General features: G+C 40.8%; 5 protein-coding genes across 9 annotated transcripts; 3 read left to right on the top strand and 2 right to left on the bottom strand.

Moving 5' to 3' along the window:
• The first annotated feature begins 18,950 nt into the window (after positions 1–18,950).
• On the top strand, positions 18,951–26,095 carry kdm8 (lysine (K)-specific demethylase 8). 2 transcript variants are annotated; one of them, XM_069674576.1, is made up of 8 exons: positions 18,951–19,037; positions 20,308–20,784; positions 22,571–22,743; positions 23,265–23,397; positions 23,489–23,539; positions 25,425–25,574; positions 25,667–25,759; positions 25,845–26,095. In XM_069674576.1, exons 2-8 carry the CDS (start codon positions 20,326–20,328, stop codon positions 26,007–26,009), a joined length of 1,224 nt encoding a protein of 407 aa, XP_069530677.1. In that variant the 5' UTR covers positions 18,951–19,037; positions 20,308–20,325; the 3' UTR covers positions 26,010–26,095. The 2 variants fall into 2 exon arrangements, with proteins under 2 accessions (XP_069530677.1, XP_069530678.1); XM_069674577.1 differs by having other exon boundaries at positions 18,951–19,041.
• Positions 26,096–30,006: 3,911 nt separating this feature from the next.
• Positions 30,007–41,179, bottom strand: LOC138602749 (UNC93-like protein MFSD11). The gene is made up of 13 exons (XM_069674314.1): positions 40,734–41,179; positions 40,073–40,128; positions 39,848–39,955; positions 39,692–39,771; positions 38,061–38,157; positions 35,738–35,796; positions 35,434–35,578; positions 34,401–34,450; positions 32,584–32,649; positions 32,369–32,494; positions 32,111–32,285; positions 31,882–32,017; positions 30,007–30,810 (listed from the first exon to the last, which is right to left on the bottom strand). Exons 1-13 carry the CDS (start codon positions 40,821–40,823, stop codon positions 30,658–30,660), a joined length of 1,341 nt encoding a protein of 446 aa, XP_069530415.1. The 5' UTR covers positions 40,824–41,179; the 3' UTR covers positions 30,007–30,657.
• A 1,258-nt stretch (positions 41,180–42,437) lies between these two features.
• On the top strand, positions 42,438–49,292 carry ubfd1 (ubiquitin family domain containing 1). The gene is made up of 8 exons (XM_069674414.1): positions 42,438–42,474; positions 42,640–42,683; positions 44,252–44,524; positions 45,319–45,527; positions 45,608–45,673; positions 45,787–45,892; positions 45,991–46,073; positions 48,895–49,292. The coding sequence occupies exons 2-8, from the start codon at positions 42,668–42,670 to the stop codon at positions 49,003–49,005; spliced, it is 864 nt and encodes a 287-aa protein (XP_069530515.1). The 5' UTR covers positions 42,438–42,474; positions 42,640–42,667; the 3' UTR covers positions 49,006–49,292.
• A 672-nt stretch (positions 49,293–49,964) lies between these two features.
• Positions 49,965–51,548, top strand: rmi2 (RecQ mediated genome instability 2). Its single transcript, XM_069674796.1, has 2 exons — positions 49,965–50,244; positions 51,047–51,548. Exons 1-2 carry the CDS (start codon positions 49,965–49,967, stop codon positions 51,196–51,198), a joined length of 432 nt encoding a protein of 143 aa, XP_069530897.1. The 3' UTR covers positions 51,199–51,548.
• A 990-nt stretch (positions 51,549–52,538) lies between these two features.
• Positions 52,539–70,077, bottom strand: zc3h7a (zinc finger CCCH-type containing 7A). Of its 4 annotated transcripts, XM_069674724.1 has the most exons (24): positions 70,052–70,077; positions 69,333–69,373; positions 67,854–67,956; positions 66,407–66,446; positions 66,022–66,225; positions 62,189–62,347; positions 60,331–60,411; positions 60,129–60,182; positions 59,996–60,035; positions 59,564–59,904; positions 59,228–59,480; positions 59,103–59,131; positions 58,875–59,019; positions 58,632–58,790; positions 58,159–58,364; positions 56,276–56,376; positions 55,964–56,145; positions 55,733–55,806; positions 55,455–55,591; positions 55,244–55,349; positions 55,049–55,157; positions 54,794–54,927; positions 53,306–53,469; positions 52,539–53,217 (listed from the first exon to the last, which is right to left on the bottom strand). In XM_069674724.1, exons 3-24 carry the CDS (start codon positions 67,919–67,921, stop codon positions 53,028–53,030), a joined length of 2,976 nt encoding a protein of 991 aa, XP_069530825.1. In that variant the 5' UTR covers positions 67,922–67,956; positions 69,333–69,373; positions 70,052–70,077; the 3' UTR covers positions 52,539–53,027. The 4 variants fall into 4 exon arrangements, with proteins under 4 accessions (XP_069530825.1, XP_069530828.1, XP_069530827.1 ...); XM_069674727.1 differs by lacking the exon at positions 70,052–70,077 and having other exon boundaries at positions 55,455–55,588; positions 69,333–69,432; XM_069674726.1 differs by lacking the exons at positions 69,333–69,373; positions 70,052–70,077 and adding an exon at positions 68,099–68,115.
• Between the last annotated feature and the right edge of the window lie 448 nt (positions 70,078–70,525).

Below are 70,525 nucleotides of genomic sequence, written 5' to 3'. Positions count from 1 at the left end.
CAGTGGTCCAATGTAAAATGGCAAAGGCGGCATGAAGGCGGAGCTTCATTACAGCACTGTGGCAGAATTGCCAGGTAAAAATGGCTATTGTTTACATTTAGTTGAGGGGCTTGACGTACACATTTCACACACCGGGGAAAGTCTCACAGAAAATGCAGACTCACAGAAAGGATGCAATTTGGCCCTAAAATATCCTGCATCAGAGCTCTCATGCTCCTGACAATTAGACAGTAGGACAGCCCGAAGCTCTCTCACACAACCGCAAAGTCTGCCAGCCCCTCAGTGTAGAGGTTGGGATTGGGCTGAATAAGAGGTAGAGTCATGTATCGGTAAAGTGGTACGACCTCTGTTTATATTAGTGATCTTCTGGTGATAACAACTTTTAACTGGCAATTTAATGCTCTGATTGCACACAAAGCAGGTGATTTCTCTGTGTTAAACCAAAACTTCGGTAATTAACAACATTTCCTCTACAGTGTATGTGTTCCATATAAGACATAATACCTAATGGGAGACAGTATGGAGGACTGAGTAAATAGCCTGATTCTGCCGGATGGATACAGTAAATGAGTTTGACTTGTGATTAAAACCAAACAAAGCGCTGCTCGGTGTTCAGGCTGTCTGCTGCATGAACCCTGACAAATCTCCTGAGTAAACGATGTGGCAGACGAAACAACACCGAGGATGACAGGCTAAACCATAACGCTCGTGAAGGCCCCAAACCAGCGAGTTGGTGATTTGTTCAGTCGTTTCATTGTAAACCAAATGAATCTGTTTGCTTTTCAGCTCACAGACTCTTCATTCATTAACTCTGACCATCTGCTACATGAAACATGGCCGATTTCAATCTTTGCAGGATCAGAACAGCAATGATAAGTGTCGCTATAACCATCAATCCGTCCATCTAGTATACCTGTTTTTTCTCTTTATTCATGCATTAAACACAAGGCAGGGATACACTCTGGGACAGGTCAGCAGTCTATCACAGCCTAACACACTTCCTCACTTTTATTCACACCTGGAAAAGTCAGCCTGACCCGCATGTCTTAGCGGGAAGGAACCAGAGAACCCAGAGGAAAAACCTTGTGAAGTCAAGTCGAGTCAAGTTTATTTGTACAGCCCTGATATCACATAAAAAGTCTCGACGGGCTTTGCAGGCTCACAAAGGCAACTGTTCCTTACCGGGTCCAAGCTCTCTGAGAAGACAAGGAGAAACTGTAAAAAGAGAAGAAGAGAGAAGAAACCTCAGGAGGACTCTATAAGAGATCCCGCTTCCTCTGACAGCCGCGATGCAACAAGAGGTATAGCTGAGAAATAGCGGAAAAGAACAGGATGTGCAAAAGCTAATAGAAGTATAAAAGCTGCGGGTAATTTGGATGTTCTATTCATGCTACCTAGTATTAACTGAGTTTTAATATGTCAGATAATAACCATTTGAAAAGTTCATTTTAACTTGGCCTCCTCAAACATCACTTCAAAAGACAACCTTGTGGTCCTCTGGCTGCAATATAAAACAGTGTCTGAAAAATCCTATAAAAATATGCAATCAGCTCTGAACAGTTTCCATAAAAGTCAGGCAGGTTCTGTTTGTAGTCGTAACTTTAAAACATTGTTTGAACAAAAAGTCATGCTTTTGATTAGAGTTCACATTATGATCCAGATTACATTACATCTGAATGCACCAGTGGAATAATTAAAGAAAGAAGTTTATCTGTATTTTCTTCAGCTGTTTGGCATCCTGTATAATTGAACAGAATAGAAACTTATGTAAATTAGGTGCCCTGTACAAAAGTAATGCACCTGAAAAATGGTTGTAATCTAAATCACATTAAATGCTTTTGATATTTTTGTGTTTTTTTTTTAGTTTTGTGTTTATTTGGGCAACTTCTGCTCTCTTTTAGCTCCATTTTTGGTCTCCTCCAGTTCCTGAGTGCAATATTTGCCACGTTAGCTGCAACAGGCTCCACTATGTTCACCTTTTAGTCCATACATGTATCTGTCCGCCGGCTTGGTTGCTAGACATTTAGTGGATGGTGGATTTTTTGAGCTTGAACAGCTTTTTGCTGCTAAAAAAAAAGGTCTGAGAGCGTTGCGACCCAAAATGGTACAGTTAACAGGTCTAAAACTAAAAGCCAAAACTCACTGTTCAGATGAAAGCATAGACTGTGTAAATAATTGACAGAGCCACCGTGACGTCACCCAATTGGTTTCTCGACTGCGTAAATGAAGCTAAAATATGGCTGCCGCCATGTCAGTTTTCTGGAGCCAAGTGACCATATTTGGGTGAAAGGGTGGAGAGGATCAAAGTTAAACAGTCTGAGTCTGAGGCTGATCCATTAGCTCGTGAATGAGTTAACTTTGTGTTTCCCACAGAGGAGATTCTCTTTGTGGTTTGTGACCGACTGCAGGTGTTTATTTATCAGACTAAAGAAGTAGCGTAGATAGCGGCGGACGGACGACATGTACCAGGAAACTTAAAATAACCGCACTTCTCATCATCTCTCGTAATCTCTCTGGGGAAAAGTCAACAACTCCTAACTTCTATTTACTGCCCGACGATTAAATAAATGTTTGATGAACACCTGTACCAGCTAACAAGCCAGGTATGGCCAGCGAGGTATACCTGCTACTAAGTGCAAAACATATATGAATACAATGATAGTAGAGTTTAGGTCGCCAAAAAGCTGCTTCCTCTTGCACAGAAAGTTCCATAAATCAGACAGCAAGACAGATTATGTTCAATTTTTGAATGAAAAAAATCCCCTAAAAGGCTCCAACAAAAACACGGTTAAGTTCAGTGTCCGTGTGTTTGTGTTGACGTCTAGCAGACAGCCAGCAGGATCCACCTGTCACTCAAGGGACCACGCCCCTATATTTGAAGGCTTAATAGAATGGTGTGTTATAAAAATAATTCACCCCCCGTACAGTTATCTTGACTAGTAAAATTAGCCATTTATAACAAAACCGTTTTTTGTCGCTGTAAACATGTTTATGTCTGCTGTAACAATGGGCATTTTCCCATCTGCCTTAATGTTATTTCTTGTTTTCTGGTGCCAGCCTCAAGTGGCCACTCGAGGAACTGCAGTTTTTTCACTTGCCGCTTGGATACAAGCAGCCTCTGATCCCATCGGCTATAGTCTGAGTAAATATAGCCTCTGGGGACAGCGGCGAACATGCCGGGCGGTAAGCGATAATCGACTTCCCGTCAACACTTCCTTTTCCGCGTGCTGCATCGTTACAGAACGAGAAAATGTTTTTCTTTTGATTAACTTGTTATTAACGGGTCTTACCATTGCTGAAATTTCAACATCATGTGCAGATTTGTAAGAAGTAGGCCTGTCAGGTCTGTCCTCAAGAGGAGAAGAAAACTTGTGTTTGTTGAACGGAGGTCGGATTGATCTGATGCATTCGAGGAAGTTGGGAAATCTGAAAGCTGAACGGCTTTCGTGACAGCGTCAAGGGAATTTATCTCAAGTTCAATTTTAGATCTAGAACAGATTGTTAGCTGTTAGCATGCAGATGTCTGTTTATAGAGATTAATAAGAAACTAAATTGTTGTCAGATGACGCTGATGGGAGCCGGGTTGGCATTACGGCATTGCTTTTGCTCTCCACACGGAATGTTTTTCTTGCGTACAGCGCAGCCTGATTGGTCAATATTACTGGGACTACAAGCGTATTTCAAACGGAAACCAGAACACTTGACTTCCCTGTAAATAGAGATTAGGATACAAGTGATCATTCTCTGAAAGTTCAACACAAACAATCTGAATGGCCTATTTCACTCACATGTTGACTCACAAAAATGTAAATTATAACCACGTTAAAGTGTCAATGTTTTGATAAATTGTCTCAACTTATTACAGCTTCACATTTAACACCTTTAAATGTCGTGCACGCGGGTGCTGTATGACACGGATGGTAAGAATATCTGGAGCAAAGTTGTTTGTCGAAACCCTAAAACGTGTCCTATATTCCACTTTGATTATGTTTTCACTCATGTCATACTCCACTGATATCAGTCAGATTTTTATGCACTTTATTATGTGATCAAGCTGCCATCACATCCAAATCTAAGAAACTGGTTCATGTCTTGATACATATGATGATGATGTGACAGCCTGGAGACCAGACGGATGACAGGCAGAGCTCCAGTAGTGCCCTAGTATACTAGTTTGAGCACTTGAGGGCTAAACTTTACATACGCAGCAGCGTGCTTATTATATTTAATTATTCTCATCACACCTAATTCTCTTTTGCTTCTGCAGCTGCTGGAAAAATAAAAACCTCTGCTGACGTCTTTTATCAGGAGCTGTTAGACCCACAGGAGTCCTGCAATTATGCAGCCTGTCAAGTACAATTCAGGCCACACGGGGATACATGTACAAAATGATTGAGATGGCCTCACATGGAGCCATACACTCGTGTCAACTGCTGTGGTTATAGTGATATAATGTAGGGGGAGGTAGCATTATTCCTATAGATTGAAAGCACCACAGCAGGACAACTATTAGCCATTAATGGCCGAGCATTTTGGTGCAATTACAAATCAATTTGATACGTTTGTGCACGCTGTGGATCACTGCGATGTAAAGTACCACACAGATAAAACTAATGCCTCTAAATTCTTCTTCTTTGTTCATTTAAAGTAGCAAAATAAGAAGCCGGAGCTGCCCTTTGTACCCCAAATCACACTCACAACCACTCACGATTAAAGCAGATGTGTCGCAGTGTAAGCACGATTGTTTTAGCAGCAGAAAAAAAAGAGAAGGAGCGACAGCCCTCATCTCTCTTCTGCAGGAACACACTCCTCCAACAAAGCATGTCTAATTTGAAAAAGAGTGAAGGGGGGGAGAAAAAAAAGGTATTTCAATGAGCCAGGAAATGTAATGCATCTGGCCCAGCAGCTTTGATGGGAGTCTATCAACTCCGATATTAATGCGAGGATTTGAGTGGCCATTCACGTGCCGCGTCGCTCTCTCCGGCTGAGAGGGAACACAGTTGTTCTATTACACGGCTCTGCACTTCTACAGAGATCACCGTAGAGATCGCCCGCTCGGACATTCTCCCTCCGCCGTCCTCTCCTGCATCATCGCTGGCGTGCCGCTGAGTCCGTCTGATGTAAAACACCTACAGGATTCAGATGAGACCAGCCAGAAAATGGTCATTATAGTGTTTGTTGGTGTGATTCACTTAAGAGCTTTTATGATGTCACCAAAATTATGGAGCTCTTTCACGGCTACTGATTGGTCTGGTTTGTAGACATGGTAACAGTATCCAGGCTGATATTGAGATATTCTTTTTCATTCTGCTCATTTATGTGTGTGTGTGTGTGTGTGTGTGTGTGTGTGTGTGTGTAAAAAAGGCTTACCCTTAATTGGATTTTAAGCTGCTTTTTATTGACTGTATTTTGTTAAAAAAAAAAGCAATGGTCAGTGCATCGATTCTAGCCGCTTTCCCACTGGTCAAAAAACCCGCTAACACCCGGCTTTTTTGCTTTATGGGAACGGTCACAATCGGCATTCAGACCCGGGTCAAATGACTCTACTGTAGACCCTGGTAATTATCGCCTCGGCTCCGATCGGCATTGATGCTAACACAAAACCTGTGTCAACACCATAGACTGTGTAAATAATGGACGTAGTCTCAGTGACGTCACCCATTGGTTTCTGAAGAAGCGTTTTGAAGCCCGAATTGCGTCACCGCTGGGGGTCGCCATATTGGAAATGCCAGAGACGGCTAATCTAGAGACGGGCAAAGAGGCGGAGTGCGACCGAGCTAAAGCCCATGGCTGAGCTCTATAGGTGGGCAGCATGAATCAGCCAGTTACGGCTATAAAGCTAGGCTATGCTCCTCAGCGTAGCTAGCAGTTATTAGCCATAGACTGTATAAATAATGAATGAGCTAGTCAGGAGGACATTCTGTCGGTGACTGACTGCAGGTGTGTAGTTATCAGACTAAAGAAGTAGCGGCGAGCCGACACATAACGGGAAATGTAAAAGAACCGGTCTCTTCATCACTACGGTCCACTGTGATCTCTCCGGGGAAACGCAAACAACTCCTGACTCCTATTTACTGACCGACGATTAAGTAAATAAACACTGCACAGGCTAATAAGCAGCTAAAGCGAGCACAATATACCTGCTACTTAGTGCTAAAAATAATTTCAGCTCAGACTTCTTGCACGGCCATAAAGTTCCATAAATCCCACAGAGACAGATTATTTGTCCAAACTTTGAATGAAAAAATCCCCAAAGGGCTCCAACCCAAACAGGTGAAGTTAAGCTCAGTGTCTGTGTGTCTGTGTTGACGTCTCGCAGACAGCCAGCAGGATCCACCTGTCAATCAAGTGATCTGGCCCCTATAATTTAAGGCTTAATATAATTAAAACGAATGCGTTATAAAAAAATTCACCCCCCGTACAGTTAACAAAACTGTTTTTTGTACCAGGCTGTAAACATGTTTATTTCAGCAGTAAAAATTGGCATTTTCCCACCTGCTGTAATGTTATTTCTTGTTTTCTGGAGCCAGCCTCAAGTGGCCACTCAAAGAACTGCAGTTTTTTGCACTTCCGCATTGGCTTCATTTTTCATCAGAGGTTGCCGCTTGGTCAACACGTTAATCTCCGCCCCCTTTCCGGTGCAATGTGATGCTCCGTTGGTTACTTCTGTGACTCCTCGTCATCTCAGCTACATGATGTAAATCATTTAAAGATGAACCTATTTGTAGCGCCGTTACAGCCCTACACCGACAAATAATTTGATAAACAGGCAGAAACGTCGAGCAGCTCCACACTCATGGGTGAACGCGCCTCTCTGCTATTAGAACATAAGACATTTGAAGGCAACACAACACGTCTGCAGCATGTTGCATGTACTGTCCTGAAATTATCTGTCAAGCTCTCAGACAGAAACAGAAATGAAGATAGGCCAAGCGTTCAATCGTCATGGCAGCAGTGTGGCGAATCAGAAGTGCAAATGTCAAAGGGCGTTTGGACGCGGCGAGAGCGAGAGTGCCGAGGTTGGAGCCGCTCACCCGCGGTTGGAAACGGAGGACATCTTGCCGGGGTTATGACTTCAAACAAGTAACAGCCTCGGCAGCTCCAGGCCGAGGGAACAGATTGCTCCAATTACAGCCAGGCTCACGCACCAGAGTCCCCTTGACACATGCAACGCTCTATTGGAGTGGACTTAGTGGTAGTGGTATGTTGCTCTGGAGCCATGGGGGCCCTCACATCCCTGTGCCAATCTGTATTCTGTTTGAACCACGCAGACATCTCCTTTTACCCCTGCTTTCCTTTCAAATCCTGCTCAGCCTGGGTGTTTTTGGCTGCCAACACAGGTGATTGGCACCTTCTCTCTGAATTTATAACAAAATCAATTCTCTAACAGCATCCCTGAGCACATCAATCTAAGAGAGATGCTCTCTACTCCCTCATTTTCGTCTTCACAGGCGCAGAGTGGTTATAGATGGATCCCTCAGTATACTTACCCGTATCGGCTGCGCGAGCCGTGGCGGAGCAGCGTTTTAATTGGCAGCGTCAAGTAATGCACAACATGTTAGGAGGCAGCAGCATTGGGAATCACCTTGTTAATTGAGGGCCGCAGTTGAGAGATTGACTAATTGATCAAGGCCTTTCCAGAGGTAGATAATTCATGGCGGCAACAGCGGCGGGGGGAGGAGCCTTGTCAGGGATGATTCATGTGTCTCCTGGAAGAGAGTCGGTCTCGGCGGCCTCTTTTGTTCCGTAGGCCCCGATGTGAAGGGGATTGTATCATCAGCACCTCCGCCCGAGCGCTCGCCTCTCCCTCTAAATCAGAATTAAAAAGGTGAGGCTGCTGTTGATAGGTTGCCATAAATGATACAGTGTTGTATGTCTGTAAGCTTCCCCAGATAGGCTGCCGCACTCCCTCAGCACCGTCACGATACAGGGGGAAGATGTATGGTTGTGTTGTAATGAAAGCATGAAGGGACCCCGAGTCATGGAGGAAATGTCTCCATCACGCAGGTAGAGAGGTAATCATGCCCCTGTGTACTCAACTCTAGGGGGGGGGGATGAAATGTGAGGCAACAATGCAAAGCTTATAAATTGAAGGAGAGGCTGAAAAACCTGTGATCAGATGTGAGGGGTGAGTTGTGGTGTAAATAAGAGCTGAAGTTTGTCTGTGTGTTAAATAATTCAAAAATACATGAAAGAATAAGGCAGATCGTATATTTTGTTTTTCTTATTGTCAATAAAAAACACAAAAAGTACTTCCTGTTTAGTTAAAGCCTGATATTCGCCTCAGTTGGGGGGTTAGGAAAACATAGTTTGCATTAAAATGACTACTTAGCTGAGGTAAGGAGAAGTTCATCGTCATGGTTACAATAATGAACACACAGTTAGGCTTATGGAACGATGCCGTCGGTGTCGACGAGGGCCTCAACCAGAAGATGTGATATGTTCAAATCCAGCACTGAAAAAATAATAACGATTGTTTGGATAATGATTAATAGAGCTATCAGCCTTTTTATTTAAATATGAAATTAAATAGTCATGACCTCTTTGAAAAGATCCTTGGCTTCAGAGTGTGACGACCTTTCAGAGGATGTGACCTTAACAGCAACACAGCAGTGCACACACAGCCATGTTTCAGTGACCAAGACAATAAATTGTGTTTGATAAGTGCAAGTCATTGAACATTTCCAGAAGACCATGTTACAGTAACACGGCGCTACATGTATGACAAGTCAGGTCGAGTCAGATTTATTTTTATAGCGCATTTAAAACAACACAAGCGGGCCAAAGTGCTTCACATACAAAGGCAAATAAAACAGTGTAAAGACAAAACAAATAATGCTGACGGCATAAAATTAAAGAGCAGCTCCGGTCATGTTTTAAGACGTATAAAATGCTCTGCTTGAAATAATAAATTGTGTCTGATACGTTTTATCTGCAACATACGTTTAATTAACTTGTAAAAATCCTCCCAAGGCATCTCCTCCTTCTCCCTCTCGCCCTCTCCGTCGTGAAAACAAAACTCTGCCATCGTTTAGTGGCAACTTATCGAAACTTAGCTAGCTTGAAATGTAGTCATTAGTAGTAGTAACGTTAACGTTAGTAGTCAGTAGTGAGTTTGCACAAATTACGATGACAGTTACAGCTGGCTCGCGCATCGCCGAAGTGGTCGCCATAGGTTACACATAATGATACACATAGCGTCACACCGTCCATTAACAGGATTGGCTCCTTAGGTTTGTGACGTCACAAACCCTGTCAATCTGAAAACGTGCTGTTCAGTCTGTCCTTGGTACGCTGCAGTTTAAAAGCAGACAGGCCCAGCCATGGAGATGACTGCTTATGTTGTCCCTGATATGTCTTGTAGCACATGAACAACACCGCATGGAGATGTTCACAAGGTTAAACACTTGATGTTCACTGGAGGGGGTCTTTAAGGAACATTGTTATTATATTTTGAAGCCCAATTTGTTTTGAACAAAAGAAAAAGGGAGCCCTTTAAAACACTAGCCTTCTCCTTTAAGGTGAAGCATTTCATAAATAGGTGTTGCAGTATGTTTTGATACACATACTGATAAATCAGTGAGTAAAATCATGTAGATGCAAAATTTGCATCACTCCTCTGTTTCTCATCAGCAGCATCTCCTGTTTATTTTGTTCTCGCAGAGGTGGAATCCTCCCTTCCTGCTGAAATCAAGCCGAGTTGGACGGTCTCTGGATTTAATTTAGTCACAATATCTCGGGGGAACTCCAATAAAAGATGGGACATTTTTATAGTAACATGGTGCTCGCTTCTATAATTACGGTTGGAACCTGCATGTGTTGTTATTTTGTCTGTATTGGGGCATGTGTGTTTGTATTGCACGCTCTATTTATGTAAACTGTGCATGTGTGAAAATACATCTATGGGATGCTTGTGTGCGTGCAAAGACAAGTGTGCATGTATTTATTACGGTTGCCAGTTATTATAGAGGTTTATTTTATTCTAATGTATGATATATAAACTGGGACAATAGAAAATCTCAGAGTCTTGATGCATCTTTAAAAAATGTGTGTTTTTCCTCCCTTGTCTTCCTTCTCTGTTCTGGAAGAAGAGCCACCGACTGCACTGAAAAGTCTCTAAGTGAGCAGCTTGAATTATTCCCATGCTTTCACACAGACTACCCTCTGCTGCTACATTAGCATAATGCATCACAATATTTCTGTGTTTTACTTAGCATTAGCATCAAGATTAGAGGAGCATATCAGGGCAGAGGATTGAGTTTGTTATACTCGATAGACTCCGGTCTATCCCACTCTAAAATACAAGCTAGTGAGGCTTGCCAAGTTTGCCTGGAGTCAGTGAACTGCCAAATCTTCCACATCCTACAAGTAAAGGATTCATCTCAGTGTTTTAACAGCGGAAAAATATGGCAGCTGGAGATGTTTTCTGTGGCCAGACAGAGAATCAAAGGGTCTTCCCACTCACATTTTTACTGTTTTTGATGGATTAAGTCCACAAAGTATGTTATTGATTGCTGCAGAACTGCTAAATCCTCTTTTATTTGTTGCAAAATAGAAGCGAGGTGATCAAAATTACACTTCTGGGAGGGAAATTAAATTAATCCTGAGTTAATTTTCTTGTTGTTGAAACCAGTGCAGTTAAATGCTGCTGAATAAGTTAACTTAAAGGGGGGGTATTATGCTAATTTCAAGCTTCATATTTCACTCTGTGATACCTGTGGAGTAGCTTAGCATAATTTACAGTTACAAAAACTCCTCATGTTTCTCACACTGGTGCTCTGGTGACGGCTCAGTCAGCTCTGTCCCTTTAAGAAACCCCTCCCCTACAGCCCGCTTTCTGCTGATTGGCCAGCATTGGTCACGTCACAAAGTGCAGCGTGTAGAAAAAACAGTGTGAAACCTGACGTTCACAGCAGCCTGCAGACTGAACTTCACCCGAGTTTAGTATCGACATTCAACATTGTATCGTAAAATGTGAAACAGCATAATACCCCCTCTTTAAAATGTAGGTTTTATTTAATAATTTTCAATGTCAAAAATATAACAAAAGTTGCATTTATTAAAACGAACTGTGCGGTCCACAGGCAAGTCGGGACAAATCCCCCCCAAAGGCAAATCTAGTCTGAACTACAGAGAGGAAACTAATGAATAAGTTTTGATTTCTCAGGAGAAATAAGGCGCTTATGGAGGACAGCAGTCCTTCAACCAGTTCAGATGTGCATCCCTAAGAATCATTTTAGTCTTTTTCTGAGTCCCCTTTGAGCAGATTTTCCACAGAGGACATTATATTGGTCGTCTTAAGCATTAAATTAAACATCTTTCTTCCACACATTCACAGAAAAAGCTACGTTTTTATGTCAACTTGGGCTTAAAAATAAAAGTTGGAAGGATGAATGATCTTTTATTTTGAAGGACTAGCCATTTACAACAAAACTGCAGTTTCCAAGGTTACTAGTGATGCAGCTTTTCCCCCTTTCTTTTTATTTAGGACAGAAAAAATAACTGTAGTAGTAAATCTCTGCAAGTACGTGCAGGGAAGACTCCCCAAGTTGTGTCTGTCCTCCCTGAACTGTCCCCCAATAAGACTCTTGATAAAGGCTACACACTGAAACCCAGCCACCATGTAATCCGTATAAAAGTGACTAATGTTGGAAATTCATCCCAGCACAAACCTCATTCAGAGATATTAAAGATTTATTCCGAGGTCAAAGAGTCAGAATGTGAACACAGAAGTTGGCGGATATATCAGCACCCGTTTGACGGCTGGATGTGATAAGAGCCCCCGGGCGTTTCCAGGGATGTGTCTGTGTGTTTGTTCGTCACAGAGGCAGGTGGTGGAAGGACAGAATTATTTCGCTCTGCATTGGTTATGTGTCTGCTGTATCTCCTGCAAAGCATTGTGGATAAAATGCAGGGGAGGTCGTGTGTGTTTGTGCAGAGGCCTTTTATTCTGGCTCTTTGCAGCACGCTACAGTTGCATTATTCTAAATTTGCAGCTTGTTTCTCCTAATAGAGATCTTTTGTCCTTGTCAGCCACCGTAGATTTAGCAGAGGATGCTTTAAAGTAAAAATATGGAGAGTTTCCCCCCCTAAAAGGAACACCTCTATCACACATGCAGCACCTGACTAAGAGACAATGACAGCGTCCGAATCATCAATCAGCTCCTCACGTTACCTTAATCAATACCCTGTGATGACATGTTGGCAGCGCTCTGCATGCACACGTACGCCCAAGACCGTTAGGACGGGGAAAAAAAAAAAATTCTGCCACAACCCATCTTCCTCTCCCCCCTCCTTATTTACAGAGGCACTTTGTTTGTGACAGAAACGGCGGCAGGTCACAGGTGCCACCAAAATTAACCATCTTCTTCCTTCCACTGCAAACAAGTGGGAACATTTACCCTCCCATATACCGACACGCGGCTCTGTGGATGCATTCAGCCGCTGCATTAGATTCCAACAAATAAAGAAAAGACTCCTTCTCACAAGTGGAGGTGACTGCTGACCCAGTTTGAAGCTGGTAGCGTGTGCCAAGGTCAGACACCCACAGCTTTTTATTTGTTCACACACCGCCAAAAGGCATTCTTGACTCAGGTGTGTACGCGGCTTTTTTTGTGTGTGTTCATTTTTCAATTCTGGGTGTTTTTCTTGAGCCTGGGCTGCAGAAGGAAGAGGGATAAAAGGATACGTGTAATAGGTACAATAAAGATACTAGTCTTTCTTATAGAACAATCTTTACATTTCAGATACATTTTAGGAGATTGGATTCATTAAATCCTTAGTGGTTATTTTCCACTTGTATCCGGGTTGTTGTTTTTTTAACTGAAGAGATCACTCTGCTTTATGTAACAGCTAACAATAAGTTCTGTGAGAATAAGTCTTTGTGCAAACCCAATAATAGTTGCCTGTGTCCTGACAGCAATCCTGAAGTGTTAATCTCGGTTTTGCAGCCTCCTTGAGCATGTCATTCATAAATCTGACCTGATGAAAAGCCTTTGGAGTCAAAACACCGTCAACAAAGAGAGCATGAGACGCACGACTATCTCTGTTCCCTCTTTGCATACCAAATTATGGAGCCATGATGGGGGAGGACATTGCTGCCACAACACTGCTCTCTGCTGGTAAATGAACCTCTTAGTATGCCAGGCTGACCTTTGAACTGAGCCGAGCGGGGAGAGATCATCCGTCTGGATTCAGAGAGATCTTATTTAAATCCACAAGTGTGCACAGCTCCCATATTGTTAAATATGTATATACTGTAAATTTGCATATGCATGAGGAGAGATTTATCATCAAACCAAGTCATTCATTATTTTTTTTCCTGCACCTCAGAAGCGCAGCACGTCAGGCGTGCTCTGCAGAGACGGCACAGATTTAGAAACACTCCTCCGATCCTGCACCGTGTGACTTGCACATTTCCAGTCGGTGTGTGTGTGGGGGGGAGGCTTGCAGTTTTAGTAATGATCCACAGGGTCTCTGGCTGCAGGGGCCTCCAGAACGTTCACAGTAATACCACTTTGTTCAGACCCATGTATGAGCTCCGCACGCGCACGTTGCAGGAGCTTAGGATTTCCTGCCGAGCCCCTGGAGCTGACCACCCACCACTTTTTAGCCTTGTTAAGGAACCAAAGGGAAATCATATTTCAAGATGGATACCTTCTCTCTTCATCTGCACTATGCTTATTACTGCATCCAAGAAAGATCAAAGCTACCTAAACTACCCTCAGAGCTCGCAGCCCCCCTAAAGATTCTTCACAGTGCTAGAATAACGAGGTGAACACTGCCTTCACTTTTATCTTCACCTTGCTTAGCAAGTGAGTCAATTTTGTCAGAAGTGGGTCCTTTTTGGCCAGGAGTGACACGCTCTTCCACAAAAATGCACACAAGGAAGTTAAAAACAGAAGTGGGAACACATTCAGTGCCACTATTACTTTTTTATTCGACCCTGAAGGGTGAAAATGTGTGTTTACCCGGTGTCAGGTATTGATTTATGAATCAGCATTACCCAAAACACGCAGCAATAATCAGATGTGACCCGTATCAAGCAGTGATGCAGCAGGCTAACCCAGGGACCCTCTCCCTCTCCGTCTCTCCTGAAACAGCTGTTTGAGCTCTAATTAAAGGGAAGTAGCAGGTGTCACCTGAGCCCCGACTGCAGGGGCACACCTGGTTGCATTAATTTGATCCAAAGTGGTTTTGACGGACTGCCTGCACTCCGGCGTCCCACATTAAGCCAGTGGAACTGAGCACCTGCTTGCAGCAAGCGCTAACACCGCTCTGTGGAGCTAAGCCAAGCAGGCCAGGCCGTGTCTTCACAGTGACCCAGGGGACGGCTCAGTCATCCCTGCCTCAGACTCAGCAGCAAACATCTGTAAGCGAGCAGACCTGCGACGCTGACCTGTAGTCACATTGAGCCGAGGGCCGGGCGTGCCCAGGATAATTGTCTGTGGAAGCCCTCCCAGAGGCCGTAAAGGCGGCTTGTTTCGGATCTCCTGATGATTTCACAGGACATTTAACTTAACACCTCTCATTTGTTACCTCCTCGGGGTATATCCAAATATCCATTACCAGGTTTCCAAGGAATGTAGCAACCCTTAACCTCCACTGGCTTTTATGTATGCATAAATTGCCTTGGGGATAAATGTGACACTACATTTCGAGGCACTGACATAATGTGTGTTTGTGCACAAGCTAAAGCAACCAGATGACCTTCAAAAGCGAGGAGTGAAAAAAAGCCCCAAATTGTCAAATTACAGATGCAACTCTGTGTCCTCTCTAATGAAATTAACATCAGCCGAGAGTGAAGCCTCGGAGCTATGAATGGGTCCTTCCTCGGGTCTTGCTGCACTCTCTGCAGCAACAGTTTCTTTGTGCCACGACAATACATTAATTTCATGAGTCAACAGGCTACGACTGGCAGCTTGTGTCAAGCTAAACAGTGTTTAATTGGATTCCAATCCATGGCAACACCGCCGGAGGCTTGTTTCCATCTTTTATTTCAGCAGCACCTGGAGCGTAATGGCGGTGATTACATCCCTCCTGTGGTGTCCCGGTGCTTCAGCCCTCAAAGGCCCCTGGGAAAACGCTGCTGACAGTCACGGTCCACGCTGCCCTGCTGCCCCGTTTGACTGCCGGCAAACGCTGAGCCGCCGCTGATGCCGAGAGTCTTTGTTCCAGCACTGCTGAGACGTGGCCAGGTTCAAAGGGAATCATGATAATGCAAACCAGATTAATTGTTTACTGCACAAACTCAGGCACAGACGAGATCCCAAACAACGTATCAACAAAGACTCCTATTTGTAGGGGCATAAAATGAAAGCTGTTCACTTCAAAGCAAATTAGATTTACTTTGAGAGAACTTTTACGAAACAGAGTCAGCTCACTTTTGATGAGAACAAACTAAGCACGGAGCAATCAGGGTTACAGTTAATATAAACCAAATCACGATTATTCAGAGGGATTTAAACATGAAACATTTGCTCTTCAGGGAAAAAAGAGCTCTACTGATAAAGTAAATAAATATACACTTCAGGTCCTCAGTGGTCAAAGTGCATTGACTTTAAAGAGAAAGTGACCACGGGGTGCATTCAGTGGCTGCTCTTGAGCTTTCAACAACATCACATCTTCCCCAGTTTTTTAAGCCTTTATTTAACCAGGTTTGTCCCATTGAGATCAAAGGCCAAGAATAGCAGCAACAAGGTTACAACAATTAAAATGTATCAACATAAAAGCACATTAAAAATGATTACATTAAACTCATTTAGTGGGACTATGTTTTGCAGTTTAAGTTCAGTTTGTAGATTGTTCCATGCAGTCGGAGCAGAGAATCTAAAGGCTCTCTGACTTTGAGAACAACAACATGTAAAAAGTTCTGAGAGCGGAGATTGTAATTTCCATTGCTTGAAATACGATTTAAAAGAGAAGAAAAATAGGTGCGAGTTTTACCAAGAAGAGCTTTGTAAATAAAAACATATCAGTGATTTAGGCGGCATGTACATAAAGCAGGCCAATTCACTTTTGAGTTCAAAAGGCAGTGGTGAGTAAGAGATCCACAGTTTGTATGAACCTCAGTGCCCCATGATACACGCTATCCAGCATATGAAGACATTGAGTAGAGGCATTCATGTACAATACATCACCATAATCAATGAGGTAAAAAGGTAGACTCCACCAGTTTCCGTTTCCCATGGAAAGAAAAACAAGACTTGCTTCGAAAGTAAAATCCAAGTAAAAGCCTCAGCTTTTTGTAACATACTGAATGTGCTCCTTAAAGACAAGTGTTCATCAATTAAAAACCAGAGATATTTAAAAGTGGATACCAACTCTATTTGTCGACCATTGCTCGTAACAATTTTTCCAGACAATGCTGATCTTACTTCTTAAGATGTGAAAACTCAAGTTTTGTTTTAACATACATTTTTAATACGGTTGAAAACTCCAGAGTAGATACTGAGTGGACCTTGTGTTTTGTTTTCAAACCACTTTCATTTTTGCACACTAAATATGTAGCTAGCACCATCAGCTAATTAGCTTAGCTGAGCATGAAGGCTGGAAATGGTTAGCCTGGCTAGCATTATCTACCTAACAGCATCTATAACAATCACTTATGAACATTTCTACTTTGTTTAATTTCTACTAAAAAGCAAAGTGTAAAATCTACAGTTATTGGTGGGATCTGAACCAGAGTATATCTTGGCTAGGTGCAGCTACTTCCTGGATTCTCTGCGAGTTAGCTGGTAATGCTACAATGATGACAAGGCGCTGTAATATGTTTTTGTTTTAATTGAAAGTATTGAACAAATTAAATTACATGTAAATGTAATGGAGCTTTGGATTGAATCAGGCTAGCTGTTTCATACTAAGCTAAGTGTGCTAAGCTATGCTAATTGGCTGCTGACACATGCTTTATATCAATGTAGAATGTATGGTGTCAATCTACTTGTCTAACTCTCGACAAAAAAGCTAATTAGTGTGTTGCCCAAAAAAAAATCAATTTATTTACTCAAAATTGAAGTGTTTAGCAAACTTCTTCTTAATTTTTCTGATCACTAAAATCCTTTGATATACAAAATAATCAATAGTGAGGATGAAAGAATCAAAGTTTTAGAATTGTCAACGTTTCAGAAAGGAAACCATACATATTTTAAAAAGAAAAACTAGCACCACACGCCATTTTTAAACGAAACCTTTCAATATTTTCAGAGTGACACCAGCTAACGAGGCCCTGTGAGGAACACATAGAGCGATCACACTCCCCGTCCATGTAGATCGCAGAAAGGTCGCTGACCCCTGCCGATGGAGATTTGGTCGGGCGGCGTGCGCATGAAGTGAGCGCTGACAGCACAGGGAGGAATAACATCGCTGGGCCTCTGACCTTCAGTGTAGCCCCATACCGTCTTACAACCATGGAGTCAGACACATGTGAATAATACATCGGCCTTTCCTGCTGGGACCACCGCTCACACAAGCAGAGGCACACAAACACAGCATTCACATGTGAGGTTTGTTTCCCACAGCATCCTATACAATAATAAACACAGTGTGTTTGGACCACCGAGTCCAGCTCCATGTATCTTTTATTATGTTTATACAGAGACATATGTAATCCAATGCTTTTGAGATGCAAGGTAAGGTGTTTTTAAACCCAAAATGTTATCTTATTTAATTGTAATGAGTCACTTTTATGTATGCACACTGTTATTTATCCTTAACTCAGTTTTTGTGCAGGACAAACCTTTTGAAGGCTATGTTAAACACTCTGAAAGTTTTGTCCGCTCGTCATCCTTTCCTTTATTCTTTTACATTAAATCTGTAGGTTTTTTTTTTAGTCCCTTTATTCCAAAGCAATAACAAGAGCGTAAAAACAACACACAGCAGTTTGGCCTCTTCAGTAATTCCTCACCTCCATGCAAGTGAAGGAACAGTGAATCGAGCCATGAGTATTGTGCTCTTTGCACAGCGAGAATGAAGAGAAATGCATGAAACATTTTAAAATCCCCTGTGATTCCTGGAGAGGCAGGCTGTCTCCCCCTTGTTTCCATCTGCTTTACATAGAGGAACAGCGCTGCAGTTTGCACTGAGATTATTTGAATTTCATAGAGTGTTTGACATTTGATAATGGTGCTGTGTGTTTATAGATTCTACACTTTCCCTGCTGAAGGTTTCGTATCATGTTTGTTCAGGCACCCCCCCCCCCCAAAAAGCAATTGAATACAAAAAACTCAAATATCTCTCTGTGACATCAAAATGACAAACCAAATTATTGTTTTAGCGTTGCCTGAGCAGATACATATCAATCAGCCTTCGAAGGATCCCTGCATTTACATAAAACATTCTGAGTAGCAGGTGCAATGAAAAGGAGGGGAAAACAAATGTTTGTGTAACAATTGCACCATAATTTATTATGACGGAAGAATTGTTGTCTCAATATCACATAATGACTCAATGTTGTTTACCTGTTCAGATTGATTTATTCTTTATTTAACCTCCCTCTACTGTTATGTAAATGAGATTGCACTGACACTGAAACCCTGTTTTATTTTTTTTTAATTGACTAAGCTTTACAGCAGATTGTTGTGCAGCTAAAAGTGTGAGAGGTTGTGGACAGATGGGACAGAGTAGGAGCAGTGTGTAGGAAGTTGTATGCACAGTAGGATACTGGCAACATATGACAAACTGGTGCGTGTGCTGCTGCATTAGAGGGCGTGCAGATGTTACTACCCTCTACTGGGGCTCAGAGTAAACGCAGATTAAATATTGTGTTACAAAATGTATCAAATATAGAAAGACATGCTTGAATTTGCTAATATTAAAAGAACGATGAGCTAACGTATTTTATAATCATTTTTTAACCAATTTGCTCACCTTTAATGTAACATGGAACCAATGTTTTCCGATGCCCGAGTTCCCTTCCGGTCTATTTTTGTTGTCCCACAGGCAGTAAAGTTGGGACAGGAGTTATTGCTGGCAGCCGCGATGCTCTCTATAAGCTCTTATTTTTCATATAATGCTGGATTAAAGATGAAAATATCGTTATAGTAGGTAAATATAACATTTGAAGTATGGTATTCAGCTTTAGAAAGCGGTATTTGAAAATGTTTCCGTTTCCTCGATGTGCTGTATCGATATTTGACAGCCTACCTCTAAAAGTCATCCTAAATGTTTAATATTAGGCTATTTCTTTCTTTATTAACCAGATTTGTAATGACTTCAATGATATAGAAAAGATAATTCATATTTGGCGCCTGTTTTTCTCTGAATGCCGCATTCAAAATCCAAAATCTTCCACGTGATATGATATGTCAGGCTAATATATTACAGTAGTTGTCATGCCACTTTACACAGTGGAGACTTTTAGGATGCTTTATTTATACATTTGATTAACTTGCTTAAATATACAGAATAAAATTGTGTACAATTTTCAAATGTGACAGCCCGTTTATTATTACTATTTTTTTATTTATTATTAAGTATTCAGAATCAAAGTACATATACCTACATTTAGGTTTTCATGTTTAACTTGCATTTGGGGATTCAAAATACTTATCCAATTAAATCTGTCATGATCCAGTCCTGCAACAACTAAGCTCTCATCTCTCTGTTCATTATGAGATTGTTGGCTAAATGTGAGCTCAGAGTTGTTACACAGTTAACTGAAAACGGTTTTCAAGAAAATATTATCATATCTTTCTCCCACTTCTTTATTTAAAAAGGTGAACTGCATATTCAGACGGTTCTCTGTGCCCAGCTTCCTTAATGACTTCCATATTTCAATTTGACAACAACTTAAATTAATTAAACTTTCTGCTTGTTTGGTTGTTTTTGCTAAATATGCATGAAGTCAAAGGTTTCACAAATAGTTCAGCTGATATGTGCACAATATGAACATGTTGTTGTACACTGCAGGGCCTCACTCCCCTGACACTGACTTTAATGCATTCAGTGTGGCTCTATTGTGGCTCTGTTAAGTCTGCCTCACAGTTCAGTGCTCCTAGGTGGCTTTACCGTACTTGGCACCATCTGTAGCTACGCAGATCATCACACCATGGATGCAATCACATAGAGGTTGAGCTGGCAGATTCAGAAGCCAGGAGAATTATGGTATCTCCTGCTTGTTGTGGTTGCCAGTTTGGAAAATTACATGTAGACCTATTCAGCAAAGAGAAAATATCTTGTGTATGTGTCAACAGTTTTAGACCCATGATCAGTGAAATCACAGTGAACAGTTGAGCAGTGCTTAAACTCAGAATCTCATCATGAGGCCTTAATGAGTGCTGTCCTAACTCGCCCTCACTGTCTGTCCAACAGGAAAAGATCATCTCATCAATGGCTGAGCTGTGGTCGAAGATCCGCGCTGTTCTGCCTCCTAATGAGGAAAAGTTTCCTCTTCAGTTCAGTGACAAAGTGGAGTCCAGTGTGGTGGAGATGCTGAGACGGTGCAGGGAGCAGCTGTACAGCGACACCACTGGAACCAGCCGAATGCTCAATGCTCAGATCATCGTCGATTACTCCTGGGAGAAACTCAACACAGGAACGTGGCGACAGGTGGACAAAGAATGGAGACGTGTTTATTCTTACGGCTGCCTGTTCAAAGCGGCCGCTCTGTGTCGTGAAGATCCGTCTGCAGACGAGGTCCTGCAGGCTGTGAGGACTTGTGACATGGGTTTACTCATGGGTGCAGCCATCATGGACGATATGCTTCAGGTGATTGTTCGGATTCTGCAGGCTGAAGTCAGGAAATCAGCTAAAGAAGACGAAGAGAAAAGTGAGCATCCTGAGGTCAAGGTTAGTTTTCTTTAATATTTAAAATGCATTTTTTCTGTGTGAGCTTTTCTGCTCAGTTTACCATCATTATCTTAATTTAGATGAGACTTTATTTCAACTTTAACATTGCCTTCTTGCAATTCTTGAGGCTTAAAACCAACCAACTCGGGCTGCAGACACCAACACAGGAAGGAAATGTTCTCATACTTTTATAGGAGCTGTTTAAATGCTGTGTTCTATTTCTTCTGTTGCCTTTTATCTGATGTCACGAAAGATAAAGTGCAAATCAACGGAAGCCCTTAGTGGACATGCATCATACATACATTTTATTTACTCCGTTTTCTTGAGTAATTTCTGGTCGTTTTCTTGAGATCTCGACTTTTTTATCACACTATCTCGAGAAACTATCCCCACAAAATAAACAGAAATAGGCTTAACTTACCTCATTAGTGTGGGCAATGCAGCATAACATGTGGTGGTCTGTTATATCACATGACCAGCCTGTTGGGAGAAATTATCCCGTTTTTACGAGAAAACAAGCTTTGTTATCTCGAGATAATGAGAAAAATAAGTCGAAATTTCCAGAAAACAACAGAAATGAACTCATTATCACGGGAAAACCAGCGTTGTTTTCCTGAGATAACAAGAAAAATAAGTCGAGATGTGAAGACAATGACCAAAAAAGTCGTTATGGATGCTGTCCACTAAGGGCCTCCATACAAATCACTCTGTTTAGATGCCATCAAAATTAAAGGAGCAATTCTCATCTGGAGAAAACCACTGTCAGTCAAAGCTGGTGTTCTCTGTAATCGATAGAAGCAATAATATTAGAAATTGGTGCAATAGCTGTGGAGAAAGTTGTACAAACAGTTTGTGGTTTCGTCCATTCTACATTCCTACAACACCCAGCGTGCATTGCGCCTCTTTATCTGAAATGAACGGCCCAGCGAGAGACACTGGAGTGAAATACTACCGTTTTCCAGTCAAGGACATTGATCGCTGCAGGCGAGAACATACCGTTGGATCGTCTAATTCTTCTAAATCTTCCGGTCTGCAGTCTACATTTCAAACCCGATGATTTTGAACGAGACATGACATTGGAGGCGTGCGTCCTAGATTGAGGAATTGTAGTTTAGCAAGCTCCCTGGCCTCCGCCAGATGACACCTTTTACATAGTCTGGCGGAGGTTTTCCAGGGCCCATTGGAGAAGCGGATAGCGTCCTCCAAAGGCACAGAGCGAAACTGCATTCTTTTTCCTCCTTAAATGGCATTAGCTCGCCATGATAGCACGATAGGACTGAGGTTGAAAATCGGCAGACTGGCCCTTTAAGATGGGAAGTTTAGAGTCAGGCTAGCAGTGTTTTTCTAAATGACATGTTTTTTCTTTCACCTTAGAAAAATGCAAACACTGTACATATTCATGTCTTACTGGGATGTATTTTCATCTTCTAATCTTCCAGTTATTTTCAAGGTTATTCAATCACTTGGTCTAAAAAATGTCAGGTTGTGGAAAATATCCATGGTAACATTTTCAAATTGCTTGTTTTGCCCCACAGAATTATCTGTCACAAAAGTCAAAGACAATCAGCATGACATTTTGGGCGTTTTAGCTTTGCAGAATGACGTCGTTATCAAGGTAGCTGCTGATAACATTTCCTGACTATTGTCTCATCTTTACTGACAATTCATCCCAGCTCTGCTCGAGAGAACTATGATCACAGACACGCAGTTACGTTCCCCTCAGAGCTCCTCATTTGCACTGAATTCAACACTAGACAAGCCCTTGTTGTTTTGACATCATTAACAGAGAATAAAGATCGAGCTCCCACGTGTTCCTGTGATCAAAGGCGAGCTGGCCGTTCCCAGGATTAGGTGTCCTTCACTGGAGAGCTTCAACACAAACTACCTTCTCCCCCTCAAGCCGGTGATTTTAGAGGGGATCATTGACCACTGGCCGGCCCTCAACCAGCACCCCTGGAGGTTTGTTTTTACGTGTGGTTCAATTAAAGACACTATTTGCTTTGTATCATCCATCTGTAAGCTTTTAGTTTCTTAGTGTCTGTCCCTGTCAGCTGTTATAAGCCCCTTATGCTCAGTCAAAAACCTGCATTATGTAACTTTTGATACCAGGCACTGTGACGTAGCTTCCTTTTTAGAACTTTCAGTCCTTATTGACTTAAGTATGAAAGAAATAAACCGAGGTTAGCTCAGTTTACTTGTCACAACATCCCTGCCTCTAATGTCTGACACCAGCGTCTGATATAACCGCCTCTCCATTTAAGCATATCCTTCACTGTCCTCCCTCTCGCTGCCGACTCTCGACAGCTGACTATTCACTCTGACACCTGACACACGGCTCCTGGCATCGCACTCTGATTGTGGAGGAGGACATCCACAAGTGCACACCTGACATGTTTTGGAGCGGAGCTAGAACGCAGAATAACTCGATTATTTTAGTGACTTTGCTGTTTTAATTCATTCATCCTCTCCCCTCTTCAAAGCATAGAATATCTGAGGTCTGTGGCTGGCTGTCGGACTGTTCCTGTCGAGGTGGGGTCGAGGTACACGGACGAGGAATGGTCCCAAACACTGCTTACTGTCAATGAGTTCATTGATCGATACATTGTAAATAAAGTACGTATGTTTGTCCTGCATTGTTAACTTAAACACACAAAGCTGTAACTCTTCCAAGTGATGTCTAACACATTGTTTGTATTTTACCCAGGATGGAAGCAAAGGTGTAGGTTACCTGGCTCAACACCAGCTGTTTGATCAGGTAAGGTACCGTTTGTTGTCGATATTTTACTTTGAAAATCACGATTACATGTTGATACAAAATCATTATTCGTCAGTTTACTAATTTACTTTTCAGATCTCCTTTTTCCCAGCGCTCACTCCAAATTGCTTCTTACAGTTTTGACTTTTTGTCCTAATTTTAAAGTCAATACATTGTCTGGATTGAACTTTACAAAAAGGGCACCTCGTCAAGCTAAAAGCTGAGTGTTTTTTGGACTGGGACTCAGAATGAGGCCACACAAGGGACTGATCACTGATTAACATCAAATCCTCGTCTCTCAGGAAACACCTGAAATCAGCTGATTATTTATGAGTCTTTGAAATGACGTTAAAAATGTCATACTATAACCTGAAAAAGAAAAGTGTTATGTTTAATACAGAAATCTTAAAGACCAGCTCCAGTCGTGCTTGAAATAATAAATTATGTCTATCTACTAAATACGGTTAATTACCTTGTACAAATCCTCCCAAGGCATCTCCTCCTTCTCCCTCATTAAAAATGCCTGAATCTGTATAGGCCCCGCCCACTATGCAAATTTACAACCGCCCCCTCCATCGCAAAAACAGAACACGTTTCCGCCATCGTTTAGTGGCAACTTTTTGAAACTTAGCTAGCTTGAAATGTAGTAATTAGTAGTAGTAACGTTAACGTTAGTAGTCAGTAGTGAGTTTGCAAAAATAACGATGACGGTTACAGCTGGCTCGTACATCGCCAAAGTGGTTGCCATAGGTTACACATAATGATAAGCATAGCGTCACCCCGTTCATTTAACGGGATCGGCTCCTTAGGTTTGTGTCGTCTCAAACCTGCCAATCTGAAAAAGTGTTGTTCAGCCTGTCTTTGGTACACTGCAGTTTAAAAGCACACAGGCCCAGCCATGGAGATGACTGCTCATGTTGTCCCTGATATGTCTTGTAGCACATGAAAAACACCACATGGAGATGTTTACAAGGTTAAACACTGGATTTTCACGGAACAATGTATGAAGTATGACTGACCAAACAGCATATTTTGTGGGTAGAATTGGGATTTGATGTACATATCCAGTGGGAAATACTATGAACTCAGTCTGTGGATCAGTGGTGAGGCGGTCATCTCTTAATCGGTCCCTGACTGCTACAGTCACATGTCAAAGTATCCTCGGGCAAGACACCAAACCCCAAATTGCTCCTAAAGGCACAGCCATCAGGTATGAAGGTGCACAGATACTGATTGGAGATTGGCATAGCAGCCATTGCCATCAGTGTGTGAATGTCCATCCTAAAAGCGCTTTGAGTGGTCGGAAGACTACAAAAGCGCTAAGTAAATACAGTCTATTTACCATTTAAAAGTTACACATGGCGTTACATTACATAAAATGAGATATACAGATTTCAAATGTATGCAGAAAGAGAGCACAGATATTTTATTGATACTGAGTCTCAGAAGATATCCTGAGGAATAAGAATCAATACTGGGAGGGTAGAAACATCCTTAGTTTTCATTACAGAATCAGCTGCAACAGAACATCCTTCAGCACATTATATAGATCACTTAATAAATAGTTGAAATCAGTAAGAGACTTGCTAGCAGCTTTGTGATACTGCACTTGGACAGGAGAGGTGATTTGCGCTAATTGCTGACATGATAACAACGACAATGCTGATGTTTGGTTTAGTGGCTATAATGTTTACTAGCTTAGAGATGCTAATAAGGACAAACCTCAAAGGTTTGTATACCAGTCTAATTTAAAATTGATGAGATATTTAACTAAAATACTAAAATGTGATCCTTAACATGGCACCAGATGAAAACTGTGGACTCTCCTCTGACTCCTCTGTGAACCACGAATATCTGCAGCAATATCTGTTTGCTGTTTCCTCAGATACCCGAACTGAAGGACGACATTTGCCTCCCTGATTACTGCTGCCTCGGCAAAGGAGAAGAAGACGATATCACCGTAAACGCCTGGTTCGGGCCCGGAGGTACTGTGTCTCCTCTTCACCAGGACCCTCAGCAGAACTTCCTGGCTCAGGTGACGACAGCAATGCGGCCTTATGGATCCAGCTGGTGTCAAATATCAGTCACATGACTGCAGTTTCTTTACCTCACTCGTATATCCATCAGGTGGTGGGGAGCAAATACATTCGCCTATATTCCCCAGAGGACACAGACAAGCTGTACCCTCATCAATCCCAGCTGCTTCACAACACCAGTCAGGTGAGATTGACAGTTCATACAGTAGCACATGTTGAGCCTGTGAATATATGCTGTACTTCCAATTTCTGCCTTCTTTCCTGTGCAGGTGGAGGTGGAGAATCCAGACACGGGGCGCTTCCCGGAGTTTTCCGCGGCTTCGTATCTGGAATGCGTGTTACAGCCGGGAGAGGTGCTGTTTATTCCTGTAAAACACTGGCATTACGTGCGCTCCTTAGAGCTCAGCTTCTCTGTCAGCTTCTGGTGGTCGTGACTGCAGATCTTTCATTAAAAACGATCTTTTCTTTAAGTGAAATTTGAGCTTTTTTTCCTGCTGCTGTGGAAGGAAATCAATCTGGAGTTTTTCAACTAACGCGATGCTAATTCTCATAAATCTTGTGACAACCAGTGATCACACAAACCTTTGATCCATAAACAATGAACACACACTGCTGAATGATTAGTTTAATTGTGCCGCTGATGAGTGCAGCAGAATCTATTGTGTGGAAAGCTACCCGCAGGAGAAAGAACAAACAAACGAGCAGTTAAAACTGTGTGTGCTCATCTCATCCTGCATATCATTAACGCAGGGCTGTTAGCCGTCTAATTTGATAGGATGTGTTTCTCTTTTCAAATTGCCTTATTTAATTGTGTTCTCAACCTTATTCCTACAAATACCCTCACATGTGTGATTTCCATAATTCATGGAAATGAGGCTTCAAATTTAATAACCCAGTGAGCTACAGGTACGAGAACCCAGTAATAAACACGGATCTGTGGTTAAACTGACAGTCTGAGGCAATCAAGCAGGTCACACGTGGAAATTAATAAATTAAATGAATTAATCCCCTGGGCACAGACCGACTTTGAAATGAAAAAACTGTCTCACTGCTTAGGTACCATGACAGTACGACTCATGTCGAGCACCGAAAACACAACACCTGACTACTGAAGACAGCACTTCACTTCACATGTACGACAAGCCGCAGTCATGTATCCCATAGGTCCACCTCAATCAGAACCTTTAATTAGGACCATAAAGTATGTGGGATGTGACAGAATTAGGGAAATCCGCACTGATGTTCACATTTGATCTGCTTTTTAACCCAATTTTCAGACTGCTCAAGTAGTGTTCAGGGAAATCAGGAATGCACAGGGCGGAATACTTCTGAGGGGAAGGTGAAGAGGTGTGTATGATTATTTTCCCTTGACAAAGGCGCTGAAGAAAAGTGATTTTAATGTGTTGTTTTTCTTGATTATGACAAGATGGGTGAGAAAGTTGGGTTTGCACGGTTGTGCAGCTGTGTCACCTCACAGTTCGAAGGCTCCTAGTTCAAATCCCAGCTGTGGAGTGGAGCTGTGGCACTGTGTGGAGTGCGCTTGTTCTTCCTGTGCATGTGTGGGTTCTCTCCAAGTACCCCAGCTTCCTCCCACAGTCCAGAGACATGCTCGTTAGGTAAACTGATGACTCTAAATTGCCCGTAGATGAGCGTGAAAGGTTGTTTGTCTCTGTGTGCCAGCCCTGTGATTGACGGGCTATCAGTCCAGGATGTAACCCCGCCTCTCGCCCAATGACAGCCGGGAGAGGCTCCAGCCCCCCGCGGCCCTGAGCAGGGTAAGCAGTATCGAAAATGGATGGATGGATGGATGGTGCTTAAACAAACTTGAGATATTTGTTGCAAATGTAAAACATACAATGGTTTCTAAAATTAGAAACAGTTTAAAGTTCTTGTAAATGTTTTAAATATGTTCTCATAAATGCATTTCAATAGTTCAAGTTAAAGGGGGGGTATCATGCTAATTTCAAGCTTCATATTTCACTCTGTTATACCTGTGGAGTAGCTTAGCATAATTTACATTTAAAAAACAAATTTTTCTCACACTGGTGCTCTGTGCAGGCCCTCATACAGCCTCTGCCTAAAGTCAGCTCTGTCCCTTTAAGAAACCCCGTCCCTACAAACCCGCTTTCTTCTGATTGGCCAGCTCTCCAAAGCCTGCCGAGGGGCAGAACTCAGTGTGTGAGGCACGCCTCCTACCCTGTGGCTGTGTTACAGAGTTGTCGGCAAAGAGTAAACTTAACTTTTTCGAATTAAATTAATGTCTGGTGCTTTTGTCCTTTGGAAAAGTAAACACTGATGTCTTTTCTTCACAGCGAAAAAAACACTTTCTCCAAGACAGTCTTAACCAACTTGATGAGCAGAGTTGTTAAATAGAGGGGTGAAGTGAAAAAAACTTCAGAGGCGGACTGAGCTGCTGGGTGGGCGTGTCTTTGAACTGTGGCAAGGGCAGGAAGTTCTGCTGTGTCTCGGGCAGATGCCCAAATATAGAGTTCCTCCACTTTGTGACATCACAAAGTGAAGCGTCTGGAGAGGTCTGTCTTACCTCTTTCCCACTGAAATTAGCATGTTGACGCAGGTTTTTCAGACCCGGGAATAAAACGCTTATAGATGCCTATTGTCTCTTTTTTCATTGCCAGTGGAGTATCCTGCTTTCGGTGTCTTTTCTGCTGCGTCACCGTCTGATGTCACAAACGTGCCTGAAATAGGGTTAGTAAACAGTGAAGGTGTTAGGTCTTTATAGTCTGTTTATTAAACTCGGCGCAACGAATTTGGAACGATGTTTGAGCGCTGCTCGGACGGAGACGGGCAGAATTTGTAGCTGTCATGAAAAGGAGTCCCAGGACTTAGCAAAGGAGCATAGCATCGTGCCGGAAAGGGGGCGGAGATTAGCGTGTCAACACGGGTTTTATGTTTCCATCTACTTACCCGGGTCTACTGCAGAGTCATTTAACTGGGCCTGAATCCTGATTGTGACATTTCCCATGAAGCAAAAAAGCCGAGTGTGGAAAGGGCTTCTGAAAGCAAGCGTTCACAGCAGCCTGCAAACTGAGACTTTTACCTACAGATTTGAAACTTCAACCACGTTTAGTACGGACATCCAACATTGGATATACGTCTTAAAATGTGAAACAGCGTAATACCCCCTCTTTAATGAATTTGCTTATCTTGACACCTCCAACAATAGTGCTTCAGATAAACTGTGGTATATTTCTTTATCACATTAGGATTTCCATTTAAGAATCATTGTCAAATAACGAGCAGGTGATGCATTAGACTTGCCCGTGTTCAGGTAATAGACTCATCCCAACCTGCTTAATTTCCTCGCAAGGTTTTCTCTCTAAACCAATAATATGCCCGAGTTTAATTCTGTAAGTAAACACTGTAAACTTCACTTAGCCCGTCATTGCTTTGTTGTTGTCAAGTAAGTGGCACAATTGACTTAAGATCACACAAAACTGCTTACACTCATTATAATGTGATCAATACTCAATTACCAGTGAAGTAATGCGGGACCTCTGGGCTTATAACCCTTTCTCTCCCACCTCGACCCTCTCCTCTGCTCCTCTTTTGATTAATGGCCGCATGGATTTTTAAATAAATCTGGCAAATCAGGATTAAATCCTGCAGATTTATCTTGTTTTGTGAGACAGTAAAGAGATTCCTTGATGAACACGGGAAACCGTATTGTGAGTAAAACCCCCGATCCACTTAAATCTGAAGCGTAAGCAGATATAACAAATAACAGGTGCAGTTGTTTCTACAGTATTGATAATTCAGTAAACATGCATCATAAAGCTGGGGATATACGGCTCTGGGAGTGTGTGTTGTGCTATATTTAAGTGTTAGCGTGCTGAAGGAAGCTTAATTAATAAGAACGAGCTCAGGAAATAAACATACATTTACATTTATGCAAACCTTTTGTGTCAGGTGTTGTCAGTTAAGGCAGTTAGGGTCTTGAATGTGTTTCACATGTACACCATGTTAACTACATGTTATTGGAAACTGCTAGAAAAAGGAGCGACGCCTTTCACACTTGACGTTCATCATCCCACAACCACCTGACAATCACTTCCTCCCAATGTGGCGGTCTATTGAAGCCGGAAGATTCCGGTCTCTCCCTCTTCTCTGTCGCTGCCCTCATGCTTTCAGCCCCAGCGTCCACCTGCAGGCATCACTCCCAAATTTCTGCATGTAAAATAAATCTGTGAGTAGTGACGAGGTCGGAGCCTTGATGCCAAACAGGAGCTGCAATAAACATTTGTAACTTTTACAAACGTGGGTTGTCTGACTGAAATTCAGTTTAGAACTTGAGCTCCAGTTTCGATGGTGGCGCTGGTTTAGCTCGGTTGGTAGAGCAAGCACCACGTGAAAAGAGGCTACAGCTCGACATCCGTTGTGCCGATTATTTGGTGCATGTCGTCCCCCACTCTCTTTTTTTTGCTGTAAATGCATAAAGCTTTATTCATTAAAAAATGCATAAAAATGAGGGGAAAAACCACTAAAAACATGCAAAATTTACAAAAGTTAAGAACAATGATTGTCAGGCATTAATTACATTGAACATGACAGGTACAATATTATGTTATTTTCTCTGTCCTCTCATCGAAGTAGATACACCTTCCAGTTATTTTGACAAACTATGAACATCTTATAAAGTATTAAAGTAACATTTTTAGATACATAAAATAGTCTTAACAATATTACTCTTTCTTTAACAACAGACCTGAGCTGGAAGCAATAAAGATAAGTATGAGTTAAGGTGAGTGGTTATTTTTAGAATCCACCAATAAGACCAACAGTGCAAATGTGCAACAGAAAATAATGTTAATTATTAACTTTCTATTATCAGGGTATTAAAACAGAAAGTGTACAAAGTTTAATCTGATTGAAAACCATTTAACACTATTAAAATGTTTTAATAAGGCAGCTTGGATGTTTGTTATCCTAATGCGTGTGAGCATCAGTGTTTAATACTAACATGAGATTTTAGAGGAACCTGTCAGGATTCTTTTTCTGATGGTCTCAGTCTTTAACCACATGGTTGTCTGTGCGATAAAACAATGCTGGTTACGGAGAACTTTTTTAGTATTCCTGCAAGTCTGCAGAGATGTTCTGCGTCCTCTCCACCACGAAGAAGCAGAGCGTTCCAGAGAAGCCCAGGATGATCATCAGCAGGAGCTGCCACATCAAGAGGAGGTAACCGCTGTAGAAGAACGCCACGGCTGCAAAAACAGACTGGAGAAGAGATGTAAGTTAGCATCGTTACATAGTTTAACATTAGCATCTTGTACCCCTTTCCCACTGGAATTAACACGTTGACGCGGGTTTTTCAGACTGAGGAAGATCCGCTAATAAATGCCGATTTTCTCTTTTCCCATTGCCAGTGGAGTATACTCCTGTCAGTCTCTTCTCTGCTGCGTCACCATCTGACGTCACAAACGCGCCCAAAACAAGTTTAGTAAACAGTGAAGATGTTACGGTGGTTAGGTCTTTATTGCATCTATTATTCATTCAGTCTGATTATCAAACTTAGTGCTGAGAAATTCGGAATGATGTTCGAGCGCTGCTTGGATGGAGACGGGTGGAATTTGTAGCTGAGGACTGTTACCGACGGAGCATAGCAACGTGCTGGAAAGGGGGCGGAGATTAGCGTGTTGACTAGAGATAGACCGATATGTTTTTTTCAGGGCCGATACCGATACCGATTATTAGTAGTCAAGGAGGCCGGTACCCAAAAAAAAAAAGGCCGATGGCGATATGCGTCAAAATGCCGAATATCGGCGCCGATAATTGGTCGACCCCTTGTGTCGACCCGTGTTTTGTGTTCCCATAATTGCCAATAATTGCCGATTGTAACCTTTCCCGTTAAGCAAAAAATCCGGGTGTTAGCGGGTTTTTTGACCAGTGGGAAAGTTAGAAATATGTAGAGAGAGTAACAATTTAGTTGCATTTATGTAGATATGTAGCTCTAACCTAAGTTTTAGCATTGCATTATGCATGCAGCCATTGAATACAGGTTTTACCAAGAAGAACCCAAAACAAGTGATTCACAGAGCACATATTTCTGCTGCAGCAGACAAAATATGCAATATAATTTCACTTCAGCTGAGAGAAAATAACATCCAGGGTTTATTTCTTGTTAGAGTCCAATTTTGCAGGAAGCAAAGGAGGAGATTAAAAGGTGCGTGTGGGTTTTATTCTTCTCCTTTTTAATGGCGCTTCAGGTGAATATATTTCATACCTGACAAGACAACATTTTACCCCAGCTTTGCTAACAATGTCAGAGAATTGGCAACTCAGGATTACCTGGATGAATTTGAAGATGGCGAAAGCAGGCGTGCTTTGTTCTGCATAAACACGGCCTAGTATACTGTAGAGCTGAGTGTTGAAGCAACTGTCCCCGAGTCCGAGCAGGAAGCTGCACAGCAGGGCGACGGATACGCTGAGAGGGGAAATGTAGTGCTTATTAAAACCAAACAGAATTGTGACTGGCCTTTGACATGTTCAATCTCCCTCATTGTTAGAGAAATGCTACCTTGGATTTAGATACGGGCTCCTTTGGGTGGTGGTTTTAAAGACGACAGGAGCATCACTAGGGATGTTGAGGAATATCAAATAGAAAGCAACAAAATGGACAACCATCCCCAGAAACACCACAGAGGTCCGTCTGAAGCGGTTGTTCTTACACACCAATCCAAACAAGCCTCCGCCTGATGAGATAGAGCAAATGAAAAATGACCTTTAGTGACCTTAAATGACCTAAACATGCTCTGATAAAGGATTATAAACTTACCCACAATCTCTCCAATTCCTACCACAATCCCAGAGATCCCAATCAAGCCTTTAGCTGCTTCTCCGAAGTGTGCAGTTGCTCCAATGCACGTCCCATACACTCCGCTGTAGAAGGATAGCTCCAGGCCTGCAGAACGAGGAGTTCATGGTGTAGCTGTAAGCCGTCACAGGAGGCATAGACACTTATTACACGAATGCATTCTCCACACGACTTACCGCTGTATGCCATGCAGGGACTCAGGAGCAGTATGGTTTTATCCTTCAGAAGCTGCAGGATGGTTTCTAAACAGGGGGACAGACACATTCATTTGAATTGCTAATAAACACATATTATATTCCGTATAACTTTTACATATATTTTACCTTTGGATTGAGCTCAGAGAAAGATGCAAAAGCCCCATTACCCTGTGACAGTTTAAATTCAACGCAGATAGAAGATAAGAAAATATTCTTTAAAGAAGGTGAAGAGAGACACCCAAACTTACTCGGTTTGTTTACACATGCTTGGGTCACCTTCTTGACATACATCGGTGTGCATCTCCGATAAACCTGATGCCTTTCAGGCAGGTGTACAGATACCCGCAAGACAAATCTGTTCATCCAAACTACTTCAGGCTGAACTGACAACGGGTGCAAGTGCAGCTGAGTTTCCAGATGACAAACGGATGTAATCTGAGTAAAAGTACAGCACAAGCATTCTCTGTGTGCTCTGTCGTAACGTTAAAAGATTTTTGTATGCCACGTTAAACTGAAAATAACTGTAGTAGCTGTAAATATGTATCTCAGGAGTTATACAATAAGACCAAATAATACAATGTCACACTGCGAGGTAAAAACATGGTATCACTTCTATTGCATGTGCATTTATAACCATGCTAGCAGCTAAACTTAATAGATAGTAATGTCAGTCACTTGGCTAGTCCACCACTACGGTCCAGTCTGAAATGCAGTATCTTCACATTATTAGATGGATTGCGATCTTTATACAGACATTCATGGTCTACAGAGGAGAATTCCTACTGATGTTGTTGAGCCCTTGACTTTTTATTTAGCAGCATCTGCAAGTTCAAGTTTTAATTTATCCAACGAAATCCGCGACATTGGCCCAAATTTTTCCGACAGACATTCATGGTCAGGATGGTAAATGTGGTCAACTGAAGTTATTAATTCCTCAGTGCTGGCTATACTGACAAAGGAGCTCACCAGCTTGCGGAGTAAATATGGCTGAATAACAGAGTCAGTCAAACACTTTAAAAATGTACCCTCATCCATAACATACTCTGCACTAATATTAAAAAAAATCTATGTTAGAGTTTGAAGCTTAGTACTCTACCATGATAAAAGTTTGAAGTGAAGGCAGAAACTAAAAACCAAAGGTTAAGTCTTTTTGGCCAACAATTACTTCAATTGATCGTGCAGGCGCAGTAAAAACACCAGATTTGCAGAACTGAAGGCTTTTCACACCCCCTAACTCAAATTAAAAAAAATTACGATTAAAAATCCAGAAATATAACGTACAACTTCTCATCCAGTACCATCAACAGGCAAGAAATCGTCTTAGCATCTTTAGCTGTACTTTTTTGTTATATGCTAATTGGCAAAGGTTAGCATGCTAACAAGCTAGGCGCTGCTACAATAGCTGTAGAATCTTGAGTTGTGTTCCAGGTGCTAATTCGACAACATATGTCTTACATACGAATCATTTAGTGGTTGGTTTACTTGGAAATTAATGTTTTAACAAATGTTTTACCTAGCTGTGAGCAACACCTCCATTTCCTTTTTGCAATGCATTATGGGAAATCATGTATTTAGTGTGTGTACTGTTTAATTTGTGAATTTAGAATAAAGTTCAGGACACACCTTTAGCAATTAGTTATTCATATCATTCATTATGTATCTATATCTTTATATGGACACAAACAGAAACAGTGAGTGCGACTGATACAAAGAGAAACGAGCAGTGCCAAGTACTTCTTGAACAAAACACCTGAAATAGTCTAATGTTGTTTTCCAAAAGCACTGATGAAACTCACTGAATTCAGACTTGGCATCCTGCAGGGCAGTGTTGGCTCTGTGCTTGTACCTAAACAACAGGAAAAAAACAGAACAATTTGAACTTCTGCAAAAGTGAGATTAATTAATTGAAATAAACTGCACACACAAACAATGACATAACTTCCCTAAAGTGAGGGATAGGTGAAGTACTTTATCTCAAGGACAGTTTAGCTGCATAAAGATCACAAGGATTCCAGACACGCTCAGAAATGTGTTTCTCACAGCAAATAATGGCTCCCTATAGGATTCCTTTTTATGCTGTTGGACACTGAGACTGAGAGAAAAAAGCAGGGATCAAATACCTGCATCTAATAGACACCACAAACAGACTGTAAACACAATCTGCTGCCGCAATAAAAAGGCAGACGCAGGCTTAGGGAACAGGTTTTGTCAAAGCAAGCTTTCTATATGATGTAATTTGAGTCTTGTCATGTCTTTCACTAAGCTGATATAACAAGTGTTAGAATATCTATATCTGAGTACTGAGTACTTTCAGCAGACTTTGTAGCCATTTCTAATTTGTTTTCATGATTTCAGAGACTGACTCGATGTAAATATGTCTGAGATCATGTGGAAGGCCGTTTCTGGAGGATTGTGGGCCTTTAACCGCTGTCGCTCTGAAAGAAAGAGTCCCCCCTCAAGCACCCCAAATCTGCCTTATTGAACTCTACGACTTTGTCAAAACTGCATGAATCTGAAGAAAAACAATCGTCCTCATTTTTGTAAAGGATAAAGGTTAAAACTGTAAAACGACGAGGTTAGTAATCTTTAAATCTCTTCAAATTTCAGGATGAGTCTCTTTAAAAGAGAATCATTCCTTAGGTGCTATGGTGTTAAACTGTCAAAGTCGACTGTACGAAAGCTTAATTAACATTTTCTGTCATGTTTTATTCATCCCTTGAGGTTCATACCCTTTGTGGCCTTTTTCCACTCACTTTAAGCCTGTATATTCTGAGGGGTTTTTGAGTCCACAGTGAAATATGTGTAATTATCAAAGGGATACTCATTTACATCATGCGAGTTGAGAGCAGCGCCTGCCCTTCCTCTTCAGAGAGCATTTCCTCTTCGTGATGGCTCTTCCTCAGCACCAGGAAGCTGAGCGTACCGAGCACGGAGGCGACCAATAGGGACAGGAAAATGTTTTTCCTGCTGCTGTCTGAGAGAGGGAGATTAAATTAAACCCCTTAATTAATACACACACGATATATTAACAGCATTAGGCTAGAGCATATTTAGATTAGCCAATCCCTCATATAATCCTCTGCTACATTTTGCTGTTGTAATCATGAAAGTGCTGAGTCACGGTTAACCCTACCTGGTATCTCTGTTCTTCCATTCCATTCAAAGTAAATGTACAGATTGCCAAACAGCATGCTGGTAAGAAAACAGAAGAGGTCAATAAGGTGAGTAAATGATGAGCATCCCGCTAGATCAAAACTCTTTACCTCCAGTGGTCAGTGTTTTTATGTTTTCAGATATGTTTATGAAATAAAATTTAAAGAGACCAATTTTAGACCTATTAAACCCTTTGCATTATTTCACTAAACTCTGTTTTGAAGCTTTGTGGGGATGACAATCAGCAAAGGGCCGAGGGTCGGAGTCGAACATGGGGCTGCTCCTTCAAAGACTGAGCCTCTGTACTTGGGGCGTGCATCTTTACCGCTAAGCTACACCGATGCCCCATTTTTTGTGGATTCTTAAAGGGGAGGTATTATGCTAATTTCAAGCTTTATATTTAGACATGTGGAGTAGCTTAGCATCATTTACAGTTAAAAAAACTCATCGTGTTTCTCACACTGGTGCTCTGTGCAGGCCCTCATACAGCCTCTGCCTGAAACGACCCAGTCAGCTCTGTCCCTTTAAGAAACCCCTGCCCCTACAAGCCCGCTTTCTTCTGATTGGCCAGCTCTCCGAAGCCTGATGAAAAAACTGTCTAAAACCTGGCGTTCACAGCAGCCTGGGGATTACTCCAACATATTTTTACCAACAAATTTGAAACTTCACCCATGTTTAGTATGGACATCCAACTTTGTAAAATGATATGTCTTAAGATGTGAAACAGCATAATACCCCCTCTTACCCTTCTATATTTATCTTTTCTATTTGCATTGTCTTTATTTGCCCTCTTTTCATGTATTAACTGTTAACTTGTATTGCAACAAGCCTGTAAATCAATCCCACATGCTACGGCATTTATAGCCTAATCTAATTTGCAAGCTCGTCCTTAGATGGGCCTTCAAAATAAAAGTCAACCTCATATACACAGAAAGAGAGTGCACTCTTGAGTGCACTATGAAAACTTACATTACGAACACAAAATTAAGACCTCAACAATAAAACACTGAACAATACAGGATACAAACAATAATATAATAAAACACTGAAAAGAAGAAGCACCAAACATGTGACCGCAAATGATGCAGTGACATCTTTGACCAATCAGAGTCCAGAGAGATCGTCAGTCTTTGGACTTATTGTCAGGCTCTTAATGTAATTTGTTGCACAGCAAGTTCTGTGATTCAAGTGTCTGGAGTAGGACTAAAATTCTGACCTTTAATTAAAGTGCTCTCATCAGGACAATCAGTGTAATTAAAGATGAAATCACTTGATTAAGAGCCATCTATGAAGCCATGTTTGACTGACAGAAAAAGCAAGCAAGAGGAAGTGTAACATCCTTGAGTTTGGTCAAAAATGTAACATAATAACCTTCATGTCTGCTTCTGAGGATGCTTCGCTCTGCTTTTTAAGCTGTTTATCCGCCTTTCATAGTGAACAGAGCCGTCCTATAAAAACACTGTGATCTATTTTGGGGCTTTAATTTAATATCACCTAAACTAGAAAATGCAGATGAGCAATTAGTCTGTTCCAAATCCTCAGTGAGGGATAACAGGGGTTATTCATAAAGACAACAGTAACTGCGCCCTGCGCGTGTGTCTGCAGGCTGAGAAGAACTGATTCATAAGTTTACTGTGGCAGGGATCAGCGCTGCAGAGTCCGATTAGCATTGCCCTATTGTGAGCTTTGGCGCAGGTGACAGCCAATGTAATTATTATACTAAATCAATTTGCATATTTTAACAAATACAAATTAGTTGTCGGAGCCAGTGTGCACGAGCAGAACACCAAATACAAGGGATGAAAAGGCCAAAAGTCGCACCGGCAGATCTCTGTTTGGGAGGCTTGGGTGTTTGTTTTGTATTTTAAGAGATATGACAGTTTGTAACATAATTTATTAAATATATTCTCTCTGTCAGGCTAAAAATATATACAGAAAATTTGGCTGCTGCAGTTAAGTTTACCTTTGATCAACAGGAAGAGTTGCATTAAACAAAAGGAGAAAAAGAACACAGGGATTTGGTTTGAGTCACTAAAATAATATAATGCTGGACAAATTAATAGCAGCCTTGGATTTGGGTTACACAGCAATGTAAGAGGATTTTCAGATTTCCAAAATAGAAAAAGAATATTAAATTCACTTACAGCCAGAGAGAATCACATCATTATAATCTGAGTATTAAAATACAGTGTGGTTTAAATGAACCTTGAAATTTTAAATGAAGTAATGCATGAAAATAATGGTACCAGGGCTGAATCTATTACCACTGAATGGATTGAAAGTGAAGCACTGCTGCTGCATACCTGCACTGTAAGAGAGCCCAGAACATCCCCGTGTTCCTGTTGATGGTCGACGCTTCCGAGTTATCCACCAGAAAGTGTCCTTGAGCTGTCCAGAGCACTGCAGGATAGAGAGGTCATTTGAGGGGGGGAAAAATTAACCAGTCAGTTAATCACCCGCGTGAAGCAAGAAATTATCTTTCTGTGATGGTTAGTAATGCATCTAACCACACAGAAGCCCTGGGACATGATAAGAATTCATCACGCTGTAGTGATTCAAGGCTGAATTAAAAGCTGCCCCATTTTTCTCCAGTAAACGCTCAATGGAGGGCGGCTGTTTCTTCAAAATCTGTGAGTAAGCTCAAAGTGCTGCACGGTATTTACAGAGACAGCTCCTAACACCAATTTAAGGTCTAATTTGGGATCTACTGTTTGTGCACATCAACACATCCCAGTCACGGTACTCCCTGTCTGCATGATTTAACACTATTTAGAATTTAACAGAGAAACTGAGCTCGTGCCGGCTGCAGAAACCGAGTGCACTATCTCACCCTGATGTTTACACATGTATCCTGCTCTAATGCTGATTGCTAGTTGTGATTGAGTTGATGCCAAACCAAATGAAAACTGCATTATAAATCAACTGTAAAGCTCAAAGTGAAAGTTGATGAATCAGTTATTCAACTGACAGGAAATTAATTGACAACAAATTGTTTTTATGTCAAATTGCTCTTCAACTCTTGGGGTTTTGGAGTGTTGGACACACTGTGTATGTGTGGGTTCCCTCCAGGTACTCTGGCTTCCTCCCACAGTCCAGAGACATGCTTGTTAGGTTAATTGGTGACTCCAAATTGCTTGAGGTGTGAGTGTAAAAGGTTGTCTGTCTCTATGTGTCAGCCCAGGGATTGACTGGCGATCAGTGCAGGGTGTAACCCGCCTCTCGCCCAATGACAGCTGGGATAGGCTCCAGCCCCCCTGCGACCCTGAACAGGATAAGCAGTATAGATTATGGATGGATGGAGTATTGGACAATATAAGACATTTGAATGTGTCACTGTCTACTTTCAGGAAGCCGGAGCACCCAGAGGGACCCCACGAATGCATGGGGTTAACACGCAAACTTCGTCCAAACCAGGGTTTGAAATAGGAACCTTCTAGCTGTGAGGCAACAGTGGTATATTTAGGGGTGTAACGATACATCAATCGTGATGCAAATATAGATTCAATGACAATCACAGTCAGAAATGTCTACTGGGAAGTTCTCGAATTCCCAGTTTTCTGGAACGCAGCATAAAAGTAAGCAAGATGAAATGCATCCTATAAAATTTGAGTCAGTGTAACTAATAATTATAGAAATAAGAAATCTTAATCATCAGGTATCAGGAGAGGATAATTGAAAACAGAGAACGCTGCAGAGAGAAATAGTTGATCTCATGTCATTTTAGGAATGTGCCAGGCATCTATAACAGTGTTATCCTCTTAATCTCCCTCTGAGGGCATCTCAAATTTTCCTTTACAGATATAATCACTTCCTTAACTCGCATGGTTGTTGGTGAAAACATGCTTTTGAGAAACTAACAGTGGTAGCTTCTGTAACCAAATCTAACAATAGTTTGATATGTTGTTACAGGAACATTCTTTGGAGTGGAACTTACTGGCTGCTCCGATGCCAATCAGCACTGAGGTCAGGTAAAAGGACCATGTCGAGGGGATGATGAACACGGCGATGTATCCGCTACACAGAAAGCATGGAGATCAGTTTCAGCTTCTTTGTCAGCATCCTGTTTGTTAATCACCATAACAATGTTTACCTGTAAAGTAGGCCACTCAAAAACATAGTCATTTTCGGTCCAATTACTGCAACCACTGCTGGTGCAAGTAAATTGGAGAAGGAAAACACTCCATAGATGATTCCAAGACTGTGAAAGAGGCAAAGAAGAAAATGACTAATATTACCGGTTTACTTTTTTAATGAACAGCATGATTTTCCTTTTTCTCTCCATCATGATGTGAGCATTTAAACCTGCATGACCTACCTGTAGTACCCACTGCCACTGAAAGTGTTATTTTCCAGGCTTTTCACCACTGTTTGCTGAAAATAAGAGGGAAAAAAACTCTGAAGCACATAGCAGACAAAATGGGTCATAATTGTGTCCTGAAGGCATTCATCCGATTTAATAACTTCACTGACCATTGAAGAAAATTAGAAACACGAGATGCACAGACTTTCAGCTCTGATTGGCCTGTTTCCTACTGCCTATTTGACATCTGCTTGGGATTTTTTTCAAGATTTAAAGTTCTGATAACAAAATCGTGTCCTGCAAGCATTCAAAAAGTTCGATAGTTCATTGTTCTCTGTACTAAGGTTTAACTAATTCTCTGGGATAAAGTTATACATACACACACACACACAAAAATGTTATCCCCACCGAATCCATGAAACATGTACAGTATTTCTAATTGTGCATAAAGGTAACAGTTGTGTGTAAAGCAACATGGGATTATCATCTCGAGTTAAGTGTCACAAATTGTGGTTTGTCCATTAAGAAAACAAACAAAAACTCCACTCAGTGAAGTATCTTCTCCTACTGGAAAACGAGCTTTCAAAGCTAACCTAACAAGTAAAACAAGTGACTTACAGTAGAAGAATAGCTTGTTTTAATGTGTAAAACTCGGCAATAAAGTTTGCTAACTTACTTCAATGTTCCCCGTGGTGGTGAAGGCGGTAAAAATGAACAAAAATCCCAAACCCAGAATCACAACGTTGAAAGTCCTTATGTCTGCCATGGCGTTTTCTCAACTCGTCCTTAAAAATACATTTTATTTGTGTTGCCGCTGACTTAATGTTGTGCTGTCGGTTAAACTACTAGATAAGACTCACAATCCGTTCCATTAACGACTCTCATGTTAACAAAGTCACGCCACTAAAGCTGACAGTTAGTTACAGTTTAATGCGCAGACAGCAGGAAAAGGAGGGAGAGGTGTAGTGGAGGATAGTAACAGTGTTGCACTGTAATAAGAGCACTTCCCTCCTATCATACCAAGTACGCATGACAACTTGTGACTTTTATTAGAACCAATTTTTGCGGTCTTCCCTTTTCTTCTTCTTCGTCATGGTTGCCCTCATCCTCTCCCGCAGCTTCTTCTTCTCGCGCACTTTGTTGTCAGTTACACTCATTAAGCTTTGCTGCCTTCCAGAGGTTACCAGGAGGATTATTCTCACTTAAAAGGGAAAACTGTCCCATTGAGGATAAAGACTTTTGAACTGTTAAGTGTATTTATATAGCACTGTTACACACAGAGACGCTGACATAAGAAGTCTTATAAGCAAATATAGCCTGGATAGATATTAGATATTATTTTCAGCGTGTTTTTCATTAATTTCAGTATGATCATTGATTAACTGTTAATCTCATGAAATGTCATGATGATTCAAAACTGTGATTAGAATCACATGCTTGCTATTCCCACATGATGACGAGAACCACGAAACAGAGGTGCATACAATGTCTGTGACTGATCATGGAGGGAAAGCAAAGCAAATGTAAATTGAGCTGTGTTGTTAGAGCAGTAGGCCAAAGAGAGTTTAAAACAAATAGCCTAGTCTTAGAGTTTGATCTCAAGGTTCAGCCTGCTTACTTTTTGGTGCTTGTGTCATTTCTGATACATACAGCTAATTAACTTAATTAAGTGAAGTGTAATTCAATTCTAAAATAGGTGAGATAACTTCTTTCAGTCTGCAATAGTACAAATTCAAATTGCTCTGCCAATAAAAGGCATATCCCTCTATTGAAGTTAGCACAAAAACATTTTGGTTATAGGTGGGTGGTACCATACGATTGTCTCCAAAGGTTATCAAAGAGATTTCTACCTTGTTGTTACATCAAAGACTTTCCTCCGTTGCTTTTTGGTTAAAAGATTAAATAGGTTTGAGCTTGGGAAAGAGAGAGAGGGTGGCGAATTGGTGTTAAATTTTTAATTTGCAACGCTTGGAAATGTTTCATAGAATCCAATAGTAGGCGATAATGCTTCATTTTACCCCCGAACGTCATACAATATAAAGAAAGAAGAAAAACTCAACCAATCACAATTGAGTAAAGTGCCACCTCTCGGTGTCTTCCTCTGCTGCCACAACAACGAAGAAACTTTACAAAGCAAGAGAGGTACATACTATTCACTTCCGGGTTTGCCAAAACGCCACTATGTTGTTACACTTTACAGTTTATGTTTTTAATGATTCCTATTAAAAACTCAGTTTTTGGGCTAGACTTATTTTATTTAATTATAATGGAACAGAATTTGGCTGATCATAATTATAATATATTTTCCCAAATAGAACATATATAATTTCAGCTATTTTTTTAGGGCGCATGCGCATTTCCATTCTGTCTAACTGTCCAGCGGCTAACTAAAACTGTAATGTTTTATTGATGTGACGGTAAGTGTATCTACACTAGTTAAGCTATTTGAAAACATGTATTGTTTTTTTTCTGTTTGCTACACTGTCACGCGTATATGTAGGTGTAAAGACGACTTTCGTTATGGTCGACTTTGGCTTCCTGAATATCAGATCTCATCCTGCTCTCTGTTATCTCTTTGCCAGAACCTACAACAGATTGTACACAATCATCATGGCGACCCAGGATGGTGGGTATTGAGAAAATATAGCAGTATTTCTTTCATATCTTTGCATTCACCCTAAAGGTGGTTAATGAAATAACACATGTCAGTAACTGACATGTTAATATATCACGCTGTAAATGCGATGTTGTATAAATTTACGTATCTCCGTATCGTTATTCTTGACAGGTCCACCAGTGTTGTAGCAAGCTAGCTTTAACGGTGCTAACATCAGTCAAATATTGCTGTATTTGTGTAGGACTAAAGTTAATATTAGAAGATTTTAGCCGTGTTCGGTTATAAATGGTTAACTTGAGCTTCTACAGAGCTAACTGAATGTGGTGAGGTTATGAATGATAACAACGAATTATCTACAGTCAGCATGTTACGTTAACCTCATCAGTTTGTAACCAGTAAGGCCAACCGTATTCACTTACAAGATATAAGGCTCTGCGAGGACATATGGTTCGGAAACCTTGTCTGTCTACGTTCAGGGGTGGATCTCTATGATATATCCCCTCACCAAACACACACGTTAAAATTGCTGTCTTTAAAAAAAAATAATTAAGAAAATTCAGCGATGGAAAGTGCTAGAATGACCACGAGAGAGAGAAGAGAGGGGGTGAGCAGGAAAAGCGAAACTAGATTTTTATAACACTATAAACGCGGACTAACCGTCACATCTCACTATTTAAGTTTCGTTCAATGAGAAGCATTGGTAATATAAATATAACAATTAAATTATTTTTTTCAAACTTCTAAAAAGACAACCATGATAATTGTAAACAAACTACTTATAAACAACCAACTTACCCAATGTTTATTTAATTATATATAAAATATATACAGAATCATTTTACTTGGTAGATTTTAACATGGTTCAAGCTATGTATAAAGTAAAAAAAAAAGGCTATATATAAGTTGTTGAAAATGAGAGGAAGAGAGTAGTTGTTGAAATGAAACCACAAGATGAGCTGGGTTTTCCCCTAGATTTTGTTTAGTCAGAATTTGGAATCCACCCAGGTCCGTGCACATTGCGTTCTTGTTACATTTACAGTATGTTTCAATTCATAATTGCGCTGTGTATAAAATGTGTGCTGTTAAGTTTTACACAAAAATGCTAATGTATTTCAAAAGGGTCAGGAGTTATAAGCTCAGCTTGACCCTACACCTTTTGAGCGCATGGATTACCTTTTATATTGTGTTATTGTATAAGTATTGCTTGTACAGCGCTTTTTATATAAATAAATGGCCTAATAAATGGTTATTATTTACAGACCAGAATACATTTTGCTTTCATACAGAACAGAAACTTAAGTTGGCTGAATTTCGTAAGGTTACGAAACAAAAAGAAGAACACAAAGGTTTCCTAGAAACACACATATCAGTCTTGTGTGCACTGCACGTACTATACACTGTTTAAATGTTATATTTGCAATAAGACATGCCTGCATGCTGGCTATTAGGACATACCAGATGTGTTTTTCTGTTATCTATGTGGGGAAAATGTGGGATATTCTATTCTGAGAAACAACTCTGCACTTTTATTTAAAATGTTCTTATGCATCTAAATCAATCTTTTAATCCTCTTCCAGGAGGTGAGGAAGTCATAATGGAAACCGAGGCGAAGCCAAAAGAAGCTGAACCACTATGTGAAGGTGCTGAAAAAGGTGACACAGACTCTACGTCCCCCACAGATGCAGGAAACACCACAACTCAGGACTCTAGTATTAGCAATGGGGACGACGCAGACGACCAGCGGGAGACGGTGGACTTGAAGATTATCTGGAACAAGAAAAAGTATGATCTGAAAATTCCTGTTGATAACACCGGAGCCCAACTCAAGGAGAGCATCCATTCACTCACTGGTGAGACCACACAAACTCAACGTCGTAATGGTTGTTTAATTCATGCATAGTGGTCACTACAGTGGACAGCTATTCAAAAGCTGTTTTCTTCTATATGCATGAGTTTTGATGTCAAAGTTGCGCGTCAGCCACTACAGTGGACGCTAGTGTATCGTCCCATACACTGCCACCGTCTGGCCAGCCGTTGTAAGTGCAACAAAAAATTCTCAAAACCAAGATGGCCGACGGAAGGCCAGAAGTGCAGAGCAGCGAAGGAATATCTGTCCATTTCTTGTATTGTAAGAGAACCTTGCAGGTAAAAAAAATATGGGGACATCAAGTAACAACTAAGGAGTAATATAATTATTGAAATTTCCAAGTATTGATTCTGTGTTGGGAGGAAATTGCAATTAATCATCTGTCCACTAAATTGGACATCATGCATCGCTGGCTATATTTGAACTACAATTCATACTATTACTGCGACTTTGTTGTTTTTGAAAATACTTCATCTGCAGTAACTTTTTTGGCTGTGAATCAATTAATCTATGTTATTAGAATGTAAATTTTGATTTTTAGAATGTACCAATATTTTGTGCAAATTAGTTCCATCATGAGAGTAACGATTCATGTCTTTATGTTTTGTAGAGGTCAGATGCAGAGCGTGATAGAAAGGCCTTTTTTTTATGTCTAAAGAGTAACAAAAACACTTAGGGAAAAAATCCTGACTGAGGTTGTCATAATTCATGCATGAAAGGGTTAATGCATTCAGCAAAGAGTTAAACCTTAATACATGCTCTCTCTCTTATTCCTAGGTCTTCCACCTGCAATGCAGAAAGTGATGTACAAAGGATTGGTTCCAGAGGACAAGACGCTACGTGAAATAAAGGTCACAAATGGTGCAAAAATAATGGTGGTAGGATCTACAATAAATGATGTATTAGCTGTGAATACACCTAAAGAGGTGGTTCAGCAGGAAGTCAAAGCCGAAGAAAACAAGAAGGAGCCTTTATGCAGTCAAAAGGTAAGATTAATGACGTGTCTGCAGAATAGTGAGAGCAAAATATTTATATACGGGATTTTAAAATTGCTCTGTTATTCCAGCAACACAGGAAAGTTTTGGACAAGGGTAAACCAGATGACATAATGACAGCTATTAAAGGAAAAAAGGTGAGACAGGATCCTTGTTTTAGTTTGTTTTGTATTGAGTAGTCCAAAGGTGTTTTTCAGAGATGTAACTCTATACTTCTAATAACTGACTTAACTGCGTTTCCCACCAACAGGAACGGTTACCAACAGTGCCTTTATCCGGGATGTTTAACAAGTCCGGAGGAAAAGTTAGACTCACATTCAAACTGGAGCAGGATCAGTTGTGGCTTGGAACAAAGGGTGAGGTTACAGCTGATCTTATGTTGCTAAATTCACTGCAAAACAAACACACTGATGTTTAAGTGTTCTTCCTTTTTTTTATGTGTTCATCTCTACAGAGAGGACGGAGAAAGTCCCCATGGGCTCCATTAAAAACGTAGTGTCTGAACCCATTGAAGGCCATGAGGACTATCACATGATGGTAACTGCTTTTGCTGCTACCTGCATGTCACACTATAAATGCCAAATGCTCTGCAAGTGGATTATGTTATGATTAGTTTGTTGAAATTCTTCAAACCAAAGTGTGTTTAATTCAGCTGTTCTTTGTGTACACAAGTTCTTCTGTGGAAGTGAGGATTTTCTGTTTAGCCGCAGTCACTGTAGTTTGGGTGCATCAGATTGATGGGGCCATCGTGTGCTGTTTTGGGCTCCGCAGTGGAGCGGGAAATGTCAGTGCTTTCTCTGCATTAACCTTTCTATCTGAAGGCACTTCTGTTCTTCATTGTCAGAGAAAAACAGAAGTCTCGGAACGAATAACTTAATTGAATCAGGTTGTCTTGTGGAGTTCGAGGTCTGTTTTTAGAAGAACAAAAGGATGTGTCATAGCAAATGTAAAGTTCAGGAGAATGTCGTACTGCTTAGTTATGACTCTTTCAGCTGAATCACTTATTTTTCTCTTTCTCCGATAAATGCAATTACCAAAAGCGTCATATACAGTGGCTTGCATAAGTATTCATACCCCTTGAACTTTTCCACATTTTGTCACGTTACGACCACAAACATAAATAAAATTTATTGGAATTTTATGTGAAAGACCAACACAAAGTGGCACACAATTGTGAAGTGGAAAGAAAATTATACATGATTTTAATTTTTTTTTACAAATAAAAAAACTGAAAAGTGCGGTGTGCAAAAGTATTCAGCCCCCATTTCTCTGAGTGCAACCAATTGCCTTCAGAAGTTGCCTGATGATTGCTGAATGATCGAATGTTGACCTAATGACTAAAGAGAGTCCACCTGTGTGTAATCTAATCTCAGTACAAATACAGCTGTTCTGTGACGGCCTCGGAGGTTTGTTAAGAGAATATTGGGGAGCAAACAGCATCATGAAGTCCAAGGAACACACCAGACAGGTCAGGGATAAGGTTGTGGAGAAGTTTAAAGCAGGGTTAGGCTACAAAAAGCGTTGAACATCTCACGGAGCACTGTTCAATCCATCATCCGAAAATGGAAAGAGTATGGCACAGCTGCAAACCTACCAAGACACGGCCGTCCACCTAAACTTACAGGCCGAACAAGGAGAGCACTGATCAGAGATGCAGCCAAGATGCCCATGGTGACTCTGGACGAACTGCAGAGATCCACAGCTCAGGTGGGGGAATCTGTCCACCGGACAACTATTAGTCGTGCACTGCACAAATCTGGCCTTTATGGAAGAGTGGCAAGAAGAAAGCCATTGTTAAAAAAAACCATAAGAAGTCCCGTTTGCAGTTTGCCAGAAGCCATGTGGGGGACACAGCAAACATGTGGAAGAAGGTGCTCTGGTCAGATGAGACCAAAATTGAACTTTTTGGCCTAAATGCAAAACGCTATGTGTGGCGGAAAAGTAACACTGCACATCACTCTGAACACACCATCCCCACTGTCAAACATGATAGTGGCAGCATCATGCTCCGGGGGTGCTTCTCTTCAGCAGGGTGAGGGAAGATGGTCAGAGTTGATGGAAAGATGGATGGAGCCAAATAAAGGGCAATCTTGGAAGAAAACCTGTTGGAGTCTGCAAAAGACTTGGGAGTGGGGCGGAGGTTCACCTTCCAGCAAGACAACGACTTTAAACATAAAGCCAGGGCTACAATAGAATGGTTTCAAATAAAACATATTCATGTGTTAGAATGGCCCAGTCAAAGTCCAGACCTAAATCCAATCGAGAATCTGTGGCAAGATCTGAAAACTGCCGTTCACAAACGCTCTCCATCTAATCTGACTGAGCTTGAGCTGTTTTGCAAAGAAGAATGGGCAAAAATGTCAGTCTCTAGATGTGCAAAGCTGGTAGAGACGTACCCCAAAAGACTTGCAACTGTAATTGCAGCAAAAGGCGGTTCCACAAAGTATTGTCAGGGGGGCTGAATACTTTTGCACACCGCACTTTTCAGTTTTCTATTTGTGAAAAAAATTTAAAAACATGTATAATTTTCTTTCCACTTCACAATTGTGTGCCACTTTGTGTTGGTCTTTCACATAAAATTCCAATAAAATATATTTATGTTTGTGGTCGTAACGTGACAAAATGTGGAAAAGTTCAAGGGGTATGAATACTTATGCAAGCCACTGTATATTGGTATCCTGTACATGGTGGGGAGTAAACAAGACCAGAAAAGTCATCCAACTGACGGAATATTGATGTGAATTTCATGGCATGGTTGCCCACAAATATTATTCATAAAGTTTAACATCTAAGCTACTGTATGAGTGGAAGTTTGAGGGAGTTATCTGTTGTTGAGGTTGAGTAGCACCTCCCACAAACTCAACGTGTAGGTAAGCTTGGACTTGCCTTTATATTGTATCGCTCTAAATCAATGTATTGTTACATTGTAGAGGAGATAAAGTAGATTTGAAATATCACTGGAAAGGGAGCTTTTAATTTAAACTAGTAAGCCGGTCATTGTTCATCGTGAATTGATCTACCTTTATCACTTCAACTTTATAAGTCAGAAAGAAGGAGGTGAGGAGCAAGTGAGTGATTTTTGAACAGCAGCAGGAAACATGAAGGTTTGCTTTTCAGAATGGCTTTTGGAGTAGTTACTTGGGCTGCGATATACTGCAGAGGAACTATTTTTTTTCCCTGAAAGGTCTCATGAGAGGCAGTATACTATGCACATCATATCCAGCTACTAGCTCTTTGAAAAGCATTGTATGTTTCAAACATAAAAATCTAATTATTCATTCACATTATGGCAGCTGAACTTATTTTTTTATATTTAAAATAGGTAAATACATGTGATTACCATTTTTCCCCTTTGTAGGCTTTTCAGTTGGGTCCAACAGAAGCTTCTCAATATTGGGTCTACTGGGTGCCTGCACAGTTTGTCGATGCAATCAAAGACACAGTCCTTGGGAAATGGCAGTATTTCTAATGTGCCTCTTTTTTTTTGACGAACTGGGATCGAGAGGAGGAACCAATGAAAAAAATGAAACTGGAGTCGACATTGAGGCTTATAAGGAACTTCTTGGAATATTTTGGAAGGAGCCTTCGGATGCCTACGGACTAGTCATGTTGTTTTTAGGTTAAAGGTTCACTATGTGGCAGCGTAACATTTCTCAGCCCTGTCGAGCGTTCAAGGTTTTCCGCAAATCCAAGGGAAAATAATGAAACAATTGTACAGAAATTGCTAACACTTTTCTTCAGTTATTCTTAAAGAAATAAAACTTATTTAATGAAATGTATGCCTTTTTTGTTTCCTCTCACACTTTGTCTACATTATTGTTCAGTATCTTTTAAGGATCCAAAGTTTTGCACAGTGGGTCAATGAAGAATGTTATTTGTCAAACTGCTCAAACTCTGTTTAGTTGCATAGGGGTGTTGAATGAACAGCTATTTTAAGGTCCTGACACATATTGCTGATTAGATTATTATTACAATTGCATTAGTTGCAGTAACCAGTATTTCAACATTAGTCATCCTTGTAATTTGCTTGTTAATCAAGATGCATAGACTGATGGAAAATATATATGTTAAATCTGTTGCTATTTCTCTAAACACATGGGATTTCCATTCCAGTAACTCTTAGTTGGGGTCTTATTATTATATTTCTTCATCGCAAACTCGCAAATAATTTTTTGTCATGAATGGCAAAAGTATATATATATAAAAAGAAAAAAAAAACTTCTTCCGAAAAATATTTGAATGAAGTCTTACAAAGCCTGTATTTAAAAGTTAGATGTAATACTTTTACTTTGAACGATTCCAGACCGGAAATTGGAATCTTGCTGCCGGAAAAACACGCCCCCTACTTCCGGTACAACGTCATGCTAGTTTGGCGGGTATAACGAACTCCAGTCTTGGGCCGCTGTTAAATGACAGCAGACGTTGATAATGAATAAAACAGACGTAGACAGGAAACGTCCGCCGCCCGTGAAAGTGTTGTCCGGTCAGCTGAGGACGGCAGAAAACCGGGGGGCCGCTGACAGCGAGGATGGATGTGTCATCAGGCTGGGCAGGGGTCGATCTCTGCTGGTCTCGCTGGTGTGGATGCAGGGAACTGTACTGGAGGTCCAGCTGGACAGAAACACCGTCCTGCTGATAGATGAGACGGGGACCTTTGCTGTTCAAGGCGTCAACAACATTCCCAAAGGAAAACCATGTCTGTTCCAAGGTAAAGAAAGCACTCTGAGGTTTGTTACTGAACTCGTATTAAGAGCTTATGTTACTGTTAAGGTCAGGGGTGGGCAAACTTTTTGGCTCAGGGGCCACATTGACTTAAAATTTGACAGATGGGTCGGGCTAGCACCCGATGCATATATATCAAACATAAAGAGAAAAAAGCATTACAGTGTTAATACTTACATTCGCTTTTAGTGGGAACAGTGTTGCTGATCTCCCATTTTTGCCAGTGCATCAAAGTCTGGTGTTAGTTTTGTTGTGGCAATTCTCAGAACAGATCTGAGGTGTTCATCACTCAACTGGGATCTGTGGGGTGCTTTGTTGGTGTTCATCACACTAAAAGTATGTTCACACACATACGTAGAGCCAAACAACACCAGCATCCTCTGTGCCATCGTCTGAATGTTTGGAAATTTGGCTGCGCCTAATGAAGCATAAAACTTAGTGAAAATATTTGAAGTACTTTCTTTCATTGTTTAAAGCCAAAAGAAGCTACAAAAGCAAAATTGGTGAATGAGGAGCATAGACCTCTCTTAATGCAGATAATTGAATAAAAGGGAAAGCACATGTGCAACTTATAACATTAACAATAATCATTTAAACTACTACAAGCCATATCCAAAGCCATTAAATTCCTATAATTCCTGCAGGAACATTCAGCTTGAAAAAAACTATATTGATTGCACATGAATAACTTAATCTGAGAAACCGCTTCATCTCCCCGCATCGCTGTCCTCGTTTCCTTGAATCTACTGTCACTGCACAATCGACCACCTGCTGCATCCTTTTTACAGGCAAATATGTCATGGTGATGGGTGTCATCCTGGCCGTCTCCCCGGAGCCAGTCATCCGCGCCGTGAAGATGGCAGACCTCTCGGAGCTCGCTGCGCTTCACAGACGGATGTGGAAGCTGGAGGTGGAGGAGCTGCAGCAGCTGTTGGCCTGAATGCAGAGAGAACGACCTGCTGCTGTCGTGTGTGTCAGGATGGGTATGCGGCGTTAAAGTGATTCTTGACAGCAGTAATGATGCAAACATGGCAAAGACTCTCAAATGTGAAAACAGTATTTATATTTTGATGTGTGATGTTTGAATTGAAATAGTCATCTAAAGATGAAGTGAAGCTGTGGGTTTTAATGCTATACTTGAAATGCTGATGCTCAGGGAGAAAATAACACCAGGGCATCTTGTATCATTAACTTATCTTTGAAAATGGCTCGTAAATTTATACAAGCATCCTTGTAACATTTTGATATCCATTTAGAAAATGAAAGATGCCAGATGGTTGGACAATTATCAAATAAAAGTGAGTGAGATTTTCAAATATTTTGCCCACCGTTGTTTCCTAAAAACGAAACGTTTATTGTTCTGAATCAGAAATGACAATTAAAATTATGTTTGAAAAAAACTGTTTTTGAAGGACAAAATATTAAAAATTAAATCACAATGAAAATATTTTAATTTTTGCCTGTGATGGTGAATTTTTAGACTCTTGCTCTATACTTGAGCATCACACTTTTACTCCCTATATTTGAGTAATTTTTAAAAACTTTTTACTCCATCATCTAAAGCAATGATCCAATATTACTTCTTATGTCATGCCCCCAGACAGGGCTGAACGATGAATCCGAATTTCATCGTCATTGCGATGTCAACATGCGTTATGCACACATCGCAAATGCCTGCAATTTTTAAGATGAATGAAAAAAAAAAATACACATATCGTGTATTCAGATTCTCATGGGAACATTTGATTTATCAAGAGGGCCGCCCAGGTATATGAACTCTGAAACTATTCTGAGGGACAACTTGTTAGGAGCACTGGCCCTGTGTTACACATGCTAAGAAGCAGGTGCTTACAGACATAGGAACCGTAAGTTATAGATAATATGCCAATTCTAATAGTAATCGCATGTCATATCATCATAGCAATATTGAACAACGTAATCCAACATCACAGATTTTCCTCATATCGTGTAGGCCTACCCCCCAGGTTATGGTCACTCTCACCTTTTCTGTTCTATTCCTATTATGTTTAATGAGCTATGATATAGTCATATTATGGCAGGCCAATTAATTGAGCAAAATCATACTGTTACAGATTTTGTGATGAGCTTTTGATAAGCTTTACCCTCACCAACTACAAGCTGCTTACGCATCAGTAAGAATACTGATAGACAATATTATCGCAACAAAAGCTTTACTGGGTTTACTCCGGTAAAAGTTCAGAATACTTCCTCCACCACTGATTCCAGATGTGTAATTAAAAAGACACATAGCAGTTTAAACACAGATTAAAAAAGAGGCTTTATTTGGTGTGGTGCCCATTACACTGGTAACACTATTAGATAAATGGAAAAGTGAGAATGTCAACTGAACTCTCAATTTAAGTACTCCATACTTGAAACTTATTGAAGGGTAAAGGTCATTAACATACAAACTGCTTATGAAAAGAAAGTACTTTTTAGGTCAACTGTAAGTATCTGAACATGGTTTACACATGCTGTTTTCACCCCCATTCTCAGATAGTCTACTGGATGGTGCATAGCAAAAGCATCAAGTGTCTCACACTCAGTTTTTGCTGTTAGCGATAACACACCTGTTCGAACCAAAGTAAGCCAGCCACCAAACAGAGGGCCGGTCCTGAACATCCTCTTAAAATCATGCCAGGATCAGGCTACTTCCTGGTCACCTCAGAGGCCCCTCAAGGATCACCTGACTCATCACTGTTTGAATACTGCATTATTTGCAAGTGAGCATGAATATTGCCATCACATTTAAATAATGTCTTTAAGGAGAAAACTGTATTTTCCAAAGTCATTGTCATTTGGTGCTATAAGATGGTCTTTTCTGGCTTTGGCAAGTTTCATCAAAAGGAATTCCCTGCGCTCCATCCACTCTTTTAGCTCCTGCTCCCCGTGTGCCAGCTTACACGACTCGTCCTCTGTGCACGTGCTTTTGAGGAACCTGTCAGAACACAAGATCAAATGAGGAACCATCAAAAAGGGCTGGAATCGGGCTGAGACGTGCAGCTTTCTGTGGCTGATGATCTTACCTCTCACAAACTTTGAAAGTGCCCGTGGGAAATCGATACTGCCAGCAGTTCTGATCGTCCTCAGAGTTAAACACTCGGTCTTTGTGTTTTTCTGAAGTGATATGCTGCTGCCACTGCTTCTCACTGTTGCAGTTTTTACCACACAGCCAACAGTGATTGCCGGCCTGCGAACACACAGAGAAATCTCATTGAAACAGAGGACAAATTAACGCCAGTTTCTTCTTTAAACCATTAGTTACTGATAGTTTTAACTGCATCAACAGATGCGCATATTTCATAACAGATCACACTAGGAAAGGAAATTAACTGTACTGCTACATTCATTGACCTGTTCCTACACAAAACTAGAGATGGTTCGTATGCAAACAGATGGGGATGATATAGCCAAAAAAATACAATAAAGAAAATGTCGTCTATATTAATCAATAACAATGTATCACAGGTTGTTATTTGATAATGCTTCCAGATTTAGGAGTATCATGATAATGAAGGACGCATAAAGAAGCTAGATATAGAATATAAACAGGAATATAGTTTAAAAACAAGCACCTAAGTTGTCTATCACACTTTTTCAAGGCTGTGTTATAAAGTAAAGGTAATTTAACAGGTAAAAACAGTGAAAAAAATATCACATTTAAAATCTATATCTCTCCCTCATGCCTGCAAGTAACCAAAATAATTAGTTATAATTATTCTGAAGGTACCTTTCTCAAAGCTTTGTATACATTTCCTTTTAGGTACATTAAAAACACTGATGCTTTTATTTTGAAAAGGTTTTATGGTAAGCAGAACGATAGACACGGCGTACATGTCTTGCTAGGTATTTAAATGATAACGGCACTTTTAATTAATCAGCGCCTGGTCGATAAGGGCACATGGTAATTATTTATTTTAGCAGCTTAATAATGACACAATGCAAAAAATCTTTCCATAGTTTTAAATTTAAGGTTTAATGCATGTTAGCAAAGATGCTAGAGTAGCCGTGTGCACCATAGAACCGCATGTCGAGCAATTAGCACTAATTAACACGTGGGTTTAACGGAGAAAGACTATAAATCACTGTTCGTGTTGTATTTAAGATCTATGGGACAAAATGTGAAAATATCTAATTATTTTTATATGCAGTCCTCTTTGAGTTTGTCTTTTGTAAAAGGAAAATTGTGCATTAATGGTTAAATAAATAGTGAAATTCATGACAATATAAATCGTAAGATTAATTCATTTTCATTGTAGGTTTAAAATACATCATGTCAAGGTTATGATCGAACATAATTGAACATTTAAAGGACTAGAGTGACACATTTTAAGATATAAAAGGATGATGTAAAAGAGTCGGACCATCATTCAGCAGAGATCGCTATAATGCCCATTTGCTTTTTTTCTTTATCAGACGACATCCACATTCCTCACAGCTGCTCGAACAATGCTTTGCAGAACTGCAGACTGTCTGTATACGTGTCGTCATACTTCCTGAGCTCTTTTACTCACCACTTCCTCAGCGTAGTCTGTCGGCATGTGGATCTGTTTGCCGTTCTCCCTCACGGAGTTATTGGAGGCGTCGTCACCCCAGCCAGGCTTCTGAGACAGCAGCCACTGCTCATACAGCTGATCCATATCTGGAACTAAAGGGAGGAAGGGAAGGAATTAAGTGTGTGAGATTACTTCTGTCGCATCATGTACTAATTAAATACGACTAATTAAATTCGACCAAGTGAAAGGGCCTGTCTCCTCGAGGAAACTCACTGTTGTTTTCCTTCATGTACGTCCAAAGGTCTCTTTCCTCTATGCTGTGAGCAAACGTGCAATTCCCAATGTACTGACACTTTTTGCCAGCTGTCACATGCATGCAAATCTGAGAAAGAATAAAAACATTTGGTGACTATGCTGGATACTTGTTTGCTTTAATCAGAAGTAGAAGAAATAATGATGGGCACATACCTCAAACTGAGACGGGATGGGTTTTTTGGTTGGAAGCGGTCTTACTGTCGTCCACTTTTTCCTTTCATGGGAACTTACAAGCACCACCCGCCTGTCTTTCGCCCACCTGAGACAGAAGACAGAAGCCGAGTGTGTCGGAGTTTATTATCTTTTTACTCATTTATTCACAGCCCGTCTGAAATCCGTGTGTGAGAAGCTGCATAACACTCACGTGTGTCTCGCCTTGGCTGAGCAATACTTCTTGTTTTTGTCAGCTTCGCTTAGTTGGCCGTTCCTCCAGCACTGGCCGCAGACAAACATCATCTTCAGATTTGGAGGCCCGAATCTTCTCTGAACACAAGCAAGCTGCTGGGGAAATGTGAGATGCAGGTTAAAGTATTTGTAATAAACACAAAGCAACAGAGATGCCTCTGTTTTGATTTTATTTGATGCTAGCAGAAAGCAACAAACGTGTGAAAGCAGTGAACAAAGTCGTTATGCTGGTCTTACCTGAGCCCCCTGCAACGAAGCTGTTGCATTCCAAAACTTCTTTGCCTCCTGGACGATACCTTCATGAGTGATACCTATATGATGGGGAATAAAAATGTGTAATATACTACATTTAAGGAGTGTAAAATACTGCACAGGTGTCCTCGTCCGCTCATGGGAAATAAGGAACAGATTAGATTAACTGTGTTCCAACACCATCAGGCCCGTTGGAGTATTTTAATGCAGACTTACCGAGCTCGTGCTGCATCATCCAGACCTTCAGCTCGACGAGGCTGTGGGCGTAGAAGCAGTCGTCTTCTCGCACGCAGCCGTAGCGGACTTCATGCCGACAGAGATCCAGCTGGCACTGAGAACTCAACTGTCTGATTTTGGAATAACGAACTGTGTTCTCCTTCAAAATGTGGACCAGGCACCTGACAGACAAACGGGACAACAACATGTTTTTGCTCTCATTATCTCAAGGTCTTGCTTTGGTAGAATACCTAAACTATAAATGCACACACTAAATGACGGTTTCAGAATGTAAAATGTTTAATGACTTACTTATGAACCTCAAAGTCGTGCTTTGTCACTGGATGAGAGCAAAGTGAGGCGTCATCTTTGTTGGTTTTGCTGATTATTCTGGGTTTGTGATCAAAGCACACCTGAAATAAACATGTATTTGAAAAATGTTAGTATTCTGTTAAACACAGCAGATTGATGAGAGTTGTTTTAGCCTGCAACATACCACCTGATAGATACACGAAGAGCACCACTCCATGCTGTTCCCATTAACATATCTGTGTTAAATGGCCTTCAGTTCTTGTTTGGATAAACTACCTGCTTGTAAAAGTTGTGGACTATCAACTGTTGCCAGAACAACAGAGGACTGTTTCTTCTTAAGGGGAAATAAACATTTACAGTTCAGGGCTCGACATAAGCACTAGCCGGGTGGCCCGAAGGTATGTTAGTAACCCCCCGGGCCAATAGATAAAGCATTTAACTGGCCCGGTGTGCCATTAGGATCCACAGTGTGCACAATATAGTAGCCCTCCCGAGATTCACAGTCCCAATGGACGGGACCGATTACTTTCTACACAGAATCCCACGGTATTCTGCATCCGATGTCAGCATCACTGCAGGCACTTTGGCTACCGAGCTGCTAGTCGCTGCACTCGCGACAGACCAACTGTCATTCTAGAACACGCTAACTGATGTTAGCAAGCTACCGCGGACTAGTAAAATGCCAGGGTAAAAGGGCAACAGTTGGGGGGGGGGGGGGGGGGGGGGGGAGCAGAGTGCACTGGACAATGAAAAAAAGTGGAAAAGATAGGGGTGGGTGGTATACCGCTTTCAATACCATCACCGATTTACTTCCCACCGCTGTGCATGCAGAGTAAAACTGTAAATATGCTCCTGTGGGATGATTGAGCCAGGCGGGCAGTTACGTGAGGTGGCTAAGTGTGTGTGTATTCCATAGACTGTATAAAAAGACGAACGACATGACCGCTCCATAAAAGTGATTCCAAAAAATTTCGGGCGCCCCCTGCTGACTGGCTGCAGTGTAGGTCATAAAGCCCGCCTCCTCCATGTAAACAGGTGGGACATGAGTCAAACTATAAAAACAAAATACACGCCCGATACATTTTTCTCAAACATGGTTTCGGTCATTATAGCTAGTTCTTATCATGCTGATTTACCTCCAAGTGTTCATTCTTCTGTCAAGTTTATTTTTAATTAGTTATTTGATGCTGTCAAAATGATGATTGACAGCTCTGTCTCTAGAGAAGCTGTTCTGCTGTTAAACACGCCGGCGTGCGGGATCCTAAGTGTGTGTTTGGGTTAGCGGAAGTGGCTACGGCCGCTTCACTCGCTGATCTCTACTCTGCAGTCCCTGGCTCCATATGACGTCACCATCACAAGATGGCAGCGCCTATCACAGGGGCTATTTTGGCATCAATTACTCACAATGGGAGCAGATGGAGACGCGTTGTCCATCTATATATACAGTCATTGGTATATTCCTGTTATCAGCGGCAACTCGTCCCGGTGCACGTTAGCGCTGTGGCTACATAAACGGACCGTTCATGGAGCGGACGTGAGAGTGTTTACTTTTAAAAGCTACACCTTCAGCGCACTCACAGAGTGAGGTTGTGTGTGTGCCGACAGAAAGTAGGCGCCGGTAAGCTTTCATTTAAAAAATTAGACCTCTTTATTTATACCCATATGATTATTTTGGTCTATTTTTATGAGTTTATAATAGTTCCACAATTGAACACATTCAGTAATAAGAACCCTTACATAAAAAGAAACAAAATTTAACCTTAAAATATTACCGAAATAAATTATTTCAGGGCCAGTGGAAATTGTGCTTATTGTCAACCCCTGCAATTAGGGGAGCATTTTTTCCTCTCACTGTAATTAAAAACAGCGCTGCAAATACTCACGCCACACAGAAACATGAATATCCCATGATGCTCCTGTAAGATTTTTGGGACAGTCAACCTGACGTTGGAGTTTGGCCCGTAAGGATCAAAGAGTAGTTCTCTGGAGATAAACCCTTTCCGCTCCAGAGTCCACACATCAATCTCTTCCTGACAGTATGCAAATGTGCAGTGTCCGGGGTACAGGCACTCTTTTCCCACGGCCACCTCTGAAACAACATTGGGAAGACTTTAGTGTAGATGTTATATAAGTGTCTGAAATAAGGAGACAAATACTCCTTTCTGAATTCCATGAATAATAAATAAGGGAAGGTTGGGAAATAGAAGCCATGTAGAAATAAAGCACAGAGGAAGTAATGGTGCAAATGTATCACGCCCATGAAACCAGACATTGTGATCATTTTTAGGACAAACATAATATGAAAGCAAATGCAACTATTTCTGACCAAGAAAATGTACACATGTCGAAATGTTACCTTTGCAAATGTAATAAGGTCCAACATATTGCGTTTTTGTTGGTCTGGGCCGAATGAGCTTCCACGATTTGTCTGGCGAGTGTTTGATTCTGCCCAGTAAAGCGTCCTTTTTGCATTTGTGCTCTTCTGTATGAAGTGCATAATCCAACACACCAGGCCCTGAGGATGTAGAGTAAGAAATTAATATATTAAAAAACAACAACAACACAGACACACAACTGGATTGTGAAAACACTCTCTCACCTGTTTTGACGTAGCAGCTTGAGCACGCCTGTCTGAATTCGTGTGTTTCAGCTAACGGGTTCTTCGCTAAATCCACAGCAGCAGGGAGACCCTTCACTTCAGGCATACCCACAGCCATTCCCATAGGGGTGGCATTAATGTTCAGCTGTTAAAAAACAAGAAAAATATAAGCTTAGTACATGTTTATACAGATAACGTCCAATAAATAAAACCATAAACAAAGATTACCTGTGGCATGAATGGACTCGAAGCGTAATCTGAGATTGAGAGAGAGGGGAGAAAAACACAAATGGATTAATTTAAATGTAAGTAGAGCAACATTAGTAAGGAGGCTAGGACACAATGTAGTCTACCTGTTTTAAAGTCTGTTATGCTGAGACTATCCAGGGAGTCCAACGGTGGTGTAAGGGCATCAAAAGTGTCCATGCCAAAATAAGTGCTAGTCCCTGATTTGTGATACAGCGGGGGCAGAGTGACGGTGCACTGCTGCGTGCTGCTGTGGAGGAAAGGGTTGATGTGAGATGGCATCAGGAATGGACTGGACATGGAGCTGCCCGAGGCAATACTGGTTGGCAGAGGAAGAGGCCCCTTCATTGTGGGTATGACCTGAAGGAAAAGACAAAGAAAAGTCAGGCATGTTCAGAAATCAACACCTTGTCACGTTTAATTCATCTCGTCTGCCCACGTACCATGGCTGACTCGGGACCAGCTTGATCCAGCAGATCGTCCAAGTCGTCCCCGATAATGTCTGCGTCAAAGTCCTGACTGGATTCGAGAATCGGGCAAGGCTTACTGTTCCTGCACCCGTTAACAAATGTGGGCACAGGAAGAGTAACAGACGAGGGGACAGACACAGGCAGGGAAACGGACTCGAAGCCCGGAGGCTCAGACACGGGCACAGATGAGATGCTGTTGATGGCGGGGAGTTCATCCACTGCTTCATTTAGAGGCGGGAGCACCGCCGCCGGGGTTTGAATTGGAGCCGGGACAGGAGACACGGTGCTGCTGTCCTCGGTCGCCTGAGGCACTTCTGGAACACATCGGGGAAAAACAGGATGAGTGACTCTTCTCCTAACCCCCCTTTAATTATCAAACCAAAGCTGTGTTAAGTTTTAACTCACCAATTTCTATATCTTCAACTGAACACGAGTCGTACGAAAACTGAAAGAATGCAGGAGAAATTCATTAAACACTTTAAAGGGAGAGTACAAAGACATATGTTAGACAGTTTGTTGGAAATGTCATGTTGCTAACCTTGTCACACGATGCATCCTGATAATTTGATCCTCGCATAACATTCAAGGCAGGCTGTTGAAACGGAACAAAAAACAGCTTATTTAATTTCTCATTTGTTTCTCAGACAGTATCAAAGCAACAAAACTGAGATTACAGGTTCTATTTTTTCATGACATAAATTCTAACATTTAGGATAAGTAGTCTACTGAGCCACACGTACCTTACTCCTTACATAAGCTTTACGGATTTTTAATCCCAAAATTTTGGCAAGGTCCTGGGTCAGCTGTGTGACACTGGCATCCTGGGGAAAGATGACAGTGTTTTAAAAAGACACGATTTTATCTTCGGGCAGTTTTTGTTATGTGCACAAAAGCGTAGAAAATGTGTTTCAGAGTATTTTGGAATTTTATAAACGTGAGGAAACATAATATTTTCCAATATGCTTTTATCAATATCAAGATTGTTTTTACAAAACCTGCAGGCATTCATTTGTGTGCGCGTGCACTGATCTGGTCCTTTTTGGGGCTGTCGACAAATTTCTAATTTATTCTCATTTGAAAATATAGTTAAATTGTAGGAAAAAAAATAAATATTTGATGTGAAATAAAAAGAATCAGCACTACTGCGGCTGTCTCGCGTGCTCCCGTATGTCCTCGCACACACTCTCTTGGTTACGGAGCATCTTTGAATGCATCACAACATCACTTTATACTATGATATATGTCAATAATTCACTTTAGTCCAGCTGAAATGAGCTAATACAACAACCGTGTGGTGTGTGGAAATGACGGCGGAGAATTCAAATCCCAACCCGGCCGGAGAGAGAGAGAGAGATTCTCACCCCCAGCAGAACAGACAGGTGTAGGGATGTTGATCTTTTTAAAAGACATGTTTATGTTAACACCTGTCACACCACAGCTCGCTCGGAGCACTGAATGTCCGTAAACAAACATTTTTTTTTTAAAGATTGAAAGCTGAAGAGAGACTGGAAATGTGGGGAGTAGAGAGTGGGGGATGACATGCACCAAATGATCTGGGACCGGGAGTCGAGCATGTGATCAGTGCGTCGAGGACTGTAGCCTCTGTACACGGGGCGCCTGCTCTACCAACTGAGCTAAACCAGCACCCCTTTATTTTGGTTGTTTATCTTGGAAGGTGTAGGAAGATGGTGATCTATTAAAAAGGCATGTTTAAATACATATATCTCTGCAAATAAGTTTGTCTCTCGTTGTGTAGGTATGTCCTAATAGATATTCAAATAGTTCGAACCTGTGTTTTTTTAGAAGGAATAATCAAATGTCAATTTTTGCCAGTTTTGAAAGCACTAGTCCTTGTACGTTTATTTTTCTCAACTTTGTGAAGATGCCACATGTCTAAATCAGTGTTGTTGACGTAAACTGCCTCTAATCGTCAGTGTTTTATTGAACTAAGACATAAAGAGAAGTCGTCTACATCTTGACAACATTTTCCTGCGACATCAGAGTGACACTCGACTTCCCGCCAAGCGGGAAGCTCTGTCAGGTCTGTCCTCAAGAGGAGAAGAAAAGCACTTTTAAAATGCTTGTTTGTTGAACGGTGGTCGGATCGATCATTTCTGATGTGTTCGAAGAAGTCTGGAAATATGAACAGCTTTTGTGACACTGTGTCAAGGGAATTTGTCTCAAGTTGAATTTAAGATCTAAAGCGGATTTTTAGCTGTTAGCATGCAGATATCTGTTTATAGAGATTAATAAGAAGATAAATCATCTTCAGATAGCCGCTGAAGGGAGCCGGGATGTCATTACAGCGCATTATGTGTGCTCTCCACACAGACTGTTTTTACTACAAGCGTAGTACTAACGGAAACAAGAACACTTGCCATCCCTAAAACCCACGTCCCTGCCTACAGATTCTACTTTTCTATGTAGAGTCTGTAAATAGAGATTAGACGAACACAAACTAAACATGCCTGCTGATTACATCAAAGTGGTATCTATAACAGCTTTACCTGAAATTACTTAATTAAAACTAAATGTCATTGAGCTCATATTTTAAGGAAACCATTAGAATCGGTGTCGGGTAATGTAAAACACACTTACCTGAGGCACTGCTAGAGAGCATTTGGCAACAGCCTCATAGGCTTCTTGATGTCTCCCCAACTCCTTCAACGATTTGGCTTTCCTGTACAGCGCTTTGTAGTTCCCCTCGTTCAACTGGAGAGCCTTTTCACAGTCTTCTAATGCTTGGTCGTACAGTCCCTAGGAAAAAACAGAAACATGAGTTTGACCAGAGTGCTGCAGTGAACACAGAACAAAGGAGCTTCTCATTGATCATAAATTGACTTAACATGTTGGGTGAGTCGAGGAAGGTATGGGTGGGGTTGTCCCTGGAGACAGCAGAGTGTTTTTAGTGCCATGTAACAAGATTTAAAGCTGGCAGACGCAGGTGGGGAGAGGGACACAATGTTTCTCTGAAAGCAGCAATTTTACCCAAATGGATGTTTTCTCAGGGGATTCCTTTGTGTCGCAACTTTCAAAATCCCTCTGTTCACTTTGAAATATAGGGAAGTGTTCAAGGTGTGTAATAATAGACTTATTTCTGAGCTAATGAAATGGGGAGATTACCTCTTAGTGAGTTATTCGGCGCCGTTGAGTCATTTGTTTTGACCTTATCTGTCCAATGAAGTTCGATCCAGCAGAGCCTACAAACCATCACTTTGCATCATGTGATATTAAATTATATTATAGTAAAATATAAAGAATGTTGTCTATAGTTTAAGTCCATTCATTAGGGATGCAACTCACACATTCAATAAACAATTCATCAACTTTCTACCTCATTAATGCATTTTTATTCATCTTTTTATCTCATGAAAACCGAATTACTGCACATCTCATTGAACCTCAAATCACCACAATATGTTGTCAAGGTTATTGCAACCTATTTAAGGTAACAATCCTTCCTTTAATCTTATATAATAAGAGGCTGGTAAATTACCTGATAAATAAAAGGCAACAATTGGTAACACTGACAGCTTTGGCTATTAGGGCGGGGTTTCAAAAAACAATTTGCGATTCAAATCGATTTTAATTTGAATGACCCAATATCCATTAAAAAATCCCGAGATCGATTTTTAAAAATATGTGTCTGATCACTCACGTTTCTGAGTGTTCCTGAACGCAACACGACTCAGCGCATCCCCCGGAAACACGGCAGTGAGGGAGACATGCCCGGACTTGTTCACTGCACCAACTACGGAGACATCAGTGATCGCTGACCGACTCTTTTTATCGTGTGTGTCATGAATATGTAAGTTAGTTTTGCACTTATGTTTATGTTACTTTCCGTTAGTGTCGGCTTTGGCTGCAAGTGTATTTTCTATTAACTCTTAGTCTCATGTGTTTTGTGTGTGATCTATGACTATGAGATCTCATGGCAAGTTGAAGCCCAGTTCGTTTAATCAAAACGTGTGTGCCAGACGTACAGACTACAAATCTGAAACAGGAAAAAAAAGTTCATAAGCTGTCTAATTCAGAAAATTGTTAATATTGTGTTGACTGCTGTGTGTTTGTCATGTTAAATAAAAGTACATGATGCAACTTCTTTTGGGTCAATTCTTATTGTAAACATTAAATATTTTGATAATGCACCAGGTTAGAGGCACTGATATTGTAACTGAAATACCCCTAAACAAATCGATACTTAAGTGAAAGGGAAATCGAATCGGGACCATGTGAATCAGAATCGGATCCAATCGAGAAATCCTTATCGATGAGTCTTTGTTGGAGGAGTCATTTCCAGACAATCCTCAGAAACTCCAGGAAGTGGTTGTGAGCAACTAGGAAGTGAAATTGCCCCTCATTCAGAGCAGAGAGAAATGTGATGTCACAGTTATCACAGAAGGGTGTTGTGATCGTGCCTGCAGTCGTTTTTACACGTGTTTCGGTTTGGGTAAAACAGATGAGGTGAAGTGGATAGGACGAGTCTAGTTTCCCTGATTCCCTGTTCTTGGGCTAGCTAAGCTAACCTGCATTAGCCTACAGAAATGTTGATTTTGTATTGATTTTACACTGAACTCTTTGCAAGGCGAATAAGATAATTTCCCTAAATACAGAACTATATCCAAACAAACCGAATGGAGACTACATAAATAGGACTGCACCTAACGATTATTTTTTCTATTAGTCAATTAATCAAATTACTAATTTATGGATTACTCTGAAGATTTTAGTTTTTAGGATTACTTTTTTTAGTCTCCAATTTCCACATCGCTGTGTAATATCAATAATTATCAAATTAATAATAAATAATAATAATAGACTATACAAAAATGCTGGACCTCAGATTCAAAAGGATCGCTATGACACAGATTCATTTCATCACTGTATGTCATAGAGGCCTATATCTAACCCTCGCCTCTATAAAAAAGATCGAGTTAAATTTTTCCCAACTGGACCTGAACACATCCCTCCTCTCCTCTCATTGTCTTCGGTTGTGACGTGCGCATTGAGTGAGTGGTCGAGCAGGTAAGAGAGAGAGCAGCAGAGTGACAGTAAATACGAGCGAGCAGAGAGAAAGTTAAGCTTATATTGAACATCGTACCGGGTCTTCATTCAAAACGTTTAAGGCTCAAACCAGCGCTCCTCAGAACGAGGCGCCTTAGGAGACCGCCAGCAGTGAGGGACAAGATCCATATCTGCATGTGCATAACTGTGCTCCAGCTCTTAGATCAGCCCTCTTGTTTTGCGACGCACATTATTGATTATGTCGACGAGTCGCCCCAGCCCTACACATAAATATGGAGATATGAATTACACTTCCTTTAGACTTGTAACTTTGTTTTTTTAAATCAGTTTTTGATGCTTGATTTTCAAGCTTGAACAGTATTGAGGACAGGAATTCATACCTCAAGCGTTAACAAAAACAAGACGCATAGTTACTATTTGATCCTGTGACATATGAAAGATAGATACGGACATAAAATTAAATAAACCACCTCATAAAAACACAGAATTAAGGAGGTCAGCCCCACCCCACTCTATCAAATTGACCTTCCTGTCCTGTAAGACTGTAAAACTGCAGTCACACAGTGCCTCAAATTGTGGAGTCTGAGATGAAGAATTAAATATTCTTCATGCACCTTCTCTGTCCGTCTCTACACGTCCTCACTAGTGTTTGTTGTGTGTTTTGAAAGGAAACTCTTGTGCACACACTATTCTGACGTCATTCCCTTTATACCAGCATTTCTTCCAAGCAGTCTGGATCATAATAAAGTATATAATGGGAGATTCCAGCACTTAGCTCACTCTGTGGCACAGACACAGCACAGTCTGTTTTACAGGGTTGCAATTATAAATCACATTTTAACAGTGTTGTGAGTCATTCTCTTGAAAAATATGTAGAATTTCAGATTCTTTCAAGAGACTTAAAGGCAGCAAAGCGCAAGTGTGACGTACAAGATGAATGACCCCTCTGTTCTATTAGGGTGTGCCAGTGAGCATGCATGCATGATAACAGGGCACCTGGAGCTGGTACACACAAACAGACTGCAGGCGTTATTAGTAATGACACTTACACCTGACGTAGGCAGTCGACAAGAGGTGTGTCAATATTTCAGAGAGAAATATAAAAGGCCCTGAGACTTTAAGAGGTTAATCAAATATGGGCTTTTATATAGACACTAAAGCACAGACACGGGCGGTAAAAGTGCAGAGTGATGCAGTACGATTCAGAGAGTTCAGAGAGTGCAGCTCCAATATAACTAATGAAATTTATTCAGCATTTCTTTTGTTTAGCACAAGACTAAAACTGCTTGTTGTATTTTGGACTGTCCCTCTATTATTTAACTGCATATGTAAAATGTTTGGCGAGGTCAGAGGGAGAGCGAATTCAAAGTGGATGGAGTCAAGTGTGATGGTCACCATCTACTCACCGGAACAATGTTAAGGTACGCAGCAGCTCGATTTGCATACAGCTTTTCCAGCAAACCTGTTGGAACACAGATTTCTTCGGAGTCAGCGTAGTCGGCGATACTCAGGGCTTCCATGTACATCTCGATGGATTTTGTCCAGTCGCCTTCTCTGAACACGTCGTTTCCTTCCCCGAAAAGATTCCACACCAGATCCTTTATGAACACCTGTAAAATGAAAAAGAACTACATCAGTGAAGACAATCTTTGTCCTCATGCAGGCACCTTTAATTAAGAAAAAGAAGGTCACGGGATGACTCGCATGCACCCCAGCCCTCATCCCTTCAGTTTAACTCCATGTCCCACACGTGTTGTTATAAGTTGGAAAGCTATTTTTAACAGCGCTTACCTCATACTGATCTTGACTTCCAGGAAATGGAAGGGTTGATCTGAAAGTAAAAATAAGTTCATGTTAGAAACCTTGGCAGATAAAGAGGAGAATATAAAGTGGGCTGATCAGTAAACTTATATTCAATACAAAGAATCAAATTTTTATTGATACATCTAACAAATATTTTCAAGATGCATTTTAGTACATCCACAAGTCTTATAATTCATATTTATCCAAACCATTTAAAAATAATGCTTTATTATTTGTATTAATATTTTTAATATTATTATTAATATGTCTTGTTGATCTGAATGACCTCAGTTTAAACAATATATTCTTTGTGGCATTGTCGTTAAAACTAAAGAAAGGAAGGTGTGTGTTTGTTAAGTTATTACAGCTATGTTTACGTTGGAAAAATAGCAGCTATAAATTATATGGGTGATGTTTCCAAATCTACACAATGAAACAATAAATGTTTTAAACTTTAGACATTAATAAACAGTGTGTAAAATACACAAACAGGTCTACAGTTTGCGTAAAGACTAATATCAACAACAGTTTTAAGTCACTTGATAAACCGGGAAGACGACGTGTTTGGCTTCAATTAGCTGTAATTTATAATGTTGCGTCATTAAGCGTTGTGATGGAAACTTGTGCAGTAATCACTGTGAAGCGGTTTCTTTATGCCTGGTAATGCTGTCTTGCATTGTTCTCATTCTTTTGTGCACACTCAGGGTGACAATGTTTAGTTAAGATTATTGTTCATGAGAAGAAAACTAATGGACAAAACAGTTGTGAATACGGCAATACCTTACAGATTACACAGATCATGTTGGGGTGTACACAAACAAGTTACATTTAATATGCCACCAGTAAATAGCATAAAGTTGTCACTATAATTCCTGTTCACTGCTGCTTTTCTTTGCAGGGCATTTATAGGATCCTTTTTTAGTCTTTAGAGTTAAGGTTTAAGTTTATTTAAAATGTAAAGTCTCTTTAAAATGACAGACAACTTAAAATACTACTGTGCTTGGCATACCTTTAAAGTCAAATAGAAAACACGCTATTGGTATGTTAAGGTTCACTTTCGTTTCAAAAATAGAAATAACATGAAATGCAACATAGCAGCAAAACAAATTGTGGAAGTACTGCTAGTCTGCCTGATTCAGGAATACAGATCATGTTTTCAATATTAAAAACAAAACCAAATAAAGCCTGTAATCAGCTGTGAAACTGTCGGCAAGCTGACAAATCATCTTTGCATACTGCAGTCTAAAGAGGTACCTAAACCTTGTCTTTAAAACAGGCCAGCAAACACAGGCAGCAGACAAGCGCTGGTCGGTGTCTGTACAGCCATTACACTTTACACAAGTACTTATTAGGGTTAGAGATATGAAACAAGTGAAGATTGGTTACTCAGGTGTTCCCAACTTTATCAACCAGTGACCTAAACTGTGACACTTACTGGATGAACTGTAGGCCTTTCTGAATCTCCTGCCAGCGACTCCTTCTGTCCTGACACGCTCCAGACATGTTGCGTGTTTTATTGTCCACTCCTTAGTCAGAACCTGAAATGATGAAAAAGATACATAAACTGAGTTGTTAAATTGGCAAAAAAAAAAAAAAAGACAGACACATACACACACACACACACACACACACACACACACACATGACAAATAAATACACTCCTTGCTTCTCATTAATCACCATCCACAAGTTGTCCAACTGGTTAACCGACAGATCTGACGTTCGGTGTTGCCGGCGTTTTATTATTGCACGAGCTTCAGCCCGCCTGCCTTCTGTGTTCATCGCTTCCGCATTTAGTGATGACGACAAACGTGTGGTTCCGGAAATAAGGGCTGGACGTTTATGTTAGCTCGCGAGTTGATAACGTTGACTAAACAGTTTTTTAGCCTTGTATTGTATTTTGTATCACATTAAAAACTACATATCAGAAGCTTTGGGCAATAAAGGGTATACTTTTTGGCCAGGCGAAACTGTTTTAACATAGCATCTGAAAGCACGGGGTCCATTATCGGACGTCATTTCTATGTCACTGACTAATATTTCAGCGTTTAGCGTTTTAGTTAACACAAAAACACTTGTTTCAAGTTTTACATAAGACAAAAATAAAAACAAAGCCACCTTGGCTGCCTAACGAGTTTGTATGGGAGCACACCAGGTATTTGTTGTGATCTTTGTTGTTGTGATTTTGCTGTGATATTTTGATCTTAATTTTTAGGACCTAATATACCGCCAAATATAAATGTTTTATACCAGCTACTGTTCTGGCAGTTAAACTATATAATTATTAAATGAAAATGTTGATTACATCAACACATAATACTGTAATAATAAGATAGTGACTGTGTTAGCTTCAGTTGGGTACGCCAATAATGTCTTGGTTCACAAATCCAAAATTAACTTTATATTGCGGACATTTCCATGTATAAAGGCTTTGATCGCCAAATTCATATTTCACGATGGAAGAGAGGTTATAAATAAAGATATCAAGCGAGTTCATTTTTATGACTGAGGAAGCATCTCGTAGTCCGATAATGGACACATGACATTTAGCGCACGTGTGTGTTCCCCTCGGCTCGGGACCGCCAAGTGTAGACTTCTCGTTAGCAATCATCACTTGCTAGCTAAGGTTAGCGATTCGTCGCTCACATACTTTAACTACTACCAATACGCAAATAATATAAATTGGCAAAACTCAACAGTTCCTTCCGGTGTCGGAGTCACACAAACCTAACCATCTGTATGACGTTACCCGACTAAGTTTGTAGGAAGTAGACTGAACCTAACAAAGCACAGGCATGTCCAAGTGGAACTAGTTCCCCAACGCAAACAATAGCGAGCAGTACATGTTTAGCTCCTGCCTTAGACCTGGTTAATATCACAAAAATATTTAACAGTGGCAGCTGTTCGTACTTACATGAATGGATCTGTACTCCAAACAAACCTTAAGTCGGTTACCTAAAAGGAGGGAAACTGATTTTTCGTTATAGCTAAAATAACTTGACTGGATGTGCTGTATCCGCTGAAGGCCGCCCTTAACTTCTTCTTCTACGGTTCCTGAGGTAGAGCAAACATCGGCTCCAGCGTAGTGCTGCCCCCTACAGGTAAGAATGAAAACGCATTTTTATCATGCATGGATCAATAAACCAACAATATTCTAATGTTAAGATGAAATAAATGATAATATTTAACATTAAATATTTATATTATTATTTTCGTTTTATAGTTATTATATCTTACTTGAAATACTGGAAAACTGTCTACCTCATGAATGAACCCATCTATGACATAATTACATTTTTATCATATTATTTCAGCATCCTTTGCACTCCTCATCATTGCACTATTGTGTCTTGTAACATATACATATTAGTTTAATGTCTAAGGTAGGCTTGTAGTTTTTAGTTTAATATTTCATGTTTAATGCTTGAAAGTTAAACCGGAGTCAAATTCCTTGTATCTTTACCTACCTGGCCAGTAAAGCTGATTCTGATATGATATAAATAACTTAAAAACGTTTAAGATGTGGGCATAAAATGTTTTCTTCTTTGAGAAACACTAGGTGCATTATTGTTTTGTCTTTTGCGAAAAAAATAAAGATAGTATACAATGAGTGGATTTTCAAGTAGCACTCACGTTAGCTGGTTGAGAGGCAGACCGTCTATAGAGTTTCCTCATCCCACTGTAATTATGATCAAATGCTATAATAAATAAAAATGTCACAATTAATTACCATTATTTCAAGAAATACATTTATCAGTCTATATATGTTAGAATTACCATAATTAGCTTAACTCCGTGTTTTCTCTTTTCTTTTTCTCTTTCAATCTCAACACATCAAGCCTCTGACGTCCTGTGCTCCTGTAGATGTGCAAGTGTGGTTCATACAGTTGAGGCAAAGGACCACAACAATGGCAGGCTTTAGGTGGCCCTCAAGTCAAACAAAGAAGTGTCACATTTCCTTACTTTTTCGTTTTTTATTTGATGGGTCATTAAGTTACAAGAGTTCAGATGTGCTGTTTAAGATAACAGCACACCTGTGACAAGAATGTTGACGATGATAATAGAAATAAACTTACCAAACAGCCTTCCGTCATCAACATCACACGC

Source organism: Semicossyphus pulcher, unplaced genomic scaffold (assembly GCF_022749685.1).
Source record: "Semicossyphus pulcher isolate SPU_LCO1_2020_fin unplaced genomic scaffold, fSemPul1.0.p SCAF_23, whole genome shotgun sequence".
NCBI lineage: Eukaryota > Metazoa > Chordata > Actinopteri > Labriformes > Labridae > Semicossyphus > Semicossyphus pulcher.
The sequence above is the reverse complement of the archived record's forward strand: the minus strand, read 5'-3'. Positions and strand labels throughout refer to the sequence as shown.

Bases quoted from the DNA above. Each gene is read 5' to 3' on its own strand.
- kdm8 (XM_069674576.1), top strand. From the start codon at position 20,326: ATGGCTGAGCTGTGGTCGAAGATCCGCGCTGTTCTGCCTCCTAATGAG. The intron at 20,785-22,570 runs GTTAGTTTTCTT...CATCATTAACAG, and splicing joins GTGAGCATCCTGAGGTCAAG to AGAATAAAGATCGAGCTCCC. The intron at 22,744-23,264 runs GTTTGTTTTTAC...CCCTCTTCAAAG, and splicing joins CTCAACCAGCACCCCTGGAG to CATAGAATATCTGAGGTCTG.
- LOC138602749 (XM_069674314.1), bottom strand. From the start codon at position 40,823: ATGGCAGACATAAGGACTTTCAACGTTGTGATTCTGGGTTTGGGATTT. The intron at 35,579-35,737 runs GTAGGGTTAACC...TCCCTCTCTCAG, and splicing joins TGGAAGAACAGAGATACCAG to ACAGCAGCAGGAAAAACATT. The intron at 32,018-32,110 runs GTAGCATTTCTC...TTCCCCTCTCAG, and splicing joins AGCCCGTATCTAAATCCAAG to CGTATCCGTCGCCCTGCTGT.
- ubfd1 (XM_069674414.1), top strand. The intron at 44,525-45,318 runs GTGAGACCACAC...TCTTATTCCTAG, and splicing joins GAGCATCCATTCACTCACTG to GTCTTCCACCTGCAATGCAG. The intron at 45,528-45,607 runs GTAAGATTAATG...CTGTTATTCCAG, and splicing joins AGCCTTTATGCAGTCAAAAG to CAACACAGGAAAGTTTTGGA.
- rmi2 (XM_069674796.1), top strand. From the start codon at position 49,965: ATGAATAAAACAGACGTAGACAGGAAACGTCCGCCGCCCGTGAAAGTG. The intron at 50,245-51,046 runs GTAAAGAAAGCA...TCCTTTTTACAG, and splicing joins AAAACCATGTCTGTTCCAAG to GCAAATATGTCATGGTGATG.
- zc3h7a (XM_069674724.1), bottom strand. From the start codon at position 67,921: ATGTCTGGAGCGTGTCAGGACAGAAGGAGTCGCTGGCAGGAGATTCAG. The intron at 60,412-62,188 runs GTAAGTGTGTTT...ATCTTTCCCCAG, and splicing joins GCTCTCTAGCAGTGCCTCAG to GATGCCAGTGTCACACAGCT. The intron at 55,350-55,454 runs GTGAGTGTTATG...CTTCTGTCTCAG, and splicing joins TCAGCCAAGGCGAGACACAC to GTGGGCGAAAGACAGGCGGG.